Source organism: Anomalospiza imberbis, chromosome 4, assembly GCF_031753505.1.
Source record: "Anomalospiza imberbis isolate Cuckoo-Finch-1a 21T00152 chromosome 4, ASM3175350v1, whole genome shotgun sequence".
NCBI lineage: Eukaryota > Metazoa > Chordata > Aves > Passeriformes > Viduidae > Anomalospiza > Anomalospiza imberbis.
The window spans coordinates 42,763,875-42,818,712 of NC_089684.1; the positions used below are offsets into that span (position 1 = coordinate 42,763,875).

Here is a 54,838-nt window from a genome sequence, read left to right on the forward strand (position 1 = left end):
TGCCCCGGCACAGCGGAGGGGCAGCGCCTCCCTGGCACGCTCCCCTCAGCCTCGCTCCCTGCGTCCCGAACACGGGCTCCTCTCGACTGGGGACAGGGCGGCCGGGAGCAGGGAAGGATGAGGGGACGCTCCCTCACGGCGACGCTCCGGGCCCTCCCGCTCCCCGCGGAGCTCCCGGGTCCGGGCGAGCCCCGCGCAGGCGCGGAGCGGCCGCGCATGCCCGCAGCGCCCCCGCGCGCCCGGCGGCGGCGGCGGCGGCGGCGGCGGGGGGGCGGGGGGGCCGGGCCGGGCAGGTCGCGCGCTGCGCCCCCGCCCCTCCCGCGCGGGGCGGCCCCGGCCCGGCCCGGCCCCGGCCCGGCTCTACCCGGGCGGCGGCGACGTTTCCTACTCCCGGCCCGGGCGGGCGACGGACGCGGCCTCCGGGCACACGGCCACGGTAAGGGCGCGGTGTCGGCTCCTGCTGCCGCCGCCGCCGCGGCGGGCGGGCGCTGACAGGCGGCAGCTGCCCTGCCGAGGGGCCTCGGGGCCGTCTCGGCTCGGGGGAGGCCGCCGGGGTGTGTGGGACGGCCTCGAGGTGGCGGGGCCGGGGGCCGCTCCGGCGGCACCTCCCACCCACCGCCCTCCGCGGCAACACTTTCGGTTTCGCGCGGGGCGCGGCGGAGCAGCCGGGGCCGTCCCGCTCCCCGCGGGGTCCGCGCCCGCCGGAGGGGGCGGCGGGGGTGCCCGGCGCTGTCACCGTAAACAGCCCGAGGCAGCGTGGCCTCCCGGGCCGGGCCGGGCCGGGCTGTGCTGGGAGCGGGGAGGCGGCTGGGGCAGCGCCAAGGGGCAGCGCCTTGTTTACACGGGGCGTCGGGAGAACATGGCAGCCCGGGTGTGCTGGACACTCGCTGTCATGCGTGATCGCCCCGCCCGTGCCTCGTCCCTGGGATCGCTGTGCGCCCTGCGCTGCTTGCGCCGCGGATAAGCGGCAGAAGTCGGGCGTACTTTTCATTATACCGCGGCTGTAAAACGTCGTACTGGGTGAGCCCACTTCGTGCTTATCTGTTACCTTGGATGTGTTCCCTCTTGTCTCTCCCCACTTGAATAATTCAGTTTTTCATTCTGCCTGCTCCCCACCGCTTATGGCTGGTCACTGTTACCTTTCTTGTGACTTTTCTTTTGTCATTTAACTTCTTTAGCCAAGACAGCACAACCTTACTGCGAGTTTAAAAACAGGTTCTGGGTCTAGTCCTTATTGCTTTTCCTTCTCCTATCACTCCATCTCCTATAGTGGACAGGATTAACTGTTTTCAGAAAGGTGCTGGGAAAAAGATGGTTCTTTTGTGTGGTGCCATCAGTGACATACTCTTCGTCTCTCAGGTTTCAGTAGTATCTGGTTCTGAAGGTGCCTGAAGTTTAGACTCTTACACGCATCTTTATGTTCAATAGTCTCATAAGCAACTCAGGGGCTTTACCTTCATAAAGTTGTCTAACTTAAATCTTACAAGTTTTTGACCTCTAGAATATGCTGCCAAAGCTAATTATGGAATTTTTACACACTGCTTCCTTTTAGAGTGTGTGTTGGGGGTTTGTTTTTTAAACCTGCATCCTCACCGTTTAACTTAACCGTCTCTGCTACTTTCTTATGTAAAGGGATGAATAATTCCTCCCTGCTCTGGTTTGTGGGGGTGTGGAAATGATTGTTAAGGACCAGCAATCACTTCACTGGAAAGAGAGGTACAAGTTAAAGGAAAGTATGCGAGACTTCTGTCAGAGGGAAGAGAAGGTTACAAGGTATCTTTAAATAGAGAGCAGTGGGAAGAGAGGCTGCTAATAGGATGAGATGCAGGAAGGTCCAGAAGAAGCCTGCTGAAGCCACAAAGCTTTTTGCGGAACCTTAATAGTTTCTAAGTGATTATACACTTACATGTTTTGGGGGTCATCAGCTTTAGCTATTGAGGTCTCAGAGCAAACTTTGGATGTTCAGTTTATCAAATGATATATGTATGAAAGGAGGTCTAGTGTTTTACTGGATTTGATGCATCATTAATTTGATCCAGCGTAATAGTTTCTGTGCATTCAGGAATAAATTTACTGCTTTTTTGGATGAAAACTTATGAAGTATGGTGTGGCTAGGACTACTTTGCCCATCCCTTATTTTGGTCTGTGTTTTATGAATTTTAGTGCTTGGTCTAAATTGTGAGGCAGTGTAAACTGCATGGATTGCATGCTCCACTGACCTCGTTGATGCAAAGATTTACTTTGTATCCTAATGTTGATATAACCTGTGCAACAAACTTTAGCAAGAAGCTTAGGAGCTTTTTCTGCTCAGACTGAAAAAGCTTTTCAGTAACTTAATTTTTCAGTTCTTAAGACTTGTTGAGTTTCAGAAGAAGAAAGCCAATTTGCTAATTCTTCTGCACGTGCCAGTGTGAATCAGATATCCAGAACTGGGAAAACATCTTTAAAAAGACATTTCAGTCTACATGAAATGTTTTACAGAGTATGCTGTAGTTTATATGTATCAGAGTGTTGAGGTTCTGCCTATGAAAGAACATCTTAGAGCCCTGAGGAAGCCTTGTTCCTCTTAATGGGATTCTGCAGTGATCTTGGCTTGGTGTATTTCTGAAAATTAACTAACTTAATTTTCAAGCCAACTTACTTAACTTTTTTTTTTTTTTTTTTTTAAATTAAACCAAAAGAAAGCTGTTTTGAAAAAAAAAAAAAAAAGCTGTGTGTGATGCTACTGCTAGCTGGAGTCCTGCACTTGCAGGTTGCATCTGTGTAGGTATCTGCATAAAACTCTCCTCAGGATTTAGGATGTGACCGGAATAAAACGGGATGTTGTTCCAAGTACTCTTGTGGTGGTTCTGAGTGCTGTAGGAGCAGCTGCCTCTGGTCACTGCTGCCCACTTCTGTGTGTTTGTCTTATTTTCATGTGTGGGCATCTTTTTTTCAAGCATTGTGTTTTGAGAGTGTTTTTGGCTAGTTTCTTTTATAGTTAAAATGACAGTGTGCTAAAGCTAGTTGCAGACTTATATTTAGAGTTTTGTTCTGAAATCGGTCCTAAATAACTTCACTTGAAGTCTGGCCTAGAAGAGATGACCTTCTCTACCATCCTTTCTACACCGTTTTTCAATTGCTGTCTTTTATTCTGCTAAGCTGCGTGTTTGCTTCCCTGTTAATTTGATAGGTGGTTATGCACAGGGGAATCAGGTTAAGATACTGTTTTTACTGGGATGTGTTCATCACAATTGTGATTTGCTGTGGTTTTAAGCTTTCTGCCAGAAACATACGAGAACAGTTTGGATTTCTTGGAGGCACACACTTGGATATATAATGTAGGTTAGATAAATGTACTATTCAATATGTGAATGAACTGATATTTTGCAGCCTTTATTGCAAGTGCCCTGTAGCCTCTGAAGACTTGCTCTAATTGGTTCTTTTGACCAGTGAAAGTTACAGACAGTTTGAGTCTTTGTTGTGTGCTTTGTTGTGGTAAATAGTTAGAAACTCCTTGCTGTGGGCACAAAGTATTCAAGATTCAGAAGTTTTAGTTTGGTTGGGGTTAGCGTTAGGTTATTTTTTATTATTTGGTGATGGGAGTATGTAGATTTATTTTTGTTTTCCCATGAGACATGTATAAAAATAACAGCAAGGATGTTTTTGTGATTATAAAGGGTTTTCCAAATGTTTCAGAACTAGTTTTTCTCTGAATTTTCCATTATTGGGAAGAACAGGAGTGGATGTCAGAACTGTAACAACATGATTGGTAATTTCTTTTGGAAATCTTAAATTAATTTTTTTCTCCTCTGATGTTGTTCTGTATTTTGTTTTATTGTGAGCATCTATCCAGAGAGGAATTGAATTTGTAGTGTGCATTTTTTGTTTTTATTTTTAATCCTTCTGCAGGTTGTTCTGTAATTCAGAACTAGTTGTACTTTGAACCAGCTTCTGTGCTTGCTAATTGTATCGCTGGGGACAGCCTAGTCTCTCACAAACCTGAATCACCTCTTACTTTAAGAATCTGAGTCTAATTGTCTTTTGGCCTTTTTGGCTTAGTCTTGGGAAATGTGAATTTCTGAGCTGATTCCTGGAAGTGACCAGGCAGCATTTTCCTTTTACAGGAATCTAATGAGTTGGGACTTGCTAGAGAGAGGATGGGGAATAGATTCAGTGTCCTGCAGCAATTTCAGGGAAAAGCAAAAAGTCTCCCATAGAGACATATTCTTTAGGGAAAGGGAAGAAAGAAAATGCTGGTTCCTTGAGAAAGGGCTGTGTCTGTGAGAATCTAGCATATATGTAGGTGTGTGCTTGTGTTTGAGTGTCTGCTTTAACTTAGAACTTCCAAACCAGGCTGAACTGAAACTCTTTTACCTTCTCACTTGCTGATGAGTGGGCTTGTTGTTTTCTCTACTCTGGCAGAGTTTTGAAAACATTGCTGACTGAACGTCAGTATGAAGTTCAAATCCTGTTATATAATGAATTTGAGTACCTTGATGGACTGTTCCACGTATTCAGTCTGAAGATACCATTTTTTAATGAATGCTGAGATTTAGCATCTCACACATTCTTTTGTATACTTTGTATACTTTGTATACTTTGTATACCCTGTAAGGTCCTTACTGTGATATCTGCCCCAGCTGGAAAATGAGGATTATCATTTATGTTTCTGCATCGCCTTAACTACATTTTTATAGGAAATCGAGGATTCACCTAGAGATAGATCAGCATAAAAGTAACTGAAACCTTTTGTAACCTAGGAGACAGAAATAACATGTTTTTGAGAGAACCTTGATCTTGTAAACAGTATTGGGTGTTTTCAATTACTGAAATTTGGCAGTTATTTGGCCACCTGTGTGGGATTATAGTAAGTAAAATATAAATATACAGTAGATGTGGTCTAGTATTTGTTTATTTGCATTAATATTTATTATTATTGATTGCTTGCATTAATATTCTGCATGAGAATGAAACTAGCTTTGTGATGTGCTTAAGCAGAGGTACCATATGAAGCACTGTATGTTCACATATGTGAGTTTGAGTTGCAGGAATAATGCTGATGTTTGAAACAGGTTAGAATGTCTGTGTTTCCAAATTAAACTGCAATTTCATTTCTTTGGATTTCTATTTTGGGTTATGGCTCATTGGCTGTATTTCTATTCTGTATATAAATGGAAAACTGTAGAAGAAGAAAAGGTTTTGCACTAAAATGGATGTTTTTTTCTTCTGATTGATTTTTTTTTTCATGTATTCATAAACAATTGTTTTTCTACTTTACGTATTTTTGAATTTAAAGACTCTTGGATACATAAGGAGTAGTCTTTTTTTCTAAAAATCTAGAGGGTGACAGGTGTATATGGTTCCAAGGGATGCCTGTTAAAGGCTTTTCAGCCTGACTCTTGTTTGAGGAGCAGAGGAGGTCTTAGGTTTCTTCTTCATCAAAAAGTGGTGCTACCTTTACCAGTGAAACAATGGAAAATAAAGTAGTAACTTCGGGGGGGTTTGTGCTGTTACAAATTAAATATAGTTAGGTATGAGTCATGCTTCATCATGTAAAGTGGACTGCCTATGTGAGCAAAAAAAGCCTTATTTTGTTTTTTCTAAATTGTGTATATTTATTCTTTCTTTTGATATGTATCTTGTGCTTATTCCTTGCTTAGTTTGCGTCTGGCTGGGGAGATCAGCATTTGCAATTTTTGTTAGTGTAACCTTGCCTGTAGGAAGCCCAGTTACCCTGCATGAATCCAAACAAGCAACATTAGTTTAGTTTAAACCAGCTTCCTGCTATTGAAAAGCAGACTCATTGAGTTTGCCCATTGGAGTATTGATGATGATTTCTTTCTTCAATGCATATTAGATGGTCCTGGTTTCTTGCAGACCTCAGTGATTGTTGTAGCCTTCTAATGGATGGATTTTATTAAAATGTTCTGTCTTTTGTTATAAAGCACTGATCTCAGTGTTTGCTGATGCCCTATTTTGATGTATGCAAGAGATTTCAGAAACACTGGAAGACTTTAGTATAAATTATGCAAATAACTTAAAATTATTTTGTGTTTCAGCAACCTCTGCCTAGCTGTTTAAGAGCAGTGGACTGTGAATTCAAGCCTTTGATATCCTGAGGTTATCAGCATTAGTATCTTCAAGAGAGATAACAGTTCTCAAAGAATCTTCGAGGGATGCACCATGACATCAGTAGTGATTGACAATGGAGGCCCTGCCCTGGAGTTTGACAGCAATGAAATAAAAAATCAAGAGGTTAGAAAAGTAAATAGCACTTATTTACTATCAAACTTTGAAACCTTTTATCTTAATTTGAAAGAAAATTTGCTGTAAACTTGCTGTGAAGACAAATGAAATGGACCTGAGATTGTTGTGTAAGGAGTAAGAGTGCAGCCATTTTTCAAATACCTTTTAGTGGAAGAATTTGTTGTCACAGCAGTGGAAGCAGGAAGTTTTGAAGTCTGCAGTACAACAGTAGACTGGGTTTACAAAATTATATTCTATACTAAGCTTTCTTTAAAGATCTCAGATGTGAAGTATAGAACAAGTTGAGCAGAACAATCCATAGACATCTTTTAAAGTTAGCCAGCACAGCATATTTTACTGTATTTTGCATTCTTATCATCAAATAATAAATATATTCTACTCTTCTGTAGCTTTTAATAAAGATAATCTGGCACGGTTCTACTTCTGCAACACTGATTGATTATATATGCTTTTACAGACATTTTGATCCTTAAATAAGTAGAGGTGAGCATATAGGCTTTGAAGTAGTCAGTTCTTCTGTAGTAACTTATGCATTTAACCCAAAGCATGTGTTCAAAAGACACAGGTCAGATGTAGGTACCTTGCAGTGCATAGTCAAAGCCTTTGTTACCTTTCATCAAGCAGAGGGATGAGAAAGATTTCCCACAGCTGAGTGTCTTCATTAGAAAGGGTGCTCTTTTCTAATATCTTAAACTGTCTGGTGCTTTAAATTTTCCTTAAACTCAGGAAAGCTTTGAGATTTAGAAAGCCCCCTCTACTGGCTGATAACAATCTGTTATTCTTTTAATCTCTTGCTTTGGAAGAAAATTTCCTTTGAAAATATTTGAAATTATCATCATTATTTCTTAAAGAATTTGAGAACATAAGAGGAAAACATTGACATAGAGTTCAGTAGTGCAGTATTTAGAGCATTTTTTTTCTTTTCTTTCCTTTTTTTTTTCCCTTTTCTATAGGAAAATGAGCCTGTCTCTGAATTCCCAGCAGTGGTTGTGGAGCCAGTTCCTAGTGCCAGACTAGAACAGGGTTACGCTGCTCAGGTCCTGGTTTATGATGATGAGACTTACCTGATGCAAGATGTAGCAGAGGAACAAGAAATTGAGACTGAAACTGTGGAAACAGGTAGACTTACTTAATTCTTTTCTTCCATGAGGTTTTTGTACTTTTAGAAATCCCCAAGGAATGTGTCTACCCACGGGATGGAAGTCTTGACATGGGTTCACATCTCTTTCCTCTAAGCTTATCTTTGCTTAGGCTTCATTGGTGACAGGATTACCCTGGCAAGTAAAAATGTCCCATTACATTCAGGATGCTGCATTGTAATACAGTGTCTCCTCCCTCATGAGCAGGCAGATCTTCACTTATGTCTTTGCTATGTACTTATGCAGGGACTTTACTAGACAACCAGACTTGGAGTTCTTAAAAATTGGCTGAGCTGGGAAGCTGGTTAGAATTCAGTTTTACATTGTGTGTGAGCCACACAACTGCAGGACAGCTGGAAATAGGGACTGCAGGGCTCTAGTTACCCCATCTTCCATTTCTTGCCCCTTCCTGTCTGTCCCTTCCTATCCTGCCTTTTTGGTGCAAGAGTTTATTATTGCTGGTTTGGTTGCAGGAGTGGGTGGCTATGGGGAATGGAGTTCCTTTACGGGTAAAAAGCCTAATAGATTGAATTTAACACATCTATCTATAAAATAACAAGTTAGGAATGAAGAAAGGAGTGGAGCTTTGCTGTGAAAGCTGAACTGTTTAGCAATAAGCACAGATCTTTCTGTGCACCCTCTCTCGACAGAACATGATCAGGTTTGCGTTTTCTGAGGGGCACCAAAATATGTTTAAAGTGTCTGTGGAAACAAAAGTGGTGCTGCTATAGCAGTCTAATAACCTCTGACTGTTGGGCTGTGATTCCTGCTGTCCTTCCCTCTTGCTCTCTTGTGTTGCTTCTCATACTTCTCTATGCTAATTTTGCAAGAAGAAAAATAGCAAGGAAACCCTCAACTGTTTTGTCTTTTTGTTGAGTTAAATTTCTGCTGGATTAGCAGAATGTTGGGGTAGGGAGTATGTAGAACTGCAACCGAAGGACAGGTCCTCTTGGGCCCTCCATATGTAACTGGTGAAACCCATTTGACGTTGGTAGCTTATGCTCCTATCCTGCAGCTGCCTAATTTAGAGCTGGAGTTTAAATTCATGATGTCAGGAAAGCAAAATAAAGGTGAGAGACTGTCTCAGCTGCTTAACTTGGCATCCCATGAAGTCTATATGCATTCCCATCAGATTAGGCATGTTTCAGTGCAGATTTCTCAGTAAACAGTGGATGTAATTGCTCATACATCCTTCTCAAGTTGGATGTTATCCTGTAGCTCTGCAGCAAAAATCGCAGGCATGAACTTCACAAGGTCAGCATGAACTTGGGATGCAGGTTTTGGGATAATACTTACAGTTTACTGAAATGTGTTTGAAAGAAATATGTTAATTAGAAGTTAAACAAATAAATGTAAAGAGAAGTTATGAAATAATGTATTTCTTAAATTTAATTTTTGACTATGGTAACAAAACTTTTAAGAATAAGGTGAGAAGTGAGGGTGTTCTTCCCAAACTGAGTTTTACAACTTCAGTTTATATTTGAAAACCTTTAAGAGCTTATACTTCAAAGGTTTTTGTATTCAGAAGTTGTATTTTAAACATTAAATATGCTGTTTCTAGTAAAATTTTTGTAGATTAATGGCTAACAGAACAGCTCTTTTAGGATAAAGAGCTGCTGCAAATGAACTCCTTATGTTTTTAAGCATAATTTTATGGCCATAATAAACTGGGGGAAATTACAATTAAAAACTTGTAGCTCTTTGATAGGAATAGTTTTATGTAAGCTGCTGTTCAAAGAAAGGGACATGGGTGCTTCCAAGCCTTGATATTTGAAAGTATATTCTTAAAATTTATCAATTATCAGTTGATCTGATAATTTGGTGTCTATGGCTGGAGATGGTAAGAGATATGTCTTGACTGCTTGTAGTTTGTTGATGTTTTCTGTGTTGCCTCTTTTTCAGTTTGACATTAATATGTTCTTAAAAATTTAGTATGATAAGATAATGATATATTTAAATCAGTTCAAATATTTATTTGTTGTAACAGTTTTCATCTAAGAATTAATAAGCAGTGAAAAACCAATAAACAGTGGAGGAGAAATTAAAATGAATGAAGATTTTAAAGACTATGAATGCACACCCATTCCTACAGTCCATCTTTTAAGTATTATTTGTGTAGTGTATGCACCTATTAATCAAGTCTGGTTTTCATGGTGTAATTATACATGACAGTGAGTAGTATTAGGTCCTTGCACAGAACTAATGCCCAGCGTTGATGAAAGGAGTGCTTGGTTTAGGCTGTTCGGAGGAAGGCAGTCTTGTGGGGCATGTGTTGTGAGCGACATGTTTTGACACATCCAGGAGTCTTTCTGGATTTTTTCTCATACAGAGAGGTAAGATAGGCAGAGAGAAAATATGAAAGCCCTGAGAAGCATTCATTTTGGTAATGCACCGTTATTAGCAATGAATCGCAGGACAGTGAATCTGAGTGCGCTGTTTTTAAATTTTAATTTTGTAGTAGAGATAGTGGGCTGTGGGTAGGTAGCAATTTAATGTAGGAGAGAGGTGGTAACAATGGTAATTGTTAATGAGAAAGCAGGCTAAGGCAATAAACAAGGTATAATGTTTAAAGAGCATTTTAAGGTGCTAATTTTTGAAGTACATGCCTTTATTATGCTAATGATCCCAATTTAGAGAGGTGCAACAGTTTGATTTCTGTACATCTTAGAAAAATCTATTATTGCTAAAGTAGTCTGAATAGATCCTGCTTCATAAATGACAGAATTAATTGCTACAAAAATTTTCATGTTATTTGAGAAATGTATCATTGTTGCACCAAGAATGAGTAAACTTAATACCTTTGGTGGTTCTAGATTCTACAGACAGCATGGTAAATACTAAAACCCATCTTAAAGAATCCTTGGCAGTACTTGAAAAGGATCCCTTTTCACATAATACAGCCTCCTTTATCAGTATCTTTCCTGTTGGCCATGGACCTTTTTTCCCTTTCTTGTGACAGTTCATTGGCAATTCCAATGACTACTGATTTATGTGGTTCATACCATTACAACACACATTCAAATAGCCTCGGGCCACTTTGCAGTTAATGTAAAGCTTCATAATTTATGAAAATATAGCATTATTCTAGCCTCTAGAGATAGGGATCAGTACCCTGTGTGAAAAATGTTGTAGGGAAGCTGCTCTGGGAAAATTTACTTAGGACACTAAAGAGATGATCTGTACTGTTCACTAAATGATTCTACTTATGGTTTGCTATTCTACTAATGGATTTGAAACTGTGTTGCCTATAAGGACAATCAGTGCTGAGCCAAGGGCAGAATCAGGGTCTGCAATGTTGTTTTTAATTTAAAAACTTCTCACATTTATGAAAGCACAATTCAAATAAAATATGCTATATGATCATTATAAGTACTTATGAATTTTTAGTTAATTCTAGTGGAGTATGGAGGGTTTTGCCCCCCATCAGACTGCTTCCCACTAATCTATCTTGATTCATTAATCAAGGATCATTGTTTATAATTACTCCTTTAACTGTAAAATTAATCCATTAACTACAGATGTAAAACCCAAGTGTCTTTTAGCAAACAAGAAAGACTTAGTGGTTCATTGTTTTTATTCCAGAAAAATATGCCTATTGCTTGGAATGGAAAAGGAAGTTTTCTAGAAAAAACAAAATATAGAAATTTGGGTCATTTCAGGTGACCTTATGACATTCCTTGTGGAAGTAGTGAGTGCCTTTTGTAATGACTGGAAAGAGAAATAAAATCTTTAGATTGACATAGTTTTTTAATTTCTTTCCGTTTTTGTTTGATATTCTTGGGAGTGGTACCTTTAAATCACTGAGAACTGAGTTACAGCCTTAAAATTTTGTTTACTGCAAGAGTGAACATGTTTATATCATAAAAGACAAATCCTTCTTAACAAGTTTTTAATAATACTCATAGTCTATTGGCTTTCATTTCCTGCACAGTTTTTTTCCCCTAAAAGTAATTAGCCCTTCAGTTTTAGGATTTATTCAACAAAACATTTGTAGTTTACATAATACCAGAAGCTGCTTTCTTTAAAGAAGCAGTGTGTCTGAAGTTAACAATTGCTACAGTTCTGTTTATTTTGTCACCACACAGAACCTGTAACGTGGTTATAATGGGGTAATCTAATTTTGGAATTTGCCGTAGGAGCAGTACAGAAGGTAACACAGTCATGGTCGGCAGATCTTGGACACGGAGGATGCCTACTCTTTTAGTTAACCAAGACATGTATTTAAGTATTGCTACTGTAGACCCTGATTTAATTGTTTTAGTAACTCTAACATCTTGTATATGAATAGTATTTTCCCCCTTCTTTTTTTATTAATCATCAAAGCACCAAGTACAAGTTTGGGATTTATTTTTTCATTGCAGCTTTAAGATTAAAGAAGAGACAAAACTACTGTTTTCAAGAAGCTGAAGTATCATTCAATTTGTGAACTGTCACCAGATTTTTTAATTTCATGTCCTGTCAGAAATCCTCCCTGTGGTAAAAGTTGAAAGTCTGTTTTGATTCTAAAACTGTTACTGCCACAGCGGGGTGGAAGACCTGCATGAAAAAAATGTGGATCTGAAAATGACCCTTTCCAGGATGGAAAAATACTGGGCTACAAAGACCAGAAAGTTCAGTTGAACCTATCGTGTATATTGATAGCCATTCTTAAGGAGGGAGGATGTTGAATCAACAGGGAGTTCAGGCTTAACTCTCCCCCAGTTAAAACAAATGGATAAGTAAAACCCATAGTTTAGGGAAATCATCTTCCTCAGAGGAAAATTCAGATTACTGGTTACACCGTTATCCCCATGGGAATCAGGTTTGCATCTCTATGTCCAGTCTTTAGTTACTGCCTGTTCTTCTTTCTGTCCTTATATGTCTTCCCTTATTACAATTAAAACCACTTCCTTCTAATATCTCTTACAGAAATTTGAGCCTGTGAAGTCTGTGGTTTTTCAGATAAATTTTCATCAGTTAAATATCATCTACTAAGAACTTGGTATTAGATCCGGTTAGAATCTAACTTTTGCATCTATGGTCTGTGTGTGTAAGGGATAAATAAAACAGTGTTACAATTCTTTCTGGCCATACATTATTTCATTAAACTGCCTCTTAGAAAAAATGAGTTAACACAAGCATCTGGTGTATTTCTTGTTAGTGCAGACATACCCTATTGACTGAATTTCATTTCCTTACACTGACAGCTCAGTGAGAACTTTACACATGCAGAGAGACCATTTGCTCTAGAGGACAATGCTGACTACAAAACACCAAAAAAGAGTATGGACGTTCTAACAACTTGATTAAACTCTCATTATAAGTTGGCGCTGTCTTCCTCTATTACGTTAGGTTTGCAGTTTGGAGACAGGCACACGACTGAACACACCGAGATCATGCGACAACAGCTAGGGTTTATCCATGGATGCCCCCTTTTATAGGGGGCTCATAATTCCTGTGCTTGAACCACTGCTTAGTCCGGGTCTCAGCACCGCCCAGCTCACTGCCCAGTGATACGTCTGCATTCAGGGCTGATGGGATTGGCTGGGGTTCCCTGTTTGAGTTCAAATCCAACCTGTCGTTGCCTCACCTGGGGACTTGTTTGCTTTTGTTCTAGAATGACCTAGGCTAGCCGAATTGGGTTCAGTTATGGCCAGATTTACCTGTGCAGCTTCAGACCAGCTGCAGCTGTGACATTGCTCAAAGAGCTAAGATGAAGCCTATTAGCTAGATAAACAAAATGAAACTTTGCTTGCTCTACTGCAAGAATTTTAGATGCCTCCTACACATTAATGGGTTAAGAGTTTGTCCTTTGGATGCCAACTAATTTTATTTTACACACCATGTTGCTACTGCTGCTACATCCATGTGAATCCTTATTTTGCCAAGAAATCCATTGCACTTTTAGTTGTTGAATGTTGATGACAGTAAGGCAAAATTATTCCCCTCCTATTGCATGTGCTATTGTGTAGTGCTTGGGGCAGTTATGCCAAGGGTATATACATCTTTGTTTTCAGTGACATTCTTAATTCAGAAACAAAATGCAACTGCAACTTAGATTTTATGACATCTTTATTGGTGTTCTCTTTTCTGAGAAATTAAGGAAAAGAGCTCTACAACTGCTCCATGGACAATAGTATTTTAACATAATGGTAACAGCTGGGTTGTGGTGTCCAGTTCATTCTAGATTTCAGGTTTCTGCCTTGTACCATTCAGTGCTCTATTCATACTGAAAGCATGCTACAAGATGAACTATTTTGTAATAAAGTCTAATTTAACTACACATTTCAGGCATAATTTTTATTTTCTGAGGCTGATGTGAGGCTAATTCAACAGTTTGCTAGTGTGGGACATTATGGGTTGGACTTCATATGCATTCTTCTCTAAACTCCCTACTCCAGTTGCAGCTGGGAGTGAGAATTTGTAGGCTGTTACTGTGAAAACACAGCCACAACATTTTACTAATGTAAGCTGAAAAATCTGAGGGTTTATACCTTGCAATTAGAATGCAATGGGGCATCCGAAGCCATTGTGATATGAGTGCATAAGAGTTAGTGGTGTTTATTGATCAAAAAGATAGTGAAAAGCTATTGAAAGTAATCATTTTTAAAGGTGATCTGCATATGAAAAGGGAGATTGTAGTTGACAGCAAACTGTAGGATGAGATAAAGCTGTGTTTGAGCAGGACATTTAGTCCTTAAAAACATTGAGTGGACTTATAGAATAGATGATTGTTGTTATCAGACAAGCCTTAAGGACTTCAAAATCTGGGACAGAGAAATTGCTCAAGTGTGGCATAGTTTATATGCCAGCCTATTACCAGTCTCAAATACTGTTAATTATGTAAGATCATATAGAGCGCTATGCAAATTACCTTCATCTAATAGACTGCCCTAGAAAGAAGGAATTTCCTTATAAAGCAGGGAAGTGTAAATATTGATTGTTTGTATGTTGGTAGTTTGTTTTTTTAAATTTTTTTCAAGACAGCTGAATTTTCTTACTCTGCATGCACAAGTAGTAATACTGGAATGTAGACCCTTGCTATTTTGATTAACTCTTTTTCAGTTTGTCAGAGGTAGTGCCAAATCCTGAGGATACATTTGTTTTTTCTGTTTGGAATCATTAATTGCTGTATGAATAGTGACATCAGGACCCTGAGTTCACTCAAAGATGCAGATTGTGACAGACACTTGGCTTTGGTATTGTTAGACTTTGGATGATGTAGTCAAGAAAACGAGCTTTGGCATAGTCATGGACCACTTTCCTCAATATTTCCCTGTGTCTTCCAGGGACACTTTGTGGTTATTTTGTTATTTGGATATCTTTTACTGTCAAATCCACAGTGGATGGTAATGATTATGTTGATGTGCTGGTAAAATAGATGGCTGCATCTTCTTATTATATGTTTTCTGGCATTTAACTGTTAAAAATGCTTCTTTGTACTGTTGCCTTTGCAATGCAATAATAGCTATCAACAGTGATGGCCTGCTGCTGAAGATAGCAGCTACTTCTGTAAATATTAGATGGGAATTTCTTTAGGATCCTGGGCAAAACTGACCTTTCTGTAACTTTAAAATTATTAGATGACTTAGGCACTTGGGACAGGACATGTCTGGACTTCTGAAATTACTTGCAGCTTTTTGAAGTGGTTGGCATTTCAGGATTTTTACTCTTGTTATCATTTGCAATATCTTGTGTAGACTGCAAGTATTGCCCTCAGACTGTGATAGGTTGACACTGGCCAAATGCCAGTACACCCACAAAAATAATTTATTCATTTTCCTCTGCTGTAGTTAAGCAGAGGAGGGGGAAAGAAAATTCATGGGGTGAGATAAGGATTAGGACAAAAACACTTTAAGGGAAAACCGCCTTAAAATTTTAAAAGGTATAAAGAAAAATTTATTAAAAGAATTGAAAGAGGATAATGAGAACTAAAAATAAACAGTTGAAACACCTTCATCCTCCCCTCCCAACCCTTCTTTCCTTCCCTCTGACAGCACAGGGAGAAAAAACGTAGGATTTTTAGTCAGTCTAAAAGTCTTTCTTCAGTTCACTAAGGGAGAGGAGTCTCTTGCTGTGCTGTGGGCTCTTTCCTACAGGAAGTAGTTCTCTCTGAACTTTTCCAACACGGTTTTAATTTTCACGGCAAACAGTCCGCCCGGAACCAGCTTGCAATGTGAAGTCCCTCCTATGGGCAAAGCAGTCTTCCCACAGCTGCTTTTTGTGGCCATTTGGCTTATGGGGTGCAGTTTTTAATGATAAATTGTTCTAGTATAAAAGCGAGGGTCCTCTTCCTCTGTTTCTGAAAGCAAGTGTTTTCCTTCTCTCTGTTCAAGCTTCTCACCCAATCTCAGCTTTTCAGCATCCGCATGCTCCAGCACGAGTGCCTTTTTCTTATGGGCTGTGGGTGAATGAATGCTGCATCCCCGCATGCATTTCACGAATTATAGGGAAACAGTTTGTTGTATTACAGTCCTCACCACAGCTTGCAGAAGAATTTCAGCTCCGATGTCCAGAGCACCTCTTCCTCCCCCTCCCTCTTTCGCAGCGACCTTAGTGTCACCATATTGTCCTCACGTGTCTTCACCTTATCCTTTTCTCTGACTCGGGAGAGAATTGGTGTTCGTAGGTTTGTTTGTTCTTAGGTTCTATCAATTGAAAAGTTTTTCTAGAGTTCTGCAGCGCTGAAAGGTTGATCTTGTCCAGGCCCCGCAACTGGGGAATCTCTCAGCGTGCTTCTCTCTGTATTGCTCATGTGGTCTCTGCCAGCGCTGCACAAGCCGCGCTGGCTGCCAGCTCCACTCCGTGCCTTTTCTTCACGCAGGACGCCGAGAAAAGAAAAACCGCACCACTGCTTTTGTCTTTCTGTCCGCAGCACGGCTGGTTAAAAGAGGCTAAGTAAATAAAGTCCACTGCGAGCCGTGCCGAGACAAGTGCAGCCGTGCGGCGCCACCCTGGCTGCTTAGCTGCTCCCGGTGCCAGGATGGCCCCGCAGCATGGCCTGGTGGCTGTGCCGGGACATGGTCTAGTGGCCCCCTCTGGCATGGGGCCCGGGCTGGCTCCGCTGGGACAGGGGCCCAGCCAGCCTCCCCAACCCGTTTACGAGCAGGCAGCAAGACAGCTTCCCGCGTTTTTTTTGTTCTTAAATATGTTATCATAGAGGCGTGATCAGCTTTTTGCTAATTGGCTTAGCAGTGTGCTAATTCTCAGAGCTAGCCGGCGATTGGTTTTGCTCTAGCTAGCAGCTCCTTGGGTGGCTGACGTTTTCCCTCTTCACCACAAATCAATTCATGCCAAACCAGCACACAAAAACATTACCATCTACCCTCTATTTACTTAAGTTCGCTCAAACAACTCACCTCTGTAAGAATAAGCAAGTGCTTTATGGTAATTGCCTTTTCCCAAGGTAGCTTTGTCTTACTAGAATACAACTGGAATCCTCTGGGGCTAAAAGTAATTAAATGCACACAGTTTTTTCTTTCTGTTAATTATTTGCTGTCAGTGGAAGGAAAAGGTGCCATTGGAAGGCTGTACTTTTAGCATTTTAAGCTACAGTGCTTGTGAAGTAGTTTTCCAAGAGAAACTAGTCTGTTATCAGAGAATGTTTTCATAATATTTGTGGGAATTGTAGGAAACACAACTTTGCGTAGGAGACTGCGAGAGTGGAGAATGACAATTCCTCTATAAGCACTAAATGCTCTATTAGTTTTGAGGACTGTTCAAGGATATGCTTAAGATAATTGATGATTCTGTCCCAATCCAAGTCTGCAAATCTGATGAAGCCCACCAGTTTTTCATATTTTGAATTTACATCTGCTGTTTTGGATGCAATTAGTCACTTCCAGCTGCTTTTTTTTTTTTTTTAATTGCCTCTCGGTTTTTCAAAAGAATCTGAATGAGTTTTAACTAGTGTATATTGCAGAGAAGTGATACATTTCCTTTATTGTGAACAAAGTTGTCCATATCTCTTGACAAGAAAGCATGACCTGATAGATATTTTACTCCTGTGTTTATACAAGAATGGAGATACAATTCACTTATCTTGAAGTTACTTAGAGCTTATGACAAACAGGAATGTAGTAACTAGAAGCATAATTTTGAATGTTAACTTTCCAGCTTATTAAACATTTTGACTTGGTTTTTTTCCTGGCAGTTGGAAAATGTAGCATGTAGGTCTACCTGGCTATCTTGACAGCTGCACTTGCACGTAAAAAAATTACAATAATGTCAGTAAAAACAAGTAAAAACCCCTCAACAATAAACTAGGATAAATAAACAAATAAACATGTTTCTGTCTGACAAAGACTGATGCTGGTCCAAAATGTGTTCCTCTACATTTTTTTTTACTTTTTTCATGCCAGAGAAATAAAATTTCTGCAATTTCCTGTGCCCCTGTTCCATTACAGTATTTCTTGCTTCAGTGGGCCACCCACTGAGTAGATTTTGTAGCCCTCTTTTTTAGACTAGAAAGGAGGCTTTGAAATAGATTCAAAAGTTAAATGCACATTTACTTTTTTCCTGTTCACTGTCTGGTTTTCCCCTGCAATAATAAGATTTTATTAGCATGACAAATCAATCAGCATTCGTAAAATACTAGAAATAATATAATTTAAACAGATCAAACTGCAGGACTTTTGGAGAATGTTGCATTCCTCCTTAAAGACAGTGCTATGATTTAATACTAATATAGATAAGGTATGCACACCTTATCTATATAAGTGACCTTATGAAGGTCACTTCATAATTTGTTGTGGCTTTTTGGTTATTAATCTTGAAAGTGCACAGGCTCAGATTCTTTTCATTTTCAAGTGATTGGAATCCCTTGGGCATCCAGTGATATTCTCTCTTGTGTATGATCAGAGAGAGGGAAGAATCAGAGCACTTCTGTGCAGCTGTTCAAGTCCGTTTCATGTGCACTGGCAAACATTGTGTGCTAAGTCTATGCTTGCAGTAGTAAATAAACGCTACTTAAGAAACTGGTATTAAACCAAGAACTTTATGTTTAATACTCTCTTTTTTTTTCATTTTTGACCTATGGAGTTTGTCAAAAGTTACGCAGTGCCGATTACTTGCATGCACTTACTCAAGGAGTCCATACATCTCAGGCAAAACTTTATTGGGTATGAGTCAAACAGTTCAGTTTTGAAATCAGTAAACAATCCTCACTGAATTACACAGCAATCCAAAAAGGAAAAAACGATGCGTGCACCTTTTCCAAAGTATGGTAGTGTGAGCTCCTATTGATATGGCTGTGGATCTTCAAAGGCATTTAGCATCTCAGTACAGCTTTTGATCTGGATCTAAACAGACAAACTTTTAAACTGTGTTTTATTGCTTGAAATGTGGGTAGATTACAGTTTTTAACAACAGGAGGTACACAGGACAAAGTGCCAGGACTACATGGTTATTCCAGTACTCTGTCTGTAAGCTGAAGCTATGGTGTTGCTAAACGACACCATGTAAGGCTTCCACGTCAATCTGAGGATGTTCTAATGAACGGCTAATAAATTTTATTGCACATTTAAGTGTGTGCCTACCTAACATGCCTTTTCTTGTCCTTGGGCTTGTCTTCACTAGGAAAATTTCTGCTGGAGAATACAGCAGAGTCCCCTAGTGGAAATATGCTGATGGGAGGAATTTCTGTTAGTACTGCTTTTCCACCTCTCTGAATAACAAAAGCTGACAGGAGCACTCTGCTGTTGGCAAAGCTGGATCTGCATGAGAGCTTTTTGCCCTCACAGATGGCTAGGTGCCTTATTTGTCCGTGCTTCTGGCTGTGGAAGAATCTTGATGGGCAAAATTTTAGCACAGACCTACCCTTAGATATCATGGCCTCTCTCATGAATGTGAGAGTGAATGATGTTGCTTGCAGGTCTTGCTCTTTATCTGATGAGGCACTGAACAAATTTAACTCCTTACACCCAGGAATGGATGACTGCTGTCTACAAAATGCCTGATTTTTTATTTGTGTATTAGAAACATTAAGTATAAATACAGTCATGAAAATGTATTCCTATAATGTCTTGAGAGTTGTAGTGGACGAGTAGGATTTGTCAATAGTTTGAAGCACTGAATTTACCAGCTGGAGTTGATTTTTGCTGGATACTATTTTGTGATTTTGGTGCTGGGGAAAACTGTTTCTAAATTGTTCCTTCTGCTCTAGGTCCTAGGACTACTGAAACTTGAAAGGGGAAGAGATTGTGTATTGCAGCTGGATCCCGTCACCTTCTTTTAATGGAGCTGTGAAGATGACGTGTTCAAGGAAGGCACTGTAGGCAGCAGGCGTTTGCTAGATTCTTGGCTTAACAATGTAGGCCTACTCAGGTGTGTGGTGTTAATGAAGGAATTCCTCCGTATAATTTCTATGCATAGCTCTGTGTGAGACATACTTGGCCTGTCTTGGTGCAGCTGCTCTTTTCATGCAGCTCTGAAGTTTTACCCTGGGAGTAATTAGCGCATGGACTGGGTAGGAAGTGTGGAGAGCATGTTCTCCTGACTGGTGCCTCTATCCAGGAGCCTGGCAGGCAATGCTGTGGCCTTACTGAGACAGGTGTTCTTCTGGGGAGAGAGGATGCAACCCTAAAAAGTGGTGGTAGTGGTTTGGGTTTTTTTTTTAATTAAGAGGGCAATGAAACTTTTTTTTTTCGCCCCACAAGTCTTTTCAGAGATGAAGGATGGACGGGACCTCTGGCTAACTGGAATAAGCCCTGTTACTCTAACGGAGATAAGGTGGATTGAAGGCACGGAGCTTTTCTGGCAAGTTGTTACTAACATAGGCGCCCCAGGGACTTGTCAAGGAGAAATCTTGTTAATGCGTCAGCGGTCGCCTCGGTGAGGACTGTCCGGCTTATACCGGTAGGCGGTTTGCCCCGGTCAGAAAGCGTCCCCGGGGCACGGAGGTGCGGATGGCCGAGGGCTGGGAGAGATGGAGCGGAAGGTGTGCGGGGCCGGCCGGGCTGCGCTGCGTCCTTGCCCTCGGGCGCCTCCGGAGCCGTGCGGGGAAGCGCTGCCTGCACCGCGGGGCGGCCGGCGGCTCCCCCCGCCCGCGGGCGGCCCCGCGCTGCGGCGGGAGCCGGCGCGGCACTTCCTGTCTGGGGCGGGCAGCGGAAGGACCGCGCGCGCCGCCCCGCAGGAAGCGCTCCCGCCGCCGCGCGCCGTGGCGGTGAGCGCTCCGCCCGCCCGCGGGAGCGCGCCTCGCCGCCGGCCGCTGCGCGCGCCCGCCCGTCCGTCAATGTGAAGCCGCTCCGGCAGCGTAAACATGGCGGCGTCCGTGCATGAGGGGCCCACGAACCAGCTCGACCTCCTCATTCGGGCCGGTGAGCTGCGCCGCACCGGGCCGACGCGGGGCGGGAGCGGGGACGGGCCAGGGTGGAGGGAAGACGCGGCGCACGTCGCGCTCCGGCGGCGAGCGGGAGGCAACGGAGGGCAATCAGGAAGTGATCACCTTGGTAGCGGCCGGCCCGCGGCACTTGTCTCCCGGCGCGGGCGGCACCGCCGGGAGTTGCGGCGGGGCGCGCGGAGGAGTTTAGCGGGGGTTCGGAGGCTGGGGCGAGAACCAGGAAGTGCGCGAGGCTGTTGTCCTCCCGCCTTTCCCGGCCCTCTCCTCGCTCCGAGCGCTGCCGCCACGCTGTCTCAGCGGGCAGGCCGAGTGCCGCCGCGCACCGCACGCAGGGCCGCGGCCCGGCCTCCCCGGGCACCGCACCCCCGCGCGCGTCCCCCGCTATTCCGGTGCCTGCCCCCCGTGCCCTTTTAAACTCCGCTCTGGCGGCGGGGCGGGAGGAGGCGCCGCCGGCAGGGCCGCGGCCCCACGTGTGCGGCGCGGGGGGGCGGTGGCGCCCCCTCCCCCACGCGCGCCGCGTAGCGGAAGCGGCGCGTTCCCCCGGGGCCCCGCGCGGGGGAGGGGCCGCCGCCGCCGGCGGGTGGGGGGCGCCGGCCGCCAATGGGCGCGCGGCGGGCGCGGGAGTGGCGGCGCGGCGCTGGAGGCGCGCGCGGCACCGGAGGGAAGCCGACTGTAAACACGGAAGTGGCCGCGCCGCCGCCGCACGTGGCCGCACCTGCCTGCGGGCGCCCCCGACGGGCGGGGGAAGGGCGGGAGGATGCGCCGTCCTGGGCCGGGCCGTTCCTCCGGGCAGCCCCGCGGCCGCGGCGGGCTGAGGAGGAGCGAGGCGGCGGGAATTCCGTTGTCCGCCGCCGGCCCCTGCAGGTGCCGCGCTTTCTCTGGCCGCTTCTCCGCACCGTCAGATCTTGCAGCCCCCGGGCCGAGCCGCTGCCGGGGCATGGGCCGTTTACCCGAGGCTGTAGCGCCTTTTCGGGGTTGTGTTCAGAGTCCTGCGTGGTTTGGCCTCTTTCCGTTTCGTTATATCTGTCTGACAACAGGATACTCCAGTGATCGCGGGATTTGTTTTAAAGTGTGGTAAAGCCCCGGAGAATGAGCAAGGTTACAACTGACCCAAACCTCAAATGCCGTGTCAAGCATTCAGCTCTCCACCGAAGTTGTACTAGATCTGGTTTTATTTTTGCCTTTACAGCGTAAAGGTCAACTTCTAAAAGCAGTCCTTGGAACCATAAACAGTACAGTGTATGGCATTATAGGTAATGAACTGTGCAGTAGCTGCACATGAATTTTCAGAGAGAGTCAAGCTTAATACCGGCTTTGCATTGACATGGCAGTGGGTTTTTACAGGCCTAAAGATATACTCTGTCGTTTATCAGTGCATTAAGATATGCTTTCAGAAAGGGCCAGGTCACATAATCATCATCGTTTATTTTACTTAATGTGGAAAAATACCCAGGATTTTTTCAGAGGAGGGTGACCCACACCCCAGACATGATAAAAATCCCCGCTACAAAGCAGTGAAGAACTGTTCTGCTGCATAACAGAAGGGGAGTAGGTCCTAAGCATTTTGACACTTGGGTCTAGGATGGAGCAGTAGCTTGACTTTGCCAGTAGAACAGCTTTCATTTCTGCAGCTCTCACTACTGCAGATTTCAGTGAGTTGTTTTTTACTTTTGATTGTCCGTGAATAGAGAACGTTGAAGTAGTTGATCGTTGTGTCAACACCTTAAGTCACTGTAACTAGATTGCTTGAGAGTGAGCCCTTAGATAAATGATGAATGACCTTTGCATTGCTCTTTTTGATGTCTTTTGTCATTACTGGTCTCATTAGCCAAACCAATTTCATTCCTTTTTTCCCATATTTGTATTGCAGTGATACCTACGCATGTCTAGTGTTCCCGTCATCATACTATCAATACACCATATCTGTTTACTTAGTTTTGTATGTCGATACCACATGGATTTAAGTGAGGAATTCTTTATCCTAAGGGTTTATAATAATTACATGTTGCTTTTTCCCATGGCTGCTGGTTTCAGTGTTGACAAAACTTCAGTGTTTAGTAACTGTGGGAAGTAAGACGGACCAAAATTGTTACTGCTTAGTGTTATCTTAATTGCCAGTTGTAAGAACAACTCCTAAATGACTTTACAAAGATATGTTTTGGCTTTGTAGTTAATATTTCTGTCAATATTGGGCTGATAACATATGGCTCACAGTGAAACAAGTGTTTTGAGATGGTTGCTCTCATCTTTGTTTTGATTTGCCTTTATGCAGTGGGTTAGGCATCATCCTTAAATTGTGTGCAACTGAGAGTCTCAAACAGAGGCAGGCTTAGGGAAATATTGAAAAACCCAAGAAATTGGTTTTTGTTCTCTGAATAAATGTCCGTCATAAAACAAGCAGTAAACTGAAGAATGCTTTCTTTTCCAGTCAAGTTTTGCATACAGAAAGATTCCTGGGGATTACCTATAGAGGCAATTCAACTGCTTTTAATTAAGATGTCATTTAAGCACTGTTACTAACTTCCACTGCTGTTTTAAAATGCTGAAATAAAACAAACACGTAAATGCCAGTAAACTTTAATGAGGTTTGTTTGTGTATAGGTAATCACCCTTTACTGAATTCCATGCTTGGAATTGTGAATTCTTCATTAAAATATTGTTTTGGTTGCCTGATAATATTAAAGAGTAGGCTGTTGCAGGTGCTACAGTTAAGTGTTGGCCTTGTAAAAGCAGACGTTGATAGCACTTCAGGTTAAAGCGGGGGGTGTGGGGCTGTAGTGCAGTGCAAAAGTGTACCATTTTGAAAATTTCAGTCCATTTTTTCAGTCTCATAAATTGCTTTCATTAATTTTGTTAGCCTTGTGTTAAAAGAGGGGGGGGCATTGTTACCAAATGAATATGTTGCCATTTTTTTCTGTAAATCCAAAGTACAGCTCTTTCAGACTTAATTACCATGGTTAGTATTTCGTAACAGCTGTTGAGAACCTTGAATAATCTACTATACACACTATTTGGGTAGAAAGTGGAGTTAGCAAACATTAGGCCAACAGTGAAGATAGACATCAACTAGCCTTGTTATCTATTTACACTTTAGATCTGAATTTGTTTCCTGAGTTTTTTTTTCCTAAAAATAGATCAAAAATTTTAAATTAAATATTCTAAAATAATGTGCCAAGGACTCATTCTTTCATAAAAGCAGTAAGATGAGATTTGATCTTAAAGAATGGAAGATAAGTGGTGGTCTTAGCTCTGATGTTTTCTAGATCAGTAAATGGCAGTTCTCATGTTACTCAGTTACCAAAGTATGGAAAATTTACTTCCATCCACATAAACTACTTTGCTTCATTTGGGCAAGTGACAGTTCTTTCTGAAATGATTGTATAATATAACAGACCTACATCTTGTATTGTTTGAAACAATACAGTCTATTTTAGTTTTGGGGTCTTGCATATAGTTGATAGCATAAATATAATAGAAATAGAATTGGGCATTTTTAGAGAAATGGGCGATACACTTCAGTCTTTGGTTAGAAATGTGATACTTGTGTAGCAAAGTCGTGGAAAATTGTCTTTTTTAATTGTGGAATCCTACTCCTTTTGTTTTGCTTTTCCACCCATCTTTTTTTGTGAGAACTGTTGTGATACAAGTGTAATTTAGTTGATGACACTTGATCTAGTCATTTGCAAGAAGAGCCGCTTGTTTTTTTCTTGTCCCACCCCTTCTCTGAGAGAGCCTGTTCCCCCACTTCACCTTTTATCTCTTTTTTTAGCGGTTTTGGGGCATCATGTCTTCTGTCTGAGCACTCTGACATGCTGTCTTCTGTTAGACATTTTCTAGCATGTCAGGAAGATATTTTACATAAATTTGTGTTAGGATACAAATTTCTCCTTTTTTCTTCCCACTGTGTTGGTGCAGTAAACATTCCCTGTGAGGAAATGCAAGCTCCTGGTGTTCACTGGGTAGACAAAAGCCTCTAAGATGAAAACCATGTACTGGGTAAAGGAGAATTAGTTATCTGGGAGGACTTGAAACTTGGTAATAGAACTGAATTTAGTAAATGTTTTCATAGCTGTCCTTTTGGCAATCTTAGATTACTTTGTTAACTGTCTTGATAGACAGACAGCATGTGTTGTTCAGCCAAAGCCAGAAGTGTTGCTATTTTTTGCTTGATTTTTTTTTAGGTGACAGTTTTAGTGGAGTCCCAAGTAGCTCCCATTGGAAAAGCATCTGTGAAGTGTGTCTTTTCAAGAGTCAGAGGCTTTTGTGGAGTAGATAGTGTATTTTTATTGGAAATTGAAGGGTTGCTTAGGGCTCCTTTGCTCTGCTGTTACAGTTTTGCAGTCTTAGTCCCTAATGCTGGTTGTATTTCCTCTTCCTCAACTTTGATCTTTCAGCAGAATATCCTAGTACTGGAAAAGTACATAGATGGCTATCTGCTGTCTTTCTTGCCTGGTTCCTGCCCTCTGCTAAGTACCTCTTGGTTGTGATGCAGCATCTAAACTGTTTTCTGTAGGAAAATTTTGTATACTTTTAAGCATTTAGGAGGAAATTTGTCAAATGAGTTTGAATTTCTTTACAAAACTCCTTTGTATACTGAACCTAATGGCACAGAAGCAGCTATCTGATTGGAGAAGCTTTGCTGACATGCTTTGAATCTTATTGCATGCATTAGAATAATAACACATTAAATACTGATTTGGACTTTCTAATTTCAGTAGTGTTGTAGAATTTATACATTTTTTATCAACTGTCTGAATATTGTTCCTGTATTCTGATAATCAGTGAAAATGAAAATTTTTATCAGGTAGATGAGGGAAACTTAGTAATCAAATTCTGTGCAACTGAAACTTTTATTTAGAAAGAGAAATGTTTAGTCAGAGGGTTTCCTGCTCCAGGAGGGCTGGTCTGTTACAGTGCAGGTGGTCAGCCTCTGACTTTGGATATGCCCAAACAGCTGCTTGGGAAGGAAACACTTGGCCAAGCATGGGGAGCATGCAGGGTTTGCAGCTGGGGAAATGGCTCATGGTGCATAGTTTGTGCTGGTTGCCATTGGTTATCCAAGAAACAGTGCGAAATAAAGACCCTTTCCTGATTTTCCTGTGCTCTTAGGTAAGCTTCTATTGTTCGCAGCCTGGGGTGAAGCAGTGTTGGAATGTCAGCTTTAACAGGCATCTACTGTTCCAAAAGATAAAGCTCTCTAAATAGCATCGCAGGCCATAGCTAATAGGCTGTGGTGGGAATCCCATCAGCCAGTCAGCAGGTGAGCAGCAGGCTGGTTCAGGAAGAACTTTGTCACCTGTAGTTTTGCGTTTATGCATCTTCCACATTTCATCCACTTTCAGCTTCTGGTTGATGTGGTTAATCTGCTGGGTAGTAGGTTGTTCAAGTTTTTAATCCCCGCATTTGAAAAAAACCTGCAATGTGCTGGTGAGCCTGCAGGGAATCTGTGTGTATCTGGTGTTTCCTTAAGTCAGAAGCAACTCTGGCATTACGTTTCCCTGCTTTTCACTAAACAAACCTTGAGTTGTTTCTGCTTTCAGTAACAGCATACGTGCCTTGAAGTTTTTGTAGAGAATTATTCCGAAATCCTCTTTAGTTCTGTGATACTAGAGATAGGTGACTCTGCCTAGGCTAAAGATAGATCTCCTGGTTGCTGGCTGCCTTGCTGGAGTGGTTCAGCTTAGAGCAGATGGCCATAAATGGAAAGAGCAACTGAAGAGAGACAGCTACCTTGGCCAGAGTGTGGATAATGGGCAACAGGTGTTTCTGCAGTCACCGCTTTTCAAAACCTTTACAAGGGCGAGGAATATGGAGTTAGCTGTGCATAGAATTGTAGTTCTACATGGTACACTGGGTTTTTTCAGTGTTCCTGCTGGGTTCAGGGTGCTGTGACCTGCACTGTATCAAACTTAACTGTGCTCTCTTGAAGTTGCATTATTTTTGATTAATTAGTTTTCCTGAACTTTCAGAACTTGAAAAAAGAACTGTTTTTATCTTCTTCCCTTAGTTTTTGCATAAAGCACGCCCTTAATACTGTTTGTTGTGCTTTGTGGTTTTTTTAACAACCAACCTGCTAAAATGAACTCAAAATTATTTTTAATGTCAGACATCAAAACAGGATGTATGTTTTGGAAACTAGTCTTGTATTTACATATATATATGTATATATACATAGACATGTATATGTATATATTTATCCAATAGACTGAAAATTTGAAGACGTGACCTTTAGATTTTAATGGGATAATAGTTGGATATGGTACTACTTCTCTGTTCCTCTGCAGTAATTTGTAATCATTAATTTGTAATCATCCTAATTGCAACCTGTTTTTTCTGATTAATTTGAAGGCAGAAGACAAATCTCAGTCTCTTTCTGTAAGCTCTTGAACTCCTCATGGAAATGAGTAGCTTTCTTGTGAACCAGAAATCTTGTCTAGGAACTGACAGTGTCAGTTCTGCTTGTCTTATGTCTTCCCTAAATATTTCTGTTGACAGGCAGGTATAAAAGGTGTGAAGACATCTGATAATCTTGTGTTTTTCATGTTAAAGATTGAGAAGTATAGTTGTACAGGGATACATGTGGACTTCTATAAGTAACCTGTTCTCATAACTTTTTTTGTATCCTTCTGCAGTAGAAGCATCAGTTCATGGCAGTAATGTGCACTGCAGAGATAAGACAATTGAAGCTGCAGAGGCCTTGCTTCATATGGAGTCTCCTACCTGCCTGAGAGATGCCAGGAGTCCTGGTATGTCAGCCACAGTCTACTCTGGGAGCCATTTCTCCTTCTACTAATCAGTAAAACAAGCAAAACGGGAAACCTGTTTCTGTGGAGAGCTATATGCTGTTTAAAACATTTGCCTGCATATTTAAAAACTACTGATTTGTTGGAGTTTTACGTGATTTCTCCACCCTGCAACAAGTACACTTACAAATTAAATCATTTATCTGAGAGGGGTTGTTGGGAAGAGATAGCTGAGTAATGACATATTTAAAATTAATCTTTCCCCCTAAACATAATGGAATACTTTTTCACAGTGCAGGTGACAGAGCTGTGGCACAGATTGACCAGAAGAGGCCATGGAGACTCCATCCTTGGAAATATTAAAATGTACAGGATCCTGGGCAACCAGCTCTAGGTGGCACAGGTTGAGCAGGGAGTTGGACCAGGTCCGCTTCTAACCCCAGCCATTCTGGGTTCTGTGAATCTGACATTTTAAATTGCTGAAATAAAGAGTTATTTTAAGGGAAAAGTGTTTCTATTCATCTTTCTATTTTAGAAAGAATACCCAAAAACTGTGTGTTGCAAAGTGTTACCAGTCTGAAAAACCAAACCTTAATGTTGATTAATGTCTGATGTCCCTTCTGAAGTTACTTAATATATGTTGGATGAAATAATGGTCAAACTGAAATGCAAAAGCTACAAAATAGGAAGTAGAGATCAGAGTAATGATCAAAGATGAAGGTCTAATTTGTTTAAATTAAAGTTGAGTTTAGTTCTGAAGAATATTGGTGGCGGTACTTGTTTTTGCCTAAAGCTACTGACAAGTGTGCATGTTTTAGGGAACTGGATTGATTTTCAAGGTGACAGGATTTTGGAGCAGAACCTTACTACACTGTTGCATATGCTTTCTTTAAAATAATTTTATGTAAGATACATTAAAATAATCAGGTAGAAACTTAATCAGATATTCTTTTTTTCTTCTCTTGTAGTGGAAGTTTTTGTCCCTCCTTGTGTGTCCACACCAGAATTTATCCATGCAGCCATGAGACCTGATGTGATCACAGAAACTGTGGTGGAAGTATCAACAGAGGAATCTGAACAAATGGATGTATCTCCTGTTCCAACTTCCCCTGATATCCATGAACCAATGAAAAAGAAAAAGGGTACATATGGCTTTTCATAGGAGCAATCTCAAAAATTTACTTCTGTTGTCCACTGCCGTGGATGGTGCAGTTGATACAGGGGAGGATGGATTGGATGGTCTGATCTCTTTGCTCATACAAACAGATTGATGGGAGACTGAAATGTGAGTTCTTAGAAACATGGGTCTGCATCAAGAAAAAAGAGGGAGCAGGAGAATGGGCTTTGACAAGCCATAAAGGAAGATGGTTTCTGTGTTGTGTATTTTAGCACAAGTGGAGGAAGGATAGAGTATTCAAAGAGGACTTTTGTGGTAGGTTGCCACTGCTGTCTGAAATGTGGGTGTATTTGGTGAGACAGTAGACTTGGGGTTTATGCAATGAAGCAATAAGGTAAATACTAACTTAAATATATAAATCAGTTTACAAAATCATCATAAGATCTTTGTGAAATTTTTATCTTTCCTGCCTAATTGGCATGTCTTGGAGGAGAAACAATTCAGAAGAGTGTTTGATTTCTAAGCATTGTGCTATCACATGAGAAGTTGGCACCTGGTAAGGTTGCTGTCTCTGGTCTAGCAGTTTTGTTAGAGGCATCAATACAATTTAGGAACATTGATTGAATAGAGTTTCCAGATATGCTGAGATGGAATATTTTTACTTGTAATTTAGAGGGAAACAAATGCAATGTAGTGATAAAATGATACAAATCCAAGATCTGTGAGTCTTAGAATTAATAAAAATGCACATTAACTTGTCTGCAATTGAGTTAAATCTGCCTATGAAGTAAGCAACTAAATGATAATTACACTGGATGTGCAGTAGTAATCTAAGAATTAGAGTATTTTTAGATTATCCTTACCTGTAGCGAGGAAACAGCAGGGGGGGAAATATACAAACTGCTTTTTTCAGCAAAGGCAAACTATAAAATTTTACTCTGCATATGATTAATACTTCTTTTTCCCCATGTATTATGTGCAGCTGGCCGTAAACCCAAGACCCAGCAATCAGCTTTATCTGATGGGTCTCCAGATCTAGGTATAAAGAAGAAACCTAGAGAAGGCAAAGGTATATTTTTCCATTCATTGTGTCTTTAAAAATTAGCAGTGTATCATGGGAAATGCCCATATCTTTAAAAATGTGATTGATGAGATTGTATTGACTTCATTAAAGTTTTATTCAATGTCTTTAAATTTGTTTGTACAACATCTAGTGCAAGGATGCATGCTCTAGGGGTCTCCTCTAGTACTCTCCACAGTTAATAGCTTTCTCATTTTTTATTTGCTTTACTTTGTTGTTATTGACTTGTGATGTCTTTTGTGTTGTGTATCAACTTAGTGCTACACACATAATTTATTAAGCTACTGCTGTAAGACTTGCTTTCAAGTAGAGGCAGCATTTGAGCATTTAGAAAGGTGATGGTTAGAAGTAAAGGTAATAAGATTGCAAATAAGATTTCTTAGTTAATTGACAAACTTCAGTGGAATATATTCCTTGACCAATAGGTTCAGTTTAGTTTAAGGAGAAAAACAAATGATGTGGTGATGTGTTTCTGTATTGGTTGAATGGAGAATTGGTGCAGAAGAGTTCTAGTTTCCTAATGTTTCTCCTGATAAATAGAGGTTCCTTTCTTGGACTCCACGCCCCTTCTATTCATTCAGCAAGAACACAGACTGGGACATTTGCTCACAGGTTACCTTTGGGGTGGTGTGCAGTGTATCAGCTCTTCCCTGGCTACAGGTGAAAAACCTGGATCTTGCCTCCACTTGGTGCACTGAAAGTTGTTCTGAGATGTTGCTATGGCTGGGAGTGACAAAGGTTAGTGACGTGGAGTAGCAACATGCTGGCTGAAAGTGTGCACTGGTCAGCTCCACTATTATTTTGACATTTGTTTGAAAGCAAGATCTCTGCTGTTTACGTAATTCCTTATCTGGCTACAGCTCCTGAGTCGTCATGTTTGTCAATAGGGCAAGGAAGAGTGGGACTGACTTCATGGAGATGTTTGCTCATGGAAACCAGTGCAAACATTAATTAAACTTCCCTGCAGTGCCCACAGTTGTTTTAGATTTGGTGTAGCAATGGACTTCAGTGGAGATGACAGATTTTCTATCTGCTGTATTTAAAAATACAACTTGTTTAATTATTTCCTTTTTCTGTAGTCTTCTTAAATCCTTACCTTTCTTTCTATTTCAGATTTTAGTATTACAGCTTTCTCTTACCTGAGCAGTACTTTCCAGTTGTCCCAGGTCCTAGTTTCCTGGACAAATAATTTGAAAAAGGAGGCCTGAATTTCTTTCTGTTCTCCTTTTTGTGCTGGTGAATTCAGCTCTATAGCTTCTTGTTTTATAAAGTGGGAGATGGTATTGCTCTGTGGTTTTCAAGAGATTTTTTAGCTTTCTTTTAAATTTATTTTATTTCTATGGCCCTTTCTAATGACCTACATATGTCTCTTGTTCTGATGAAATATCTCATTCCGTATTTTATACTACAACTGGAATAAATTAATTTTTTTTCTTATGTCCTGCAAAATATTTTGTTGACTGGATTTAACTTTTGTTACTTATTTTAAAAAATCACTTGCAAAGGTAGACTATTTCATATGCAGCATGTTTTTGGAAAATCAGGAATTATTCTACAGTTTAGTACTATCAGAGTTAAGTCATGGAGGAGGAGAGATGATTGTACACATTTGGAAAGGGATCCATTGTTGGCATTCCTTCCTTTGTGCATTCTGGGTACTTTCTGGTGCAAAGTGAGGCAGCTGTAAATCTGATTTAATTGGGTCCTACAGTTTATTTCTTATCTTGAAGTTCCTGTTTGCTTTCTAATCATGAAGCCCACTTATATTTTTGCAAAAACTCTGTTTCTGACCTACAGCATTTGGTGGTCGACCTAGACATTCTCTTTCTAAGGAGTAAAACCCCAGGGATTAGTTCCCTAAAATTGAGGATTAAAAACTTCATTAAACTTAACAGAGTGAATGAATATGTGCAGGTTACATCCTCTGTGTAACATTGCTTGTAACACACGTCATATGGAGAAGTTTCTGTTGTCTTTAAACATGGTTTTCTAACACAAAAATGCTTTCTGATGATAGGAAATACAACGTACTTATGGGAATTCCTGTTGGACCTCCTTCAGGACAAAAATACATGTCCTCGATATATTAAATGGACTCAGAGAGAGAAAGGAATCTTTAAACTTGTGGATTCAAAAGCTGTCTCCAAACTCTGGGGAAAACACAAAAACAAACCTGACATGAACTATGAGACGATGGGAAGAGCTCTGAGGTAAAAACTCTTAGATCCTTAAGTTATCTACTACAGTTTAAAATCTGATTCTTAATTTTGCCCGTAGAAAGATAAAGGTTCTGAAATTTTAAAAACTTTGCCCTTTTGCAGATTTAGCTTTCAGTCTTGCAGTCCTTGTAACTTTTTATGATACCAGTAATTTTGCAATTTTAATTCCTGAAGTATGTATTTGAAAAGTAAGGTTTTTTTCAGGTAGATCCTTCAGATAATTTGCCAGTGTGTTCTAACAGCTTATTTCCATACCTTCTTCCATTGTAGATTTTACTGTAATTACTTCAGGTTTTCTTGTTAGCACAGAATGAGGTTTTCTTTAAAATCTGTGACTGTGTTGCTTACTACTAAATTGTACTTTCCTTGCAGATACTACTATCAAAGAGGAATTCTGGCAAAAGTTGAGGGACAGAGGCTTGTGTATCAGTTTAAGGAGATGCCAAAAAATATAGTTGTCATAGATGATGACAAAAGTGAGTCCTGCAATGAAGATTTGTCAATGCCTACAGATGAAAAATCCCTGGAAAGAGTGTCTTTATCTGCAGAAAACCTTTTAAAAGCAGCAACCTCTGCACGTGGAGGAAAAAATTCCTCTCAGTTAAGCTGTAACAGAACAGAAAAAGCAGTCACCAGAGTTGTGAATATTGCCTCACCAGCTCATGACACATCCTCATCTCATCCTTCTACTACCACTGCTACTGTCCCAGCAACAACAGCTCCCAGGTTTGTGTTAATGGGGCTGTTAAATTTCCAAAATCCTATCTCTAGATGTGCAGAAGGTTTGGGGTTGGGTTTTTTGCTTGCTGGTTTGGCTTTTTCATTTTTTTGTTCTGGTTTGGTTTGGGTTTTTAGAAGTTAAAAACCTGTCTCTCTTAGAACTGTCTGTCCTTGTTGTCATCTGTAGTGGTGCCCTGTGTTTTGGCCTAAACACACACATTTATTTTGTAGGACTGTTCGTGTGGCGATGCAAGTGCCCGTCGTCATGACCTCTCTGGGACAGAAAATCTCAACTGTGGCAGTGCAGTCAGTAAATGCCGGGTCACCGTTAATAACCAACACAAGTCCAACCACAGCAACAACTCCAAAGGTAGTAATCCAGACAATCCCTACTGTGATGCCAACCTCTGCTGAAAATGGAGACAAAATCACAATGCAGCCTACCAAAATCATCACGATCCCTGCCACGCAACTCACGCAGTGTCAGTTGCAAACAAAAACGGGCCTGTCTGGGTCAGGAAGTATCAACATTGTGGGAGCCCCATTGGCTGTTAGAGCACTAACCCCCGTGTCCATAGCTCATGGGACACCAGTAATGAGACTGTCGGTTCCTGCTCAGCAGGCCTCTGGCCAGACTCCTCCCAGGGTGATTAGTGCAGTTCTCAAAGGTCCAGAAGTTAAATCAGACACAGCCGCTTTGAAACAGGAATGTGAAGTGAAAACACTGCAGCTGGTAAAAGAGGAGAAGCCAGCGGAGGGAGGCAAGACTGTAACCCACGTAGTGGTCGTTAGTACACCCTCAGCTATTGCCCTTCCTGTAACAGTGAAAACAGAAGGAATCATCACGTGTGAAAAATGAAGAATAGGTTTCTTCCAGCATGGACTTTTAACTGTTACGGTTTTGAATATACTGACATAATTGGGGGAGGGATGTGAATGCCACCACCAAGTCATAAAGGAGTTTTGGAATGTCAATAAACATGCATATGTTGAAGACTTACTGGAAAAAAAATTATTTTCCCGTGTTTCAGTGGGAACTAAACCACAGTGATACGCTGATAAAAACTGCCTCTTCAGTTGGGAAACAACTGAACCTATGGAGAAGGAAAGAGAGAGGGACTGAAAAGGGACCAAACAATTTCACTACGCTACCGGTTACCAAGTTACACTAAGACCTGAAACACTAAGAGAGAGCTGTGTGAGAGGTTTGCCTTGGTTTTTAGTTTTCAGGGGGAGAGGAAAATCTCGTTACACAAATGGCAAATCTGATGCATTTTATGTGCATACCAGCGATTACTACTGTGTGCCCACAGTACTCAACTGGTGCTATGTGAAAATCTATGCTACTAGGTATTGTAGGAAGTGAAATAAAGGAGATTAAAGAGCTTCTAAAAGAAGACAGAGACCTAGAGGGATTTTTGTATCATACAGCTTAAGCAGATTCAAATTGAAAGCCTTAGACTGATTTTCAGTTATCTTTCTTGAAATAAGCTAATGGCTTGTTTGTGTAAAGCTTTTTTATTAAAACAAATTTTTTAAAAACCTTGTACCTAGCACAGTATTGTTATAGAGTTACATGTAACATATTTTGTATGGTAGTTAAAAGTCTGTCTAAATTTCTTAATCATGGACAAAGTAGCAGCAGGTTTTCTGCCTTCTGCTGTACCATGCCTGTTTCTCTCACTTAGCCTTGACATCTGTGCATACATTTCAGTTTCAGCTCTACTCTCACTTCAAAGGTCACGCCCAGCATGAGCTTTTGTCAGGTAGTTCTAAACCTGTAAATTTTTTTAGTTGAAGTTAAGAGGGAAGTACCAGTGTTCAGAACGAACTATAATAGTTTGTATATTCAACATTTGAAGTATATTCTATTTTGTTGTACTCTTGTTTCAAAGTGTATTCAAGTAGGTTTTAATGAAATACAGAAAGAAAATTTAATGGTGTTTGGTGTGCTGTTTATTTTTTCCTTCTCCTTTCTGCTAACCTGTTAACCTTCTTTTCCTATTTGAAATCTTCCAGGCATTCATCCTAATATAGACAATACAGTATGAAATTTTGGGACTCCTACCTGCTTCAAAGGGTTGATCAGCTCTCTCACTTATTTGTTTAAATACCTGTGAAGCTTGCTGTAGCTGGTGAGGTAACTTCTGGCAGGGGTCTAGTTCTTAGATGTTTTCAGGATGGTGAGCGTGCACATGAGCTCTGTGAGCTACCTAACTGCTCCGCCAGCTATACCAGATATTGGCTCCATATTTCCAGTCCATGTGCATGGCTTGAAGTGTAGCTTAGCCTGGTCCAGGGGCACCACACTGGCACATCAGGCTGTGGGTAGTCAGGTGCCCAATGGACCCCCAGTTCCTAGTGATAGACCCTGAAAAGTCTTCAAGGCAGGAACTTGGGTAATCTTGAAGTTTAATTCAAGTCTAAATTATCATCTAACTTCATGCCTGGAGGAGCAATTTTAACAGCTGTCTGGAACTGAGGTCTTTTGTAATGCTGAAAGACACCAGAATTAAATACTTTGCATGCTGAGAACCAAGGCCCATTCTTCCTTTCAACTGGTAAGAAGAGTGGAAATAGCTCCACACAGCCAGGCCAGCACTGGGGGGACTATGAAAAACTTCTGGAAAAACTGTTCTTTTTCATCCTCTTGAGCAGGGAAGTGGAGTTTCAGAACAAAATGAAGCTGAAGCAGATAAAAAAGATTGCTGCTTATATAAGGCAGCAATCCCTTCCATTTGCAGCAATCCAAAGAATCAAAAGTTCTTACATGTGAACTGTGTTTCTGGCATGGCGTAGTGGACTAAGACCCCTCACACAAGGAAATGGAGAGAGAAGATGACTTTTTTCCTAATAAAGAGGTAGGAAAAGGAAGTAGGGGAAGTTGGGCAATCACTCAGTTAATTTGGTAGTCTGAGAGGCAGTAACGTTCTCTGCAAAGGGAAATGGAGCAGTGTACAGAGAGGCAGGTGGTACAAATCTGAGCCAAAAGCCAAGAAGAGAGAAGCAAGTGTTTTTAAACGTGCTGTTGTAAGTCTAGTCTGTAAGAAACCCTATTCTAAATGGCTGTTACTTGATTGTATCTGAAAGAAATGCTGTATCTCAGTATGAAATATCTATGTTGAGTATTTGTAATTAAGACCTTTCCAACACCTAATTTAGATACACTGGAAGTCAAATGGGGACAAACTATCTTCCTGGAAATAGATAAGGATCTCCAGCTGATGACCTTCTTGTAATGCCAAGACTTCATTATGTAATGGCAAAAACTAGAGGAATGAATGCAGCCAGCTCCACTCCTGGTGGGGTAGACAGCTCGTAGCCAGCTCTGAGACACTGCCGGTGCTGCGTCTTGCCATGGAACCGGCGATGGCCCTCTGGCTCTCTCCTCTGGCCACCAGTGAGTGGCACATGATACTGGCTGCCAGAGGACACTCACCTGAAGTTCATGAAGTGCTGTGAGAATCCCAGTCTGTGTGAGGATGCGCTGATGTAATTGAAATGGAAAGAGGACTTGACCTGATTCTGTAAATAAGTATGTTTTTAGTGGTGGTATTGCAGCATGTGACCTCAGGATGAGGGAGCTTTGGTCAGGTTTGTAACATCTGAAACAGATGAAAGGAACACTAGAATATTCAAATGGTTAGTGTCTAGCTATACTCCCAGGCTTTTGAATTCCCATTGGAAAACCTTTTGTTTTGTACATGTGTGAAAGCGGGATTCCCTTTTACATCTGAATCTGGTGGTTCATGTAGAAGGGTCCAGGCTTAACTCATCCTTGGCAAGCAGTAACTTGTAGATGTGTGGGTAGAATGAAACTTGTGTGAAGTGAGTATGCTTTATACAGAAGGCATTGAGACATACACACTGATTGGTACCACTGATTTTGCAGATAAAAAATATTTTTATTTTTCAAACCCACTGTTTTAACTTATAGAATGAAAAGGGTGATGCTGTGTAATCCACAGGGGAAAAAAACATCTCAACTGTGAGTTGCAACTCAGGATAAATATCTGAGTATCAAAAATAAGAAAAGTCAAAAGGGGAATTCCATTCCAGAGACAACTGTGTTTGTTAGCTCTCTCTTGCACATCTTTCCCAGTGAAGGGGTCTGGCCCTTGACACATCTCAAGTTGTCTGGATAAAGTGTGCTGGAGGGAAGCCTGAGCTCTTGGGATCCTCTTGCTAATTGATTTCATCAGCTTTAGGGTTTTGGAGAGTTACATCTGAGGTGATCAGGGATGAGTGAGCCAGGGGCAGTCAGAAGTTGAGGAGAAAATGGAGAGGTGCTTGAAGCCTCAAGTTGGTACTCAGCATGACATGTGCAGCAGGGATCTCAGCTACATGTGAAGATCGTTACTGCCAGAACACACTAAGTGCAATTCTGCCTTGTAGAGACAGTTCAAATAGCATGTGTTAAGCTTATTAGGAAGATCCAAATGACACTATGTATTTGGAATCTAACTGTTCTCCAGGAGAGAGAGTGTTTTAATAAGCTTGCAACAGCTTCTGCCTCTCAGCAAATTAAACAAGTGGGTCATTTCTTCCTGCAGCTTGCTTGAGAGTGAGGAAAAAGTGTCACTGCTAAAGCTAAGGCACGCTTTATTCAAGATGAAAGCAAGGGATCTGTGTAGCCTTTCTTTAGCCTTGGTGTGCTTATAAGGCATACCTTCATAAGAAGAGCTTGGAAGACATTTTTTATTGTTAAGAGTCATACTGCTACACAGGAAAAAAAAATCCTTTCTGCTTCTTCTGAAAAATATTTAGTGTAGTGATATTTATAGCTGGCAGAAGTATTTCAGTGCTGCAGGCTTGTCTCTTGCTGCACAAAACAAAGCAAGAGCAACAATCCATTTAAGCTTTCCAAAAGAGTCTGTCTGCAAAATAAATTATAGCATGTACTGGAATAAAAGGGTGAAGCTGTCTGAGAACTTACTAGTTAATTTCTGTGGCCTGTCTACTTTTTTATTAAAATCCAGCAGAAAGGGTTCAACATTGTGCTGTAGCAGGGATTTTCTGAGTAGGACAGTATTAAGGATTGCCTTGAGATGGGAAGAGTCCCCAGCATTTTCAGTTATTCCACCTTGTCTTCAAAATTACCCTTTAAGGAGTTGAAGCAGCAAACATCTACTGTAACATGTCCAGGATGAAAGAAGAATCCCAGCCCTTTCCACTTCAGAAGAGGTTCTGCAGTGCTGGCAGTATCTGGCAGTGGATGGCAGTACAAATCATGTTCTTTCTCAACAGTTTGATTTCTTGTTTAAGAGAATTAGTGTTGCAAGCAAGGGTATGAATTAAAATGTCTTAAGAATCATACAGATACCATATACTCCACTATTACAATGGGAATTCGGCAGCTGTGACAGTTCAGTTCTTGCTGGTAAAAAGCCTTCCACAGTCAGGTCTGTGGCTCTGTGCTCTGGCAGTGGGAATGGTGCCACACTGATGGACATCTTGACTGGCCTGAGGAAAATGGAACTGCTTATACAAAAGTGAAATGAAATCATGGAGCGATTTCATTTTTGATGGGAGTAGTGGGGTGGTTATTGGTTTAGTTTGTTTTTAAATATAGACCTAATCTTTGCTCTCAAGTCAGGGCTTTCTACCACAAGTATAGTTTCTTCCAGAGAAAGAAAACTGCCAAAAGGAGTCTGGATGGAAGCTCCAGCTTCTAGTGTGAGTTTCTTGTGGTAGGTGAGCAAGGGTTTGACCTACTAAAGATACCATCTTATAGGTCTACATTGTGGTGTTGATTTTAGAAGTGTTTAGCTGCAGATGACTACTACAGATGTTAATTAACAGGCACTTGTATCATTGCTCCTCCCTGCAAGACCATTTGAGGGAAGGTCTTAAGAGAAAATAACTGTAAAGGAGAAGCACTGCATCTAACTCCCTCTGCACAACTGAGGGCAGCCAGCACCCTAAAAAGGAAGCTGTCAGTGTCTAGTTGGTATGAAACATGGCAGCAACACTCAAAGGTCTGTCTTTTTGTGGGGCATTGAGAGTGTTGCATCTCTTGCCCACAATCTCCCTCAAGAGTGCCACCCTTCTGGCTTCCAGGGACACAATTTGCTCTGAAATTCTAGCCAAAGGAGGTGCTGGCATGTTGCATATGCCTGGTAAGCATATTCACCAAGGCCATGTCTCCTTGGTTGTAAAATCCTTTCCTTTGGGCAAAGTCAAATCCACACAAATCCCAGGCTGGCTAAAGGAGCCTCTGCTTGGAAGCAGACCATTGCCCTCATCCTGCAAGCGTCAGGAACATGTGTAGAGCGTGTTACAGCTGCACAACAGCACTTCATTTGTTTGCCTGATAAGCGTGTTTGTGGGGGAATTTGGGACTTCCAGTCACCAGACTCTGTATTTCCCTTCTCAGCAATGCAAGTGTAGTAATTTATGGGCTGTGTAAAGCTCACACCTGTGGCACTTCTCTTCACATGAGGTTTTAGAAGAAAGTAGCAGATACAGCTGCGTCTTGTAAGGGGCCAGCCTTCCCTTGCACATTTAGCAGCCCTCAGGGAGGAATTCTTACACCTCGCTTTGCAGGTTTGTAGCTGCACACAGCTGTTGGAAAGGCAAATATTTACAGTAATACAGTGTAGGTTTCCTCTCTAACTAGAAGAGTGAGCAGCTCAACAGCTAAGCATAACTCCCTTCCCTTCAGACTTGTGAAATTTGGACATTCCAAGCTGGAGAAAGAGTGTGTGCAGTGAAGGCAAAGCAGCCATGGCATTCTGAGATTAGGGTTAGAGGTGGGGGAAAAGAGGTCTGGAAGGGGAAGCATCAGCACCAACTTGAAGCTCAAACTAGTTGAGACAGGTCACCTCCTTGGAACAGGAACTCGGGACAGCGGAGTGAGAAAGACAGCAGCTGAACTATTACTTTTTTCCAAAGAGTTTTATTAATAAACACCTGGAACATTTAAGAGTTACTATGCACCCTACTTCACATGGAAATACTGCTTTATTTGTCATGCCATATCTTCCTCAACTATCTCAATGTCAGCACAACTCCAACTGTTGTCCCTCTTCCCCCCTCTCTTCCTATGCCATTTTATGGCATAATGGCATGTTTGCAACCCATATATGCAATTCCTCTGTCACCAGTGAGCAACCACAGGAGTTACTGTATTAACACACTATACTAACACACCTCTGTTATAGCCCAGATGCTTTGCCAGTTTCCTTGGGTCACAGGAAGAGGCTCCTGAACACTGTCACTCTATGATTTCCAATCAGATTTATTTATTCTCTCAATAAATAAATAAATTTTATCTTATAACAGGTTCCAGTGTCGCTTTAGATTCTGAAGATAAATAAAAGAAAATCTTTCAATATTAAGACTGGCCCTTTACTGAAACAGCAAGATTGACAAGACTACAAATTTAAACAATTTGGAAAAGTAATACTCAAAGCAGGGGAAGAAATAGTCCCCAGTTAGCTGTGTCTTCCAGAGGGAAGCACAGAAGAGATGAAGGAACAGTCACTGTACAGCCTGCAGGCTGTATGTGTGTGACAGATACATGCACATTGTTCTGGAAAAGTGATGGTATTACTCGAGGTCATAGCCAGCCTCTCCTTCCTCGCCAGCCTCTCCTTCCTCACCTGCTCTTACTGGAGGGGTCCTTCCTCACACTACTAACAAATTTGTCATCTCAAGTCATGGAAAAATGACAAGGCCACACTATTATGAGCTTAGCTTTTTGTCTGAACTGCATTGAACTTCCTTCATATTACAACAGAAAAAGATTTAAGATAATCTCACTGGGTAGTCGAACCTCACTCCCTTTGGTACTTGCAGAAGCTTAACATGAAATAAATAAAATCAGCATGCTGTCAGGGCAAGATGTTTTACAAACACAAGTGTTTTGATTTAAATACTAAGACCTCCACATTCATTAGAGGATTAAATCCTTAAAACAGTGGGCTTAGTGAAAAGAATAAAGTCATTTGCCTTGTAGTTTTCAAGCCCTGACGCAGCAGGAAGAGCATGACGAGAACACCAGCTTCCTTCTTCCTCCCTTGAAGGCTGCACATTAATGAGGGCTGAACAGCAAGTGTAACTCCAAACAAGTGCCTGAAATAATGGTTAGTCAACAGTATTTCCTCATCTTTCAACAGCATCTAGCTTCAAAGGTTTTCTCTAGAAGACCGGTGAGCTCAAACACTGTAATACCAGGTGGCACTCCAAGACATTACAGCAGCCTGTCAGGGTCCTGATTAAAACTAAAGTCACACACAAGGGACAGGTGATCGGAAGGGTAATTGAATGAGGGCAGCCTGTTGGGCCCAATTTGCTCTTCAGTCAGCAAGCCCAGGGCTGAGTTCACATTCAAGGCGTGCTGGGAATACCAGATATAATCCAGTGTGTGCCGGCACTCTCCAGAGGGCCGGATCTTCCAGGTGGTGTAGGGGGGCTCCGACTGTCCATCGGGGCTCAGCAGCTTGTATGCACTGTTTAAATTGAGGCTGGAGTTTGAAAACTCCCTGTAGACCTCCTCGGTTGGCTCCGCATTGAAGTCTCCGCAAACGATCAGGGGGATCTTTGCTCCTTGGGTGATGTTCTTCAGGTTCTGGAGGAGGTCGCAGCCCTGAGCAGAGCGGAACCTCTCCCAGCCCGTGCGGGCTTTCAGGTGGGTGACGGCGATGCAGAAGAGCCTGCCGGTTTCGTGGCACTTCAGCGTCTGCGCGATGGCCACCTGGTTGGTCTTCAGCTTCATGGCGGTCAGCCGGATGTTGGCACTGCTGACAAGCTCAAAGCGCTCCTTGAGGAAGAACAAGGCGCAGCCATCCGGCCCGTTGTTGTGCTCCACATCCAGGCAAGGTGACCACGGCTTCGGGAAGAAAGTGCACTGGTAGCCCAGGCGGCTGAGGAGTGGCTCGAAGGTGTCGAAGTAGTGGTCGACTTCCTGAAGGCACAAGATGTCAGGCTTGTATGCAAGGATTTCCTCCAGGATGAGGCACTTTCTCTCCTCCCATTTCAGAGCTTCCATGGGGCACTGAACAAAGTTGTCTTTGCCTTCCCCGAGAGCTGGAATTAGCAGGGAGGGTAAACAAAAAACCCAGAAGTTACCAATAGCTGAAACAGCCTGTCATCCTCCAGGTTTTATCAGTTTACATGTGGTGACTTAAAGGGTACTAGATTTTCCAGCAGGTGTGAGAACCCCTTCTCAAGTCACTGGAGTCACTCCAAAAAAATTAAGTTCCTTTTACAGATAAAAGATATATTAAGACTTTCTTCCCCTCTGCTCACTACACATGGGCAAGTACTTCCACATGTGGCTGCTGCAGCTTAAGCCAAAATAAAATTAAGTGGATTAAAACTGACTTAACTGCAGAAGGTTAAGGCAGTCCCTATGAGGGAAATTTCCCACTCCAAAAGATTTTAAGATGAGGCTGCTGCACTCATCAACTTACATCCTCGATTCAAAACTAGCAGTTAAAATTATTTTTAAGCATTAAGAATTCCCGTAGCAGATCTGAACTTATGGATACTTCAACAATAAGGTAATCAGAAACCGAAGAGAAAATTTACAAATAAAACTTAGGAAAAGGGTAAGTTTTCTCTGGGGTTAACAACCATCTAAAACTGATGGATCACAGCTTTTAGAATATGCTATGTTCAGTTAAGACAGGGATTCAGGGCTACCTTTGGCATCAGGGTTGCAAGGAGAGACCCTTTTTTTCATTTCCTATGGGACAGAAGGAGAGCCACTATTTCAAGTGCTCAAAATACTCCCCCTGGCCCTCAGTTGTATCTCACTCCTCTCCCTCTGCTCTGCCAGGGTTTTCATCGCTGTGTTTGATCTCAAGCTTATACCTTGAGCTCACAAGCCTCTCCTACCTTGGGCGAGGATGTTCCACTGCATGACCCGGATGGGGCGGTGGTTACTGGCAGTATTTTTCTTCAGGTTCACAAAGTTCCTCTGAAACCGGGGTGGCCGCTTCTGCAGAACAATCTGACATTCCTCCAGCAAATCCTTGGGGTCTATAGGATCCAGCTGTGCTGAGTCCAGCTGCTCCAGGCAGTCCTGGTGCTGGGCTACAGGACCACTGCTCAGCGTCTTGGCGAGCACGCTGTAGAGCCGGCTGGTGCTGTTTCCCATGGAACACGCTGCAAAGGGAAAAGTGTGTTAGAGATGGTCCCCCACAACTCTCCTCCTCACCTGGGTACCTTGTTGCAGTGCCAGCTATTGGTGGTTTGTGCAGGAGCCTGTTCCTGAGTCTGAGACAAAGTAATGATGCAGAGATGGTGTTAGTCCTGTGCAGTCTCATGTTCTGCCTGTCACCAGGGGCTGCAGCCTGCAAACAGCCTGGTTTAAGACATGCTGCTGTCTTCTAAGGCATCAAAGAAGTCTTTCAACCACAATTAGCAGGGCTAAGATTAACTCTGCATATATTGTAGAAAAAACAATAGAGCATACTTTTTCCCTGTTCACAGAGGAGAGAGCCCAGCAGGTGGACAAATGCTGCCTGCTCCTTATTCCATGTGTAGCATTTGCTTCTGCTGGAGACGGTACTCTGTATGGCCTGGCACCCTGAGTCCATCTGGGATGCCTCCAGGCTGCAGACTCCAGTTAACCTGACTAACTCTCAGGTTAGTATTTAATAGGAATCTCTGATCAGTGCCATTTATCCCCAAAGCAGTGATGTTGTCATGAGCGTGAAGCAGCCAGATGCTTCTGCTGGCTTAGACCTCAGGATGTGGAGTCAGAAGGCGGTGTCTCCCAGCTCCACATCCTATGTTCATTCCCCCCACCCTCCTTTCTCCCTTTATCTCCTCACTCTTTTGTGCTGTGCCCCACCAGCCCAGCAGTTTCCAGCACTCCCAGCAGTCCTCCCTGGGCCCCAGCCACCTCCTGTTCCTTTGGCCATCTTACCCACACGACCTGCCCACAGGCTGCTGTCTCCAGCTCTCGCTGCTAATGCAGCTGGCCCTCACCCAGCCCTCTGTCTCCTACAGGGAGGTCCCCTCATCCCACACGGGCTTACAGCTGCCACGGAACGAGGATGCACGCGTGCCCCTGCTCTGTTTTGCCCTTTGGCTTATGCACATTTTGTGGTATTTCTACACCGTGTGTGCGAGAGCTCTCCAACCCAATCTCAGGGAGGGAGGGCTTTGCTCCTTCAAACATAGGCAGGAAGGGCAGTGCTTGCACCACAGCAACTTGCATAAGAGGCAACCCTGACAGAGTTTTGTTGTTGTCTCAACTTATTTACTCTGAATGCCGCTTGCAAAGGGAATCTTAAGCAAAAGAACTTCAGCGTTGCACTGCTGTTGGCCCACGGTGGTTTTCAAGTAGGTTTATTCGTACATTTGAGTTACTTAAAAAAGGAAGAGGATGAAATGGTCATCTTGTGCTCACATCTTGAGGCAGATTTGGTTGCATACTCAGATGAAATACTGCACTAACAATTTTAAGAGCTGGTGACAGACATACAATAATGACAGGCTAGAGGGGCAGGCAGTAAGATGGACACCCTCAATAAACATACTCGGGAAGAAAAGAAAGACTCTCCAGTATAAGCCTCACGTCCTTGTATTCAGGAAAATTGGTACTTTTAAAATATACTAAAAAGTACTTGCTTTAATGTGCGTGTGTAAGCCTGTGGAACAGTTCCAAGAAAGCTGTGAAATGGAAATTTAGATTAAATATAGGATGTTTCTCCTCATCTCCTTACTTTTAGTTAAAGTAATAGGAGTTCCTCAAACTGAGATGTGATCTTGAGCTCACACACACTTCTTACCAGGGAAGCTATGCGTAGTGTTTCAGTTTCTGCAGTCTTACAATTCTTCTCAAGAAGCCAAGTACTGCTGAAGTAGAAGAAGTGGCATTTAATAGTGAGGGAAAACACAAAATCCCTAAGCAGGACCCTGACACAGCTGTGAGGGGAGTGGGAGCAGGAATGAAAGCACGCTCTGTGCTGGATACAGAAGGGTACAGTTTACACACAACCAGGGCTGCCAGGCAGCCATGTAGAAACCCAAAGAAATCAGCAGAGCTTTTAATAGATACTCCACAGGGAGCCACTCACCTATTTTTAGGACAGGTACAACCCATGGCTAAGTGCTGCAACTGGAGATAAGCACAGTGTTTTCTGCTGCATCAGGGTTGCTGCCAGCAGCCAAGTACAGCCCCTGCCATGCCATGGATGAGCATGTGGGGCTCTCCAAAGGAACACTGGGAAATAATAACCCTCCAAGAAGCCATTAGCAAGCTCTTAGGCTGCCTGTGGCTTGACCTGAGTCAGAGGGACGATGTTGAAAGGGACAAGGTAGGTGTAACACAGCTGGAGTCAAAGGTCTGCTGGCAAAGCCCTGAGCAGCTGACAGCTGTTGCAGCAGGATCAAGGCTAAGCTCAGCCTCCACCTGCCAAGCTGCAAGCAAATCCAGAGTATTGTCTAAATCTCATCATCCTTGGGATCATAGAGTATCCAGCTCTTTATGGGTAAAGCATAGACTAACCTGTACTATGGCCCAGAACTGAGCTGACAGCTTTTAAAGTCAGTCTTGTCTCAGGAAGGAAAAAGAGCTTCAGTCTTCTTTTGAGGACCCAGAGATGATTGTGTGAGAGTGGGTCTGGACTGTAAATTAAGCACTTTCAGTCCTGGTATAGGTGGCTTGAAAGTTCTTGGCTGAAGGAGGGGGCTCCTTGAGAAGATTCCAGCTTAAGATGACTGCTTGTCTGCACAAGTTCTTTGTACCCAAAGTGCTGAAATCATGGTAACACAGACTGAGGTGTTCTGCACAACAGGGGCCAGACCAACAACCTGAACGTGAAAACTCCAAATGCAGAATCCATTTTGTTATTTCTGCAATGCTGAACCATGTCCACAGCAGTCCAGCTGTACAATACAAGTACAATGTCAGCACCCTGAAATCTTACAGTGCAAGTTAAGTGACCTGTAACTTGCTGGGATAATGTGTGCTGCCAGAGCTTTGACGCTGTGGTGCTGGTGGGGGCAGAGGCACAAGCAGACTTCTGAGCTTGCACTGTAGCATGTGGAGAGCAAACATGAAAGTGATTCTCTTGGTGTTATGTAACAGGGAATACCAACTCAGCAATTACTATTCAAGGTGCTCCAAATCAAAAAGTTCCTTCCCCTCAGCAAGGGTGGTACTTCAGCATAGTAAAGGCAAGGGAAGAATTCAAACTGTGAATTAAATGTGAGAACAGGGTATAAAGTTGGAAGGTTTCTTGCATCATCCAGCACAGAAGAGATGAACTTCTAGGATCTCAGGCAACAAGCCATCAGAGACAAGACTTTAAGGACTTTGCTTCAGAGATGAGGGCTGCAGAAGGGTATTGGGCCCTGACCTTTTGGGTAAGGTGAACAACATTCTCATTTCCTTTCCTTTCAGGTCATACCTCGCAGCACCACTTTCAGCCAGAAGCCCTACCCTGTTTACCACAAGGCTTTCCCTGCCAGGTGAATGACTCCACACACCTGCACTCTGGAGTTGCATCAGCCTCCACAGCCCCAGAGGCTGGCAGCAGCTAGAAACACCCTCCTTGGAACCCCATTTCTAGGAACAACTTGACAGGCACCACACCCCCATGTGACAAAATCTAAGCTACCAAGGTATCATATACATGTACAACCTCATCTGGGAGCAAGGCAGAAGCTGCCTGTTCTCAACAGGCAACACCAGAAAGAAGAGGGAACCTCAAATCCTGCCTCCAGTAATACAGAGAACCAGTACTTGGCACAAGCTCTGGAAACCTTTATCTTCATGAGTGCTTTATTAATCATGAGCTTGGTTCTGCCAGCTCTCAGATGCATGTGCTCCTCTTCCCCTGTAGTGCCATGAAACTTCAATCCTGCCATATGGCATCCTGGCCTAGCTTCAGCAGGAGGAACGGAAGCACCCTGCCACAGCCTGGCTTTTACACTCCTGTAACAGCAGCAACAGGGAACGAACTCACTTTAACCCAACCCCAGCTGAAGGCAGTAGGCCAAAGTGGATCTTCCTGCATGCCAGATATGTAATACAGCCTCAAACATATTGCCCAGAGAAGCTGTAGCCGTTTCTGTCACTGGAAGTGTCCGAGCCCAGCTTGGACAGGGCTTTAAGTGACCTGGTCTAGTGAGAGGTGTCCCTGCCCATTGAGGGAGGGCTGGAACCAGATGACCTTTAAGATCTCCTCCAACCCAAACCATTCAATGATAAAAAGTTGGGCACAGCAGCAGTCTGGAGCATGGTGGCTGCTGCCCTGCTGCCCCAGGTTCCAGCAGCAGTGGTTCCGGGCAGGCACTCTGAGCCACAGCCAGAGTCAGCAGAAGTGGCTCAAGGCTGGATCCGACCACGGGGATGCGGTGGGCGCATCACACCAAGGTGGTGTCCGCACAGGCACACGAGGGCACCTGGGCGCTTTCCAAGTCTCGTGTGGGGAACGAAGAACGGGGTGTTATTATTTAACAGTACAGGCATATAGGGACCTGATGGCTGCTGCTGCCAGCCAGAGGATAACCTGGGCTGTTCCCACGCATTGTCTTGAGTGGAAAAGACCCCACTGTGAGTCAAGCTCACCCTACACGAAGTGCAGCGCTAAAGAGGGCAGCTCGGCTATCCGAGAGCAGGTTCCCGACAGCGGCATGTGGACACTGACGCTCTGTCTCACCAGACAGGTCAGCCCACCGATACCTGGGTTTACTCCAAGCACCCAGCCCAAGTGTGGGCGCAGAGGGTGCCCCATCCCTCACATGGAGGACACGGAGCCAGAAACGCCTGAAGCTCCGGCGGGCTGTCCGGCAGCGCCTGCCACGATGCTGCGGGATGTCGCCCTCTCGCAGCGGGTGGGCGAACGCCACGGCCGCTGCCTTAGAGCCCAAGGGCCGGTCCAGTCCCGGAGAGGCGGCTGGCGAGGGGACAAGGAACACGCTGACGTGGGCAGGACAGCCCAGATCCCGCTCCGACAGCAGCCGCCCGGCGCCGGCCGCCCGGCTGTGACCCCGCGCGGTTCCCGGAGCGGCTAGGCGCCCTCCTCGCCAGTACTCACCTGCGCGGGGCGGCGTCCCCGGGGCGGGCGGGCCGCCCGCTGCTGCCCGCGGGGCGGCGAGGGCGGCCGGCGGCGGGTGGGAGCGGGGCCGCGGCAGCGGCAGGCGGGAGGCCGAGGCGGCGGCGGGAGCGCAGCAGAGGGCGGGAAGGGCCGAGCAGAGGCAGCGCGCGGAGCTCTGGTACATGCTCCCGGCGGGACGGGACGAAGCGGCACCGGCAGGGATCGGGCGGCACCAGCAGGGATCGGCGGCGCGGCTGCTCGCGTGCCCGCCCCGCGGCCGCACTTATAGAGGCGGCGGCGCCCCGCGCGGCGCGCACAGCGGGCACTACCACCCTCACTCGAGAAGGGGAGTGACGAGGCACGAACAAATCCTCCCAGCACCGCCGCACGCACACCGAGCCCGCCCGCCAAGACCAGCGAGCTCGCTTTCCGTGACCCCTCCCGCGGCTGCCGCTGCCGCTGGCGGAGGACGCTGCGATGGGAAGAAGGCGCCCCGTGGCCGCTCCCGCCTCCCCTACCCGCCGCGGAGTGGTGTGGCCCGGAGGAGGTTTCCCGGCGGTGATGGCAGCAAGGGGCGCCCTCTGCTCCACGCGCGTCACGGCGCAGCGGCCGCCCCGCCCGGCCGGGAGCGGCGGGGCTCGGCACACGCGGGAGCCCGAGAGCCGCCGCTGCGGGTTTCTGCAGCGCTAGGGAGAGGCACCGTGATGCCACGGGCATCCCCCTCCCCGCGCCCGCCACGTCCCCAGGACGGCGTGGAGAGCGGGACACTCCCCGAGCGCAGCATCCCGCGCGTGCCTGGGCTCCTGTGGGAGCCTGCGAGGCGCTGGGTTGGGGCTGTGAAAAACGCCAGTCACTTGTTTTTAGAAATTTTAAAAGTATAATAATAATAAAATGGTTATAAAAATAGTAATACGATTAGAGTAATAAAAATTTAGAGTTAGGACAATTACAAGACAATAAAAAGCAAAGAATTACGGACGTCCGGATGCTCTCGGGCACTTAAGCCCCGACAAGCATGCCTTGTGAACAAAGGAATAACCCTTAAAACCATGCACTGCTGCATATTCATTCATATATATACTTCATGGTTATGCATACATTCTATTTAAAACAAGAAACTCTCTCTGTTGTATGTCAACTGCTTCCTTTAATTCCCCCGGCGTCTTCGAGTCTGAGCAAGGCCTGAAGAAATTAGCTGCTTCTGATAAGAAAACCATAAATTCCCTTTCTCTGGAAGATTTAGGTGTTCTGTGACTGTTATCTCGAAGCGAGTATCTCATTCCTTTAAAAAACCCTCACATACATAGTTTCTATTTTAACTACTAAAGCTTCATTTTAACTACAAAACTACATTTACCATACTATTAAAATGTTGATACAGCACTTCTAATCAATATAAAATAATACATATAGTAACTATCTGCATAGGGGCATATAATATGCATTTTTCACAGGGGGAAAATAGGGGAGCAAGCCCCGATAAGGGGGATAGGGAGCTGGGGGCACCTCTCCTGGGTGCTCTTGTTTCTTGTTCCCCTCTGCTTCCCGTGTCCTCTTTGCTCCAGCGCCCTGTGTCAGGCCAAGAGCAGCCCAAAATTCCTGTGCTGAAATTAGGGCAGTGCCCGCAGCTAGTCTGAACAGGCTTCCTTCTGAAAATGTGACTTTTTTTTTTCCTTTTTTTTTTTTTTTTAATCCCCAGAAATACTTGATTCTTTATGTGTTTGATAAACTACCAAGAGGGCCTGGGGGTGGCAGATGCCTTCTGTGAGGGATGCTGCTGCAGGAACTAGGACAAGCTGGCAGCATGGCATTAGACCTGGGTCTGCTTAAGCACCCCTGGCTCATCCCTCTTTTTCTCGGGCTTTCTCTTGCCAGGAAGATGGCATTAGGGCACAGCAGCTGATCCTTGTGTTCCCTGTGTTTTGGTGTTCCAGTGCCTGCTGTCAAGGTTTTTTTTCTCCATCTTGCTGCCTGCTGGGCTTAGGGTGGTTATAGCCATCCTCCAGAGACAAGAGAGAATAGTAGAATCATTTAGGTGGGAAAAAGACCTCGAGGATCATCAGAATGGAAGGTTTTGTTTGGCTGCTGGGGCATTCTTCTCTTGGTGGGCTCCCAAGGCCCAGCAGCCCACTGCACCAACCGTACAAGAGGATGGGGGATACCCAGAAAAAGGGGCACTGGGGAGGCTAAGGATGCTTCTAGTCCTGCCACATTAACCAGATGGAGCCAACAACCCACCTCTGCAACTGTCAGATGGTTCAGGAACTGATCAATATGAATGAATGGGGATCCTCAAAATATTTGTGCAAGCATTAAAAAAGACCGTTCCAGAGCAACCTCAGAAGAGTTGTCTCAGTTCAGCAGCATCACAGGCTGGGCTCCACTGCCAAGCAGAAGTCAGGTTTTGGAGAGGATCTTACCTCTGTTCTTTGTGCTGGCAGGAGGAATTACCTGTAAGCTGCCTCTGTGGGTGACATGTGACCTTGTCCTAAGCTGCAAGTGAAGGGGATTTCACAACCTCGCTGAGCTCCCAGAAAACTCTTGTTAGTTTTGGGCACATATGTAGGCATGCCTTTGGGTGCAGGGGAAAGGGAGTTCTGACCTGTCCAGGGACTAAATTTGCCTCCAGGGCTGGAAGCGAATGCAAGGTGCCATCAGAAAGATGGGACTCGTCTTTTCCACTGGCATGTTGTAAGATCTCTGACTTTATAGGTGCTTTTCTTTCCTAAGCATAACAGCTGATCCTCCTTTCCCCAATTGCAGGAAGTGCATCTTGACTTGGGCAATACTGGTTGATCCCTGTCATTGTTCTAGCAGTATTTTAATCTTGCAGACTGCTTTTCATGGGCCTGGTCTTTATTTTTCCCCTATAAAAAAACCCCCATGCTTCTTTCACATTATGTCTTGTAAATCTTTTCTTATTGCTGTCTCCTCAAGCCTCTCCTTGCCCCAGCTCTCCACCACTGTCTCCTGCATACAGCCCACCACAAATTTGCTTGTCTTTCTTTGTGTTACTCTCCATTCCAGCCACATTTGTCATTGTCAGGTCGTTCTTCACAAATTTTCATAGTGCAAGGAACCTTCCTTCCCCTCTGAAGGCAGGTGCATTGTTTGTCTTTCTTTCATCACATGGTACCACTGTTCTTGCCTGGATTTTAGAAGGCTACTTGTTAGGGGTTCAGAGACAACTTGGGAGAATATCTAGAGTCTTCTGGGATCATGGAGTTAGCTTTTCTTTCTACCCATCCTCTACTTGATTTGCTTCCTTGTTCAGACTTTTCTGTCTTATTTCTAGAGCTAGGTTTGATCCCTTGTACCATTTTGATGCTTTGAACCCTCTTGGCTCTGACTGATTGCATCCCAGTTTCATCCCTGGAGGCTTGTGCTAATTCTGTTATTCTCATCTGTGATCTTATCTGTTTGTCTTTGTTATTCATTTCCTTTTTGATTGTCAAAGCATAGATTGTGATAGTCTCACAAGCCCTCTGCTGATGATGTTTTTCTCTCAATGCTGTTTTTCTCTTCAAAAACACATCTATAAAGCAGCTGTATTTTCAAAGGTGGGTCCTAGATCTTGGAGCTTAAACTTACACCTGGCTGTGTGTAGGCTCATCTAGCCCTCCCTAAGCAAAATGCTCTCATGTAAATTATTTCAAACAAACTAAAAACCCCAAGAAAGATAATTAAACAACAGGTAGGTAATCATCAGCCCACTAACTTTTCCAGTTTTGTTTTCTGTAAAGTGAAGTAGCCTGGCCTCAGCAGAGAATGCAGGGAGCATGGGGGAGAAGCAGCTGGAGAGCCTGGGAGGGAAAAGGCTGGAGCCTGGATTTCTCTGCTTTCAAGCATTTGGAACATTCCTTGAAGATCTCTCAGCTCTGATTTATATCCTTTCCACTTTAAATACACAAAGAGACAGAGGCTTGACTGCCATGCAAGAGTAGGAGCCCTGGTTCCTTGCAGGACTCTGCACCTGACTGGGCTTGTCTTTTCTCAAGTCTGGGCAGCCTTATCTGAAGGGCAAACCTGTGACTAAGAGTTTATTTCTATGCTTGTTGTGCATTGTTCTGGCTTGAAAGCAAAACCAGTGAGAGACTCCCAGTCAGAAACACAATTTATTAGGAAAAGGGAAAAGAAACAAAATACATGCAATAATACAAAGGAAAAACCACAGACAGAGTCAGAATACAACCTGACACCCCTTTGGCCAGCATGTTGGTAGCACTCCAAATTGGAATTTCTGCAGTCCTCCTGGAGTGGCAGATGTGGTTCTGTCGGAGCAGTGATCCTGTAGAAGGGTGTAGTCTTCCTCTGAAAGTCCAGTGGAAAACCCCTGCTGTTCCTCTTGGAAACCTGTGGAAAGGCTGACTCTGATGTCCCCAAACCCAGATTATATCCAGTTAGGAATGCTTGGCTGCTCCCTCTGGGCGGAGCATCTCCCAATGGGATGTTATAGCTCTTATCAGTCACACAGTGACATTCAATGGCCCCTTATCAGCAGATGTCTCCCCTGAGAGGATTGGTTGTGAAAGAGATAAGGAAAACTGCTTACTTAACAGAAGACAGCTGCTACACAGATGGAAATAGAATGCATATTGCTTCTCAATCTGGGACATGCATGAACCTCTGTAATCAGTTTTTTTCTTCCCTTTTCAGAAGACTAGATACATCTGGAAGGCAAGAGTGGTTGGTGATCCAAGGAATCCATGAACTGTCCCAATGGCCCTGCCATTTCTGTCAGGATTTGGCAAAGAAAATCCCTGACAGTAGTGGCCAAGGGGATAGGTAGCCTGGGTTTTGCTGCTGACAGATTAGAGACTTGGAGACAGGGAAGCTGCTGGCTTTGTGTCCTGCTCAGGGATGAGGCAGCTGGGCCCAGCTCTGAGCTCCAAGTCCTCAGCTCCTGTCAGGCATTTGCTGGCATTCAGGTGTATCTTATCCTGATGGCTCTTTGTTCTGCCTTCCTGCCCCATGGAAAAAAACATTGTATTTTCCCCAGAGCTGGCTGCTCATCCTCCTCACCTCCTGTTCCAGCAGATTTCTTGGAGCTGCTCACCACCTAGCGAGCTTAGCAGTCCTTAAGTAACTAATGAATGGCTGTGCAATATGTTTGTTATTAATTTTTTTTTCTGGTGACTCAAGCAGTTGGGATTCGGCCAAACCACCTCTTCATGTGATCTCCAAGGAGGAAGGACAGAACGTTTCCTGCTTCCTGCTGTACTGCAAGTGTTTTTCTCTGCTCTTTTGAGTGTTGGCTTTCCTTAGCCAATTAGTGTGCCCAAGCTTGCATGACAATAAAAAAGGCATTTGTAAAAGAAAAAGAAGTCCCTGGTAAAGCTGCTTTCCACACACACCGCCCTGTTCTCAGGATTGGGAAGAGTGGTGATTTAGCTCCAAAATATGAATCAGCGATTGCTTGGCATTCCTTGGGGGTGATTCAGAAACCCTACTAGCCTTCTGTGGAAAATAAAATCCTTCTGAAAATACACAAAAGGTATGATTAATTTTAGGTGCACATGACTTAGTAAAAAGAAGTTTCTTCAGGAACTGATCTCAGCTATCCCATGTGCATCTGACTGATTTTTCCACAAGCTGGGAAGTGAGCAAATGGAGGAAAAGGGTCCAGGTGAAAGGGTGCATAGGCTGTGAGAAATGCTTTTTTCTTAGGTTTTTTGACCTGGTCTTACCCTGGAGATGCTGGTGTTTCAAACATCCTGCCCAGGTTGTTAATCCTTTTCAATGCTGTGAACATCTCTGGACCATCAAGCTGTTGTTACTAACTAAAAAATATGGCTTTGAGTGAAGTTTTTCCAGCATCTATTAAAAGCAATGATTTCCTCAAACTCCCCTTCCCTGGAATTGGTAATGATCTGAGGATAATGATCCTTCCACCTCCTTAGTCACTCCCTCCCAGCTGGTTATCCCTGTGTCAGGAAGGCATTTGTGCAACGTTTGGTCCTGCTGCTCTAAATGCCGACATTTTCAGCTTGGAAAAGCATGCTCTGAAGCTGCCATCTCTGGGGGATGGACAGCAATCCTGCAGTGTCACAGTGGATTAACAGGAGAAAGTCAGTGGCAGTGAGATTCCGCACAGCACAGATGGCCGTGAGCATGGTGGGTTTGAACTTCCTGGTGCACACACATCCCAACACCTGATTTCTCCCATGAGCAATGCCATCACCTGGAGTGCTGGATGCTTTCCTGTGGGATGCCTTGTGCCCCCCAGGATGCCCTTTGCCCCTGTCATGTCACCAGGAGCCCTTCACCTCCCCACCATTAACCTGCTGTGAGGCTTCCTCCCTTCCTGGGCAGCAGGCTGGGAGTGCTCGCCTGCATCTCCCCTCCCTGCCTCAGTTTGCTTTTGGGCACCTGGGAAGAAGTTGTGAGCCAGCACTAGTGGCAAACCATAGGTATCGTGATAGGTTTGAGGGAGGTTGCCCTGAAACTTCACCTGAGGTAAAGTAGGGCAGATATTTAGGTGTTTAAAACAGGTGGCATTGCCACAGATAGCCGAGATAGCTTTCCAAAGCCCTCAGCTCTCATTTCAGTCTAGCATTTCAGTCGCTAAAGCATTTCACAACATGGATCTCTGCCACTTGAACCCAGTATCTGTCTTGCTACCCAGCAGCAAGACTGGCTAGTAGATGGTAAAGTGTTCCAGGCAGTTAAGGAAGAGGGAATGATAGTGACACTTCTGACATCTTGTTAAAGAAACATGCATGTCACTTCATCTCAGATATGAATATACACTACAGTGGGGATGATTGAATAGAGTACTTTGTGTTTAGAAATAGGTGTCCTTCTAAGAGGTGTCTGCCTGTGGAATCAAAATTTCCAAGACTTCTACATGAGGCAGCCAGACTTTGTCTTGACTTGCTCAGTACCTCTCTGAATCAACTTTCTGACACTTTGTGATGTTTTTAATACTTATTTATGCTCCAAGGACCTGCTATATGCCTTTTTTGGGCAAAGCCATTTTATTTTCCTTCTATGTGTATTAGTGACTTTGAAGGGAGCCAGTGAATAGCTCTCCTTGGAGCCAGTGCAACCACTTGGATGCAATACTCATCTGTACCTGAAAAAGGGGAGGATCATTCATTTCCATTTAGCATATTCAGCAAACATTTCGTTCAGCCATTAGTCTGCGTTTTGAGAGACAGAAATGGACACATTTTCCATTTAGGATGTTGTGATGTGGTTGTAACTTTTGAGCAGCTATCGGATGGTGACATGATTTTCAGGGGTCCTTA

General features: G+C 43.5%; 2 protein-coding genes across 7 annotated transcripts; one reads left to right on the plus strand and one right to left on the minus strand.

Annotated features, from left to right (window-relative positions):
• The first annotated feature begins 273 nt into the window (after positions 1 to 273).
• On the plus strand, positions 274 to 34,524 carry ELF2 (E74 like ETS transcription factor 2). Of its 6 annotated transcripts, none has more exons than XM_068188062.1 (9): positions 274 to 436; positions 6,042 to 6,246; positions 7,203 to 7,368; positions 27,339 to 27,452; positions 28,418 to 28,591; positions 29,549 to 29,635; positions 31,665 to 31,857; positions 32,239 to 32,592; positions 32,818 to 34,524. In XM_068188062.1, exons 2-9 carry the CDS (start codon positions 6,166 to 6,168, stop codon positions 33,443 to 33,445), a joined length of 1,797 nt encoding a protein of 598 aa, XP_068044163.1. In that variant the 5' UTR covers positions 274 to 436; positions 6,042 to 6,165; the 3' UTR covers positions 33,446 to 34,524. The 6 variants fall into 6 exon arrangements, with proteins under 6 accessions (XP_068044163.1, XP_068044165.1, XP_068044168.1 ...); XM_068188064.1 differs by having other exon boundaries at positions 275 to 436; positions 6,042 to 6,237; XM_068188063.1 differs by lacking the exon at positions 274 to 436 and adding an exon at positions 888 to 1,020.
• A 4,940-nt stretch (positions 34,525 to 39,464) lies between these two features.
• NOCT (nocturnin) lies at positions 39,465 to 47,796 on the minus strand. The gene is made up of 3 exons (XM_068188068.1): positions 47,589 to 47,796; positions 42,430 to 42,699; positions 39,465 to 41,616 (listed from the first exon to the last, which is right to left on the minus strand). The coding sequence occupies exons 1-3, from the start codon at positions 47,770 to 47,772 to the stop codon at positions 40,781 to 40,783; spliced, it is 1,290 nt and encodes a 429-aa protein (XP_068044169.1). The 5' UTR covers positions 47,773 to 47,796; the 3' UTR covers positions 39,465 to 40,780.
• Positions 47,797 to 54,838: the final 7,042 nt, after the last annotated feature.

Excerpts from the sequence above, each read along its gene's own strand:
- NOCT (XM_068188068.1), bottom strand. The coding sequence starts at position 47,772 with ATGTACCAGAGCTCCGCGCGCTGCCTCTGCTCGGCCCTTCCCGCCCTC. Across the intron at positions 42,700-47,588 it reads GGGGACGCCGCCCCGCGCAG|CGTGTTCCATGGGAAACAGC; the intron begins GTGAGTACTGGC and ends TTCCCTTTGCAG. Across the intron at positions 41,617-42,429 it reads GTGGAACATCCTCGCCCAAG|CTCTCGGGGAAGGCAAAGAC; the intron begins GTAGGAGAGGCT and ends TGCTAATTCCAG.
- ELF2 (XM_068188062.1), top strand. The coding sequence starts at position 6,166 with ATGACATCAGTAGTGATTGACAATGGAGGCCCTGCCCTGGAGTTTGAC. Across the intron at positions 7,369-27,338 it reads GACTGAAACTGTGGAAACAG|TAGAAGCATCAGTTCATGGC; the intron begins GTAGACTTACTT and ends ATCCTTCTGCAG. Across the intron at positions 31,858-32,238 it reads ACGATGGGAAGAGCTCTGAG|ATACTACTATCAAAGAGGAA; the intron begins GTAAAAACTCTT and ends CTTTCCTTGCAG.